At 45.8% G+C, this 72,089-nt stretch overlaps 1 protein-coding gene across 1 annotated transcript; it reads left to right on the forward strand.

Moving 5' to 3' along the window:
* The first annotated feature begins 5,971 nt into the window (after window positions 1-5,971).
* LOC140723923 (NACHT, LRR and PYD domains-containing protein 3-like) lies at window positions 5,972-30,642 on the forward strand. The gene is made up of 8 exons (XM_073038463.1): window positions 5,972-6,063; window positions 9,835-10,001; window positions 14,388-14,559; window positions 14,658-14,723; window positions 18,282-20,019; window positions 29,401-29,487; window positions 29,564-29,719; window positions 29,884-30,642. The coding sequence occupies exons 1-8, from the start codon at window positions 6,054-6,056 to the stop codon at window positions 29,975-29,977; spliced, it is 2,490 nt and encodes an 829-aa protein (XP_072894564.1). The 5' UTR covers window positions 5,972-6,053; the 3' UTR covers window positions 29,978-30,642.
* The last annotated feature ends 41,447 nt before the right edge of the window (window positions 30,643-72,089 follow it).

Here is a 72,089-nt window from a genome sequence, read left to right on the forward strand (position 1 = left end):
TTTCCAGTGCTATATTTTCAAATTTATATTTACAACATTTTGTTCCTGTTACGCGACGGGGAAAGTGGCTGCTAATTGACCTGGGCTACACCGCACTCAACAATAAAATAATGAACAAGTATGTTCAGTGTAACTGTGGAGACAAGTTGAAATGTAACAGCACCCTGTTTGTGACCCAATGCCCATGTCTTCCGGCTGATCCCCGTCCAGACAAAGGATCACCAGGCTCCAGTTCTGTCATGGGTTGGTGTGGGAGTGTAAATTTTTGAACTGGGATTAGCTGAGACACTGCCGCATATTACCGGCAGCAAAGAGCCCTGAGAGAGCTGGTGCTTGAGATACAATCTTGGGATGGGGGCTCCAGGAATATGGGACTGTTAGTGTTTGGGCTTCGGTCTATGTCGGTGATTTTACAGATGCGGCTGGATGTTCCTCCTTCTGCAAAAAAGCAGACGTCTCCGGTGGCTGGATATTGGTAGCGTGAATCTCTCAGTGTGTGACCTGGAAAAGATGTGCGAGGCTCTCGGTGATGGCTGTGACCCTCTGAGGTTGGATCCTGGGATACCACACTTGTTTTGGCCCAGATAAAATGAATCAGGGAATCAAGTTGTCCGCGTTTATGAGATGTTGAGCGAGTATTTCTGTTCTGTGCTCAGATGTTTGATTCTATAGTTCCTTTGGAAGCAAAGCAGAGAATGAGTTCCCATTCCATCCCACACAGGGAAAGGCTGTGATTAAATACCCTGTTTTGTGTTTGCACCAGTAGAAATAGACCGGGGTTTCAGAATTCAATTCACATTTGGAAATCCCCCCTCACTGTCACCTGTCTATCTGCCAGTGGGAGACAAACAGAAACTCTAGATGCTGAAGATAGAACAGAACATGGAACAGTACATCACAGGAACAGGCCCTTCGGCCACAATGGTGTGCCAAACCAGCTGAAAAGTAAATCAACCCCCTCAAAAAAAAGCTAATGACCTACCTACACAATGTCCATATCCGCTGAATCTTCCTCACATCCATATGCCTATCTAAAAAAAAACTAATGACTCCTACCTACACAATGTTCATATTCGCTCAATCTTCCTCACATCCATGTGCCTATCTGAACGTCTCTTAAAAGCCTCCGATGTATTTGCTTCCACCACCATAACAGACAGCAGATTCCGGGCATCCACACCTCTCTGAGTAAAACAACTTACTCTCACATTTCCTTTACATCTACTCCCTCACAGCTTCATTGCATGTGCTCTGGTATTAGACATTTCAAAACAGGGGAACGATACTTCCTGTCTACTCTACCTATGTCTTTCATAATCTTAAAAACCTCTGTCAGATCATCCCTCAGTCCCTACCTCTCCAAGGAGAACAACCCGAGATTTTCCACTAAAACCTGGATGAATCCATTCTGACGAAAGGTCAGGAAACCGAATCGGTAACATTTTCCCTCTCCCAACAGCTGCTCCTTACCTGCTGAGCGTTTCTTGTGATTCTCATTACTCTTTATTACATTCACCTGGAACATTTTAAATCTCCTGCGAATGGATCAGCGCATCAGCGCTCGTTTTGTGTCAGTTGATAGAAGAGAGAAGAAACCACACAGCTTTTCCCAGTACATTATCCTGATACCAATTGTCCTTTATTTTTACCCCGGAAATGCATTCAGTACAGTTGCTGATAACAAGGTTCAAAGAATAATCCAAGGAATGATAAGCATTATGCATGTGGAGCATTTGATGGCCCTGGGCCTGTGTTCAGTGGAGTTCAAATGGTTGGCGGGTTAGGACAGGGGTGATTATTTACACCGACTGAATGACAAGAAGTTTGGTTGCAGTGAGAATGGAGAGGGTGTCTTGATTAGACGGAGTGTCTGGGATCTGAGAATGCAGCCTCAGAATAAAGAAGCTTCACTTTAAAACTGAGATGAGAGAAATTACTTTAGCCAAATGTTGGTTGATCTGTGGAATTTGATGCCACAGAGGGTGGTGGAGGCTGTCGTTGGGTATATTCATGTTCTGGATTGCTAAATAGGTTGAGTGCTATAGCAGGGAAGCAAGAATACGGTGTTGGAAAAAAAAATCCTCCATGATTGATTTTGGAGCAGACTAGAATGACCGAATCACCTAATTCTACTCCTATGCATTATGATTTGTATCTTATACCATGACTGAGTAATGAGTTCTTTGTGTCCCATCACAAACAAAAGAAAATCTTCAGATGCTGCCAAGCAACACACACAAAATGCTGGAGGAATTCAGCAGGCCAGGCAGCATCTATGGAAGAGAGTAGAGTCGACATCCAGATGCTGCCTGGTCTGATGAGTTCCTCCAGCAATTTTGTGCGTGTTACTTTGTATCCCATGTCAGGCTTTGTAAAGTGTGAGGGGCAGTTACAGATTTCTTCACTCGCATCATTATATATGAGTTCAAGTTCCAATACGTTTAATTCTTTGTTCTACTTTGTATGAGTAACATGCTTCATTATCTCTCTGGTTAAAGGTAGACCTGACCTGCGAGATTTATTGGAAGAAAAGTCCACGACAAGGAGAAAATCACAACTGAAGACGAGGGAACAGCAACAATGAACCAGCCCGAAGACGGAGAGCACCAAATGGAGATAACCCATCTGACGTGACGTCTCCATTGATTCAGCCAGGAGAAAGGTTGGTGAGTCTTATTTACCCAAACACTGGTCCTTTAGACATAACATTTCTGTATCAAGGAAGGTAGGAAATAGCTGGAGTGGGACTAAATAAGCCTCGGAATACCAGTATGCGTCTGTCAGACCCATTTGCACTCACTGCAGATTTGCTAATTACTCTGGGAAGTCACGCACATTCCCTCATATTGTTTACTCATTTCAAACTCTTATCAGTTCTGCTTGTTTCCTTGCTTGGCTGTTTTACGTCACAATAGTCTCAAAATGCGTTGAGAATTTCCTCCCTTTATAAGAGGCCGCAGTTTTTTCCTGCTCTGGTGATTGCAGAAATGTGGAATTACCGTGAACTACAGCAACATGTCATTAACTCCTCTGTCTATTGCAATCTGCAACGATATACTTGCCCTCGAGTATGTTGTCCTACAAGCCTCCGCAAACCCTCTTGAAGCCAAATGTCCCAGCACCACATTTCAGTCTTAACTAGCAAATGCCAACCAATAATTTACATTTGTATACCCTGTCGCCATCAAGTACATTTCTACTAATAAATTGTCAGAACCTACGAATCTGTGATTAAGCATATTTAGGTTTTATAATGAAGTTATGTTCCCATTTGGCCCTGTACCAAAGGCATGGGTTATATCGGTACTTGAGATGAATAAATGTCCCTGCAGCCAGGACTTCTGGAGCTGCCGGGTTAGTTTAAACTCAGTCGTTGCGGGATGGGAACCAGAGTGTTTGGTCAGATAATAGAAGAGTTGATATAAAGGTAGATGCGAAGTTCACAGAGACTGTGGAAGGATCGGTTGTGGACAGGGCGTCATGTAGTCAGTTGGAAATGTCTTTAATTCAATACAATATGTATTAAGAATACGAGTAACTTAGAACATGGATGGTACATGTTATCACCATTATACAGACCGGACTGTTACAAGGGCAGGATTGGTGTTTGATGCTCAGGGTTTTAGTTGTTTCATAATACATATGGGGGGGGGGTGTGAAATGGGGATAATTGTCTTTACTAATTAGGAATCATATGACAGTTACATAAACAGAGGACATCAATGTGGGTGGAAATCAGAAAAGGGAAGGGGGCTATCATTCTGGAAGTATTCTACAGGCCTCCCCCAAAGCCACTAGGATAATGAGAGCAGATAACTTGGCAGTTTTGGGAAAGGTGCAAAAACAACAAGGTTATTATCATTATTGATCTCAACTTTCCTGATATTGATCCCACCTCCTTGTTCCAAAATGTGTCAATAGGGCAGAATGCATTGTGCTTCCAGGCAGGATTCTTGACGTAGTATGTGAATGGGTTAACTGGAGGATTTGCCATATTGTATCTAGTTTGAGGCAGTTGATGCCGGTCAGATGACAGAAGTCACGATGGGTGACCTTTTTGAGATGGTGACCACAACACCCCAACTTTTATCATGGTCATGGACAAGGATAATAGCAGACGATACGAGGCAGTATTTAATCAGTGGATGGATAGTTACAATGGTATTCGAAGCATCTTGGGGGTGTAAATTGGGAAAACATTCTCAAAGGGAAATGCAAGATGGAACTGTGAAGTTTGTTTCAGGAACACTTGAATGCGGTTCGGGGTAGATTTGTTCCACACACAGTGAAAGAATGTTTATATAAACGAACCGTGGTTCACAAGGGATGAGAACATTTAAGCAAGAGGGAAAAGGAAGCATTATTTAGGTACAGTAAGCAACATTCAAGCGAGGCTCTAGAGAATTATATGGTATCCTGGAAGGAACTTAAGAAGCAACATAGAAGTCAAAATGAACTTGAGAAGTTCTTGGGAAGTAGGATAAAGGAAAGCCCAAGGCGTTCTACATGTGGGTGAAGAAGTGGAGGAGGAATAAATTTAGGGTAGGATACTCAGGAGCAAAGATGGAAACATGCCTGGACGATGCAGTGATAGGTGAGCTGCTTAATGAATGCTTTGATTCTGAGTTACCAATGAGATGGACAGTGATTGTGATAATAGCATAATATTGCCATTCTGCTAAGAAAGTGATGTTGTTCAATTTACCAATAAACGCCATGTTACTACAGAAAGTGAGGGGTGATTACGGGGCATCGACAATGAACATTGCATCCTCTCTGGCCACAGGGGTAGTAACACATGATTGGAGGCTGTCAAATGTTGTTATGTAATTCAATAAACCCAATGAGTTTAAATCCTAGGGATGATAGACCAGTGAGTGTTACATCGGGGGTGGGCAAACCCTTGGAGCGGATACTGAGGGATAGGAAATTTGAGCATCTGGAGAAGCATAATCTTACTACGGGTTGCCATTTTGGCTTTTTGATGGTGAGTGGAGAAAATGGAAGGGCAGGTGCAGGAGATAATTTTCCACATTATGGACCAGTCACACACAGAATATCTCCTAACATTTGTATCGACAGAGACTGATCGGGAATCACCATGGTATGGTGCATGGAAAATTGAGTTCAACAACACTGTTTAAGGTTTTTCAAGATGATTATCAATGAGGGTGGGGGAGTGGATGTTGTACATTGAACTCCAGTAAAGCCTTTGGCAAGGTGCCTCATGACAGCTTGGTCTGGAAGATAAAGTCCCATGCGGTACAGAGAGAGAAAGTTAGATGGATTCAAAAATTTCCTTAAAGGTAGCAAGCAAAGAGTGATGGTTGAAGGTTTCTCCTCAGAATGGAGGCGCGTAAGGAGTGTTGTATCGCAAAGCTACAAGTAACATTTGATATTTGTTAGTTGATAGCAATGAAGTGAATGCAGGTGCACAAGGCTTGACTGGTCAGTTCGTGGTTAACACAAAATTAGTAGATGGTACTCACGGTGAAGACTATCGTAGCTTATAGCGGATCTAAATGGGCAGAGGAGTGGTATATAGATTGCAAAACCAACACGAGCAGCAACGGTTTCATGCAGAGTTTGGTGATGATGTGGAGGGGAGCAGCCAGAGGAAGTGGGTGAGGCAGGCACGATTGTATAATTCCAGAAGCAGTTGGGGTGTGAATATGGAATGAAGAGGCCAGGAGGGAAATGTGTCCAACACAGGAAATTAGCACCATCTAAGTGTACACTGTGGTCGGCATTGTCTCGATGGGCTGAAGGGACTGTATCTACGCTCTGTTGCTCTGTGACTCTATCAGTAGGATGCGCCAGGTATCAACGGACTGACATACAGACATGGTGTGGGAGCTGATGTTTGTTCCCTAAGCACACTGCTGCTCTGATACAGAGGATGACAGTACTGTCACATTTGCAAAGTAATCCGCTCTGACTCACTGTCTGCTTGTTGTGTAATTCAGAGCATCACCAGAAGGTGGGGCTGTCCTGCATCGCGACCAAAGTGTAAACAAGACGCCGACAATCAACAACCGTCAGTCAGAATCAGAATGGCTACAGGTATGTTCACTGGGATCTTTATAATTAAACTTCTACCCTGTTGGTGCACAGTAGTTCAGATGAAGAAACTTACACAGGTGCTAACAGGGCAGAGAAAAGTTTCATCTAGCAGTGTCATTGATCCCACTGGTAAAGGGACTTTGTGTAGCCGATCAATCCAACAGTTCCAGCTCAGGGACCTGACACCAGTAATGGTCGAATGACTCCGCTCACCAGGTAAAGCTTCAACTGAGTGAAAGGAGCCGGAGACCCTGAGTCAGCAGGTCGAGAGTGAAACACTAACAGGAATGTGACAGCGGCGTTGTTTGTTAAGTAAAAGTCCAGGTTCAGGGTTTGTTGCACATCAGGGCCTGTTTAGAGGTGAAAGACATTTATAAAATTCAGACGCAGGTGATTGGAGCATTTCCGGGATTTCAGGAATTGTGTGATGATACAACATTTCACGTTTTGGCAGGGCAGCTATCAACTCCCCCCTCGATGCGCAAAGTAGATGAGGGGAATTTTACGAACTCTGTTTTCTGTAGCCGAGCCGACAACATTGCCAGCCTTGGAAATGGCTGAGGATCAGGAGACACTTCATTTTGGATTATCTTGTGGTCTGTTTCGGTGCATCACTGTCTGGTATAGAGGGGCTACTGCACAGGACCGAGAGAAGCTGCAGAAGGTTGTAAATCTAGTCAGCTCCATCTTGGGCACTAGCCTACAAAGTACCCAGGACATCTTCAGGGAGCGGTGTCTCAGAAAGTTAGCGTCCATTATTAAGGACCTCCTGCACCCAGGGCATGCCTTTTACTCACCGTTACCATCAGAAATCAGGTACAGAAGCCTGAAAGTACACACTCAGCGATTCAGGAACAGATTCCTCCCCTCTGTCATCTGATCCCAAAATTGACATCCAATCTTTGGACACTACCTCACATTTTTAATATACAGTCTTTCTGTTTTTGCACGTTTTTAAAAATCTTTTCAATATACGTAATGGTTTACTTGTTTGTTTTCTATTATTATTATTATTATTATTATTATTATTTATTTTTCTCTGCTAGATTACATGTTGCATTGAACTGCTGCTAAGTTAACAAATTTCACGTCACATGCCGGTGATAATAAACCTGTTTCTGTTTTTCATCCCCCAATCCATGTTCAGTCTGTGGCCAAAAGGTGAACGTGATTTCTCACTATGTCCCTCTTGAGATGATCTGCTACCTGGATTTAAATACCCAGTATCTCTGATGGGAGACCCGGTATAACCAGTGACCAACTGTCTCTGTCTCCTGTAGGCATTGTGATTGTGCTCAACTCTGTGATTCCAGGTGGAATGAAAGAGAGATTACAGCCTGGAAACGGGTCCTTCGGCCCAACTAATTCATGCTGTTCTAATTGTCTCTGAGCTTGCCCGATTTCCCAGCAGCTTTTCCCAAATTCCCCTTGCAGACTTCTTCTATTCTTTTTCCTGCCCACATCTTCTCAACTTTCTAATTTTATTTGTGTTACAGCCTCCTCTGACTTCATGTAATTTATACCCATCAACCACTACATGAAATAATGCCCCTTTTGAATGAATGAATGAAAGAAATTTTATTTCGGTCAGTAAAAACATAACAAAAATATCATTTTCAAAGGTGATTTGATAAGACAAAATTAAATAATTAAAAAAAACAAGAACATTTAGATATTTTTTAAAACAGACCGAAAGGGTGTCGGCTGAAGCTACAGCTTGTTATGCCTACCCCTCTTATAAAAAAACATATTTGGCGTCAATTATCACATCAAAAATTTCATAATCTTTTAACAAAAATTTAGTTCCGAGTATCATTTATTTACATCACTGCCATTCATTTTAAATCATGCATTTTTTATATTTGTTCATTAAATGTGCAAGGTTACCATTCAAGCTCCCATGATCCAAGGCAAACTGTCCCAGCCAAACCATTTAACACAAAAACCAAACAGCCCCATCCAGTAACGTACTTGTCAATCTCCCCGACACTCTTTCCGACTGAATCACATCCATCCTATAGATTAGCGACTGCAAAAGCGAGACTTTAAGGTTAGCTGCTAGAAATGCACGCACGACTCTCCCTTTGCCAATGACTTGTACAGTTATTATCTGACAATCATCGTCCAGGAGATGGATGGGAGCCAGGGGACCAGGCATCATGGGCTTCAAGGTTATGGTCAGTCTGTAACCCTGGGGACTGGACATGTTCGTATCAAGGCAATGGTCAGTGTGTGACCCAGGGGACAAGACAGTGTGTGACAAGGCAAACAGAGAACGTGTGATCTGGAGGCTTGTCTGTGAGTGACACAGGTGACTGGACAGTTTTTGATCCATGGAGATTTATGTCTGTGGAAGATAATCCCAGTTATAATTCCCGATATCACCTGATGCCGTTCCATTAATAACTGCTGGTTATCGGTCTGTTCAACTAATACGTAGTCGGTGATTAGTATACTGTATCTATTCAGTTCTTTTTCTGGGAGTGGATGTTACCAGACACCGGCTTATCAGGATGGTCACCTAGCAGGATGTGTGGTTCACATTCACCAGCACAGTCCTACTCCAAATCTGGTCAGCTGCAGTCTCGGCTCCATTGTACCCACCCATTGTGAATCCTTGTTCAAGTATAAATCACAATAAATCTGCTATTCATCATTTACTTCAGGTGGGAAATTAAATCGGGTACAGAAAGTACTCAAGTGGTTTATACCAGGCAATTCATCGAGGGAAGATGATCAGGACATGGGATGCAAGGACCAAAGCAGGGTCAGATTGAGAGCAATCTCCCAATGGAATGCTGTCCGGCCGCAGCGGAAGTGGGGCAAATTCAGCCCAGAGACAGTGACATCAGAGACACTGAGCAGGACGCTGGAACCGGCACAAGTGAGGCGACTGCCTGTCAGCTCGGAAGCTCATTGAACACGGAATTATCAAGTTCCCCACTGATGCACCATCAATAACTCTCTCTGAGACGTGAAGACGAAATATCGGCTTTTATTGACTGGAAGAAAGAACAAGCAGTAGTTGACCACCATACTACATCCTGGAGAATGAGGGCTGGGCTCAGGCCTCAATCGCCTTTATACCGGGGTCTGTGGGAGGAGCCACGGTCAGTGAGGGGAGGGGCCACAGGAGCAGTCAGCAGGGGGCGTGTCCAGACAGGAATATGTAGTTCACCACACCCACAAGGAGCAGGTGAGTGAAATGTGAGGGTGATTTGTTCACAGAATGAGGTAGGAAGGCCGGTAAATGTGTTTCTTTGTTGGAGAGTTGGTCAGAGAGGGGAAATGTGTGGGTGTGGTGCATGTGGTGTAGTGGGCACCCGTTACCCCACTACAGGAAATGCACTATCTGCTCTGATGATTTCCAGGGCGTGTATCAGAGGAAATGCAGCTATCTGGATAAGAGATTATTTCCAGGATATGAGTTATGGGAAATGTATTCACCAGGATGGAGAGAGTATCTCTGGGAAGCGACTGTCATTGACAGTCCCAACATTTATCACCCATCTTAACCTGAAATCTGTGAGTGGATGGGACGGTGGGTGAGATAGGTTTCTAGTGAATGTGGTACTTCTGGTAACGTAATGCCCAGCACATTGATGGGTTGGTTTTAAGGCCAATTTTGGAGATTAGGGCAAAATACGTGTTTCCAGCTGAAAGTAGGTGAGCACTGAGATTCAAGACATGACTGGTTTGTTGAGTTGGGTGAGAGCGGTGGAGATGAGTGATATTTGGGTTTGTGACTACATTCTCTTTTTATATTCGCAGAGCCAGAGTTTACAATCTCTGACCTCCTGGCAGAGGGGGGTGAATATCAACTGTACCAACTGACAAAGTTCTACAGGGACAGACTCAGACAAGCGATTGAAGAAAAGGTTGAAAGACTTGGTTGGATGTTGGCAAAGGAGGGACATTTCAGTAGAGAAGAAAATAAGGTGAGTGTCATGGGGGGGAGGAGCGTTGAGACGGGACCCAAATGTTGACACTGAAGTACTAGGAACAGTGTGGGACAAAGCTAAGGGACGGGACAGGCCACAGTTTGTGGCGTTTGTGGAGCTTGTGGGGTTCGTGGAGATCTTGGAGTTCGTGGAGAACACATCACACCTGTACACATCAGACTTCCAGTATAACTCGGAGTCCTGCCATGTGCAGAAGTTCGCTGATGACACGGCCATAGTGGGGTGTGTAAGGAATGGACAGGAGGAGGAGTATAGGAAACTGATACAGGACTTTGTGATATGGTGCAACTCAAACTACCTGCGTCTCAATATCACCAAGACCAAGGAGATGGTGGTGGACTTTAGGAGATCTAGGCCTCATATGGAGCCAGTGATCATTAATGGAGAATGTGTGGAGCAGGTTAAGACCTACAAGTATCTGGGAGTACAGTTAGACGAGAAGCTAGACTGGACTGCCAACACAGATGCCTTGTGCAGGAAGGCACAGAGTCGACTGTACTTCCTTAGAAGGTTGGCGTCATTCAATGTCTGCAGTGAGATGCTGAAGATGTTCTATAGGTCAGTTGTGGAGAGCGCCCTCTTCTTTGTGGTGGCGTGTTGGGGAGGAAGCATTAAGAAGAGGGACGCCTCACGTCTTAATAAGCTGGTAAGGAAGGCGGGCTCTGTCGTGGGCAAAGTACTGGAGAGTTTAACATCGGTGGCTGAGCGAAGGGCGCTGAGTGGGCTACGGTCAATTATGGAAAACCCTGAACATCCTCTACATAGCACCATCCAGAGACAGAGAAGCAGTTTCAGCGACAGGTTACTATCGATGCAATGCTCCTCAGACAGGATGAAGAGGTCAATACTCCCCAATGCCATTAGGCTTTACAATTCAACTGCCAGGACTTAAGAACTTTTTTAAGCTATTATTAATGCTTTTTGAGTTAGTTCTTACTGAGTTAAGTATTGTATGTAATTAGTTTTTTTTGCTACAACAAGTGTATGGGACATTGGAAAAAAGGTTGAATTTCCCCATGGGGATGAATAAAGTATCTATCTATCTATCTATCTATCTATCTATCTATCTATCTATCTATCTATCTATCTATCTATCTATCTATCTATCTATCTATCTATCTATCTATCTATCCTGGAGGCTTGGGGTTCTTGGAAGCTAGGGTAGAACGAGGCTACTGTCCTGGGTTCTTGGGAATCTTGGAGACTTGGGTTCCTGGAGTTCTTGGGTACCTGGGTTGCTGGAGGACTTGGAGTGCTTGGAGGCTAGAGTCTTGGGTTCTTACAGCTAGCCTCCTGGGCAGGCCAGGGGCTTGCTTACAGGGGGGAGGGGAAGTAACCTCCGCCACCTCCAACGGGATCCCACTACCAAACACATCTTTCCCTCCCCCCCTTTCTGCTTTCAGCAGGGATCGCTCCCTGCACGACTCCCTTGCCCCCCCATCCCTTCCCACCGATCTCCCTCCTAGCACTTATCCTTGTAAACGGATCAAGTGCTACACCTACCCTTACACTCTCCCAGTGGCCACACATTTCAATTCCACATCCCATTCCCATTCTGATATGTCTATCCATGGCCTCCTCTACTGTCAAGATGAAGCCACACTCAGGTTGAAGGAACAACGCCTTATATACCGGCTGGGTAGCCTCCAACCTGTTGGCGTGAACATTGACTTCTCTAACTTCCGTAAATGCCCCTCCTCCCCTTCTTACCCCATCTCTGATATATTTAGTTTTTTTCCCTCCTTTTTTTCTCTCTTTCTGCCCATCACTCTGCCTGTTCTCCATCTCGATCTGGTGCTTCCTTCCCCCTTTCTTTCTCCCTAGGCCTCCCACCCAATGATCCTTTCCCTTCTCCAGCTCTGTATCCCTTTTGCCAATCACCTTTCTGGCTCTCAGCTTCACCCCACCCCCTCCGGTGTTCTCCTATCATTTTGCATTTTCCCCTCCCCCTCCTACTTTCAAATCTCTTACTATCTTTCCTTTCAGTTAGTCCTGACGAAGGGTCTTGGCCCAAAACATCAACAGTGCTTCTCCTTATAGATGCTGCCTGGCCTGCTGTATTCCACCAGCATTTTGTGTGTGTATCTACCTTTGCTGCCACTTTTAATGAATTATGGACCTGTATAATTGTTCTACGGTCAATTATGGAAAACCCTGAACATCCTCTACATAGCACCATCCAGAGACAGAGAAGCAGTTTCAGCGACAGGTTACTATCGATGCAATGCTCCTCAGACAGGATGAAGAGGTCAATACTCCCCAATGCCATTCGGCTTTACAATTCAACTGCCAGGACTTAAGAACTTTTTTTTAAAGCTATTATTAATGCTTTTGAGTTAGTGATTTAGATGCATATATTATTACTGAGTTAAGTACTGTATGTAATTAGTTTTTGCTACGACAAGTGTATGGGACATTGGAAAAAATGTTGAATTTCCCCATGGGGATGAATAAAGTATCTATCTATCTATCTATCTATCTATCTATCTATCTATTCCAAGTTCATTTTGTTCTACCATAATCCTCAGTGTCCTACCGGTCACTGTATAAGATTGACCCTGCTTAGTCCTTCCAAAGTGCAACACGTCACACTTGTCTGCATTAAATTGCATCGGTCATTTGTCAGCCCATTTCTCAGCTGGTTTAGACACCACTGCAAGCTTTCATCATCTTCCTCTCTCTCCACTACACGTCCCCACTCTTGTCATCTGCAAATTTGCTGATACAATTGACCACATTTTCATCCAGGTCATTGATATAGTTGACAAACAACAATGGATACAGCACCGATCCCTGTGGCACAGCTCGAATTACAAACTCCCTGTCAGAGATTCAACAGTCTATAACCACTCTCTGTCTTCTTCCAAAAATCCAATGTTAAATCCAATTTACCACTTTAACTTGCATGCTGAGCAACTGAACTTTCTTGCCCACCCTCCTGTGCTGTACCTTGTCAAGTGCCGTGCATTCCTTCGACAACATCCAATTCCTTCGATTCATCAACTTTCCCGTAACTCCCTGGAAAAACTTTAAAATTGGTTCGACATGAACTGCCACTGATGTCTTGTGACCCCAAAAATCAATGGGTTGTCCGAAAAGAGCATAAATATCAGACAAACCTTTTGGTGAGCTATTTTACATTAGCAGCTAACCTACTTCATATTTCATATTTTCTCTACTTAAGGCTTTTTAGTTGCTTTCGGCTGTTTAGTAAAAGCTTTCCTCTATATCTTTTTCTATATTCTGTGTCCTCTCATTTGCCTTTGTGCTGCGTTGACTCCCTCGTCAGCCACGGTTGGTCATCCTCCCTCTGGTATAATTTTTCATCTTTGGGATTATCTACCTGTACCTGCGCCTTCCGAATCACTCCCAGAATCCTCATCTATTCCTGCTTTGCTGTTGCCTCTGCTAGTGTCCTCTTCCAATTTATTTTCCCAGCTCCTTTCTCGTGTCTCTGTAATTCCTTTATTCCACTGTAATACGGATACATCTAACTTAAACCTTCTCCCTCTCAAACTGCAGTGTGGGTTCTGCTATTTTATGATCACTGCCTCTTACGGGTTTATTTAGCTGAAGCTCCCCAATCAAATCTGTTGCAATACACAACACCGAATCCAGATCCGCCTTTCCTAGAGTGGGCTCAACCATAGGCTTCTCTCAAAAGCCATCTCATAGGCATTCTATAAAGTCCCTCACTTGGGATTCAGCACTGACCTGATTTTCCAAAGCTACCTGCGTATTGAAATTCTCCATGACTATTTTAACACTGAGCTCTTTACATGCCTCTTCTCTCTCCCACCGGAATTTGTAGCCCACATCCTGGTTACTGTTCCATCAGGATCATTTTTCCTATGCAGTTTCTTAACATCTACATCGTCCATTCCGCTACCACCTCTTTATAAGGACATTTATTTTTCTATGAGAACAGAATCAACCCAACCCTTTCACCTACCCGCCTATCCTTTCGGTTAACTATTTATCCTTGGGTATAAGCACTCAAATATGATCTTCTTTCAACGATGATTCAGGGATGCCTGCCACCCATTTTTGCTCTCTCACTCTCCCCTCTCTTCCATTCTTGTTGTCACATCTTTTTGATGTAATGTTGCACATTGATGGACAAATAAGTTAATTACGTTGAATATACTCTAGGGTATCTGGAAATCCTTATTCTTTCACACTATTGATTTAGAATTTCCAGTTACTGTTTCTCTGTTAATGACTGAACCCAGGGAGGATGAGGCAGCAGCCCAGTGACTGCATCTGTTCTGAAGCTACTGGGCCCATGAGCAGATATTTTCCTGCACATTCTCCATGTCTGTCTGTCTGCTCCACAATAAATTCATTGTTTTCCTTTTATAGAAAGTCACTGAACTGACAGAGAAGGGAAACCGGACAGACAGTTCCAGACTCTTCCTCAGTTTGGTGATGGGCAAAGGCTCCCGGGCCCGGAGGGCGATGTGGGAATCCTTTGTGACATGGAGGACTGAGTTACCGAAGTTGGACAGAATACTGAGGGAAATACAGGAACTCGGTACGTTACAAACACGCACTGAACACAAAGGCACATTGAAATAAACTGGTTTAATTATATTAGTTCTGTTTTCATGCACATTATTTTGATTCAAACAGGTCCTGATCCACAGGAATACATGAACATCGCCCAAGGGTTATCTGAGTTACCCTCTCATCTGATAGGTGAGTGATGAAGTGCAGAGTTCAAACCAGATCTCAAATGTTTAACTGTGACTTGGCAGAAACTGGGATTAAAAATTCACCATTAATCATTCGCTGATCTCTAGTTTCAGGTTACAATTCAGATAATCTCTCGTTGCAGCCGCAATATTCAAAATGTATTTCTCCAGCTGTTTCAGCTGTTAATGTGTTAATCCAGCTGTTGTATCTGCTGAATCCCTCACTTCCGTTCATGCTGCTCTGGGAATGCCCACATACCCCTGACAGGCTCCTGATGCACTATATGACGCAGTCCAGGTGCCTTTTCAATCTTCAGACCTTTCAGATTCCGAAGGACCTTCTCCTTCGTATCAGCAGCTGCCCTCAATTCTGTCTGCTGATGCTCTTTACATTTTGCAATTCTGCTAGTGAATTCCACAGAGTTTGTCTGCCATTTCCTTTTCACCCATTACTAAATCTACAACATCATTTTTCAGCATTCCGATATCGACCCTCTCACTTTATTTTACTCTTTATATATCTAGGAAAAAAAATACTTTGGTATCCTCTTTTATAATATTGACCATACCCTTGCTTTGCTGCACATTTCATGTGTATATCTAGGAGGATCTATATCATAGTTGCCTCCGACATGACTCAGGCAATAAATTCCAGTCACCTACTACCATGTGAAAAAAAATCTACCCATGTGCTGTAAATTTACCCCATCTCACCCTAACCAAATGCCCTCAGGTACTAGACACCAGTCATATGTGAAAAAAAAAACAACAACAAAATACAGGTTGTGCACCTAAACTCTTATCTCTCAAACTTTTACAACACTGTCATATCGCTATTCTACCACCAGAGTAAACAAATGAACTTCATCAAACCTCTACTTGTAGCACATGTCACCAAATCCAGGCAACACCCTGATGAACCTGTTCTGCACCCTCTCCAATCCTTCCAAGAGCTGGACAGTCAGAAGTTAATACAGTACTCCAGATGCTTCCTCAAACCATAAGATCCAGAGGCAGAATTAAGCCATTCGGCTCAGTGAATTTGCTCTTCAATTCCTCTCTACCCCATTATTCCAGTAAATGTTGACACTCTTCCTAATCAGGAACATATCCACCTGCAATTTAAATATACCCAATGACTTGTCTTCCTCAGCTGTCTATGACAATAATTTCACAAATTCACCACACACCAGCGAAAGAAATTTCTCCCAATGTGGGTCCCCAGCAGCCAGGACAATTCACATGGTTCTCAACATGTTAAGTTTCTGTATGAGGCTCCCATGTGGAATCCTGTCAAACACCCAAATAATATCCAAGCAGAGAATATCCATGTGTAACTTTGCCCTTTGTCACCTCCTGGAAGAACTCAATCAAGTTGGCAAGACGCAACTTCCCCACCCAAAACCTCGCTGCTGAATCCCAAACCACTTCAAACATTCTCTCATACTCCCATGGGGCAGAAGATATAAAAGGTTGAATGTATGTACCACCACCCTCATTGACATCTTTAATTCTGCAGTTATAAGACGATTGAATGGTCACCTACTATGTTATTATTGGCTTCTCAATGACAAGACAACTTTACATATAAAATTGTAACATCGTGCATCTCGTAACTAATTACCACTCAGTTAGATAACCACAATAGACATACAGAAGTGCAGTAAGAATACAGTTTGGGTATGAACGGATTTAAGGAACAACTGATAATAGATTATGTAATTCTATAGCAAGCCCAGGGGAAAACAGAAACCTTTCAATATTATATTGTCTATCAAAAACCATTTGATTCTGTCCCTCGCGTGTTTAAGAGAAGTTCCGAATATATATAAGATGCACTCAATCTTTGTGAAATTTCTACAACATCTGATGAAGCATTGGCGTACAATAATCACCGTATTAACAACCACAGAGGAATAACCAATTTTAACAAAATAAGTAGAGACATTTTCCAGAGCGAATTACAAAGCCCACTATGGTTTTCTCTACTTTTAAGCTCGCTCTCTAATTTACTGAAATGGACAAAAATCAGGTATCAAATCAGAAAAAAATGAACAGATTATACTTTGACACAGTTATACAGGGATGATCGGAAATTAGTTCTTACATCACTAAAGCTAACACAATTAATTCAAATAATGGAGCTAATTTCCCAAGAAACCATATATAGCATATATAGCTATGCATCTCTGTTTGATACTATAAAATTAAATTAAATAAGTTGTGTAGAAATAGAAGTAAAAAAGAGATTAGTGAGTCACTATCGATGGGTTCAATGTCCATTCAGAAACTGGATGGCAGAGGAGAAGTTGTTCCTGAATCGTTGAGTGTGCACCTTACTCCGATCCTGTACAGTAGTCCTAATGAATCAGACGATGATGCAGCCAGTTACAATGCTCTCCAAGTTACATATGTAGAAATATTCGAATGATGTTGGAAACCTCCGATGAAATATAGCCACTTTTGTACCTTCTTTGTAGCTGCATCGATATATTGGGTCCAGGTTAGATACTCGGAAATATCGACAGCCAGGAATTTCAAAATGCTCACTCTGTCCACATCAGATCCCTCTATGAGGACTGATGTGTTGTGTTCCCTCATCGTGCCATTACTGAAATCCACAATTAGCTCTCAGGATATATTTTCATCAACACACGGAGGATTCAGCACTCCGTACAAACATATGCAATTCTGATAAAGGGGACACATCACTGAATGGAAATGAAAGCATAACCCATAAAAATGAAGAAAATATCATGAGAAGAAAGTTAACCAATGGAAGAGTGTCCCTGCTTGCGTATCTAGTCAGATGGGACGCAACATCCATGGTCGACTCTGATAGGCGGTGGCATCATAATACAGAGCCCCACACTCCACCTGACAGACTGTTCAGTAGCAGTTGCCAAGACTTCACCACCCTCTCCACACACACGATGTACATCACTGAGACGCTAATGGTCTCTGTCATTCACAAAGATTCCGCTCCATCTTTTCTCTGCTCCTCCATCACTGAAACTGAAAACTACCCATTTTCATTCTTGTCGTTCCTATGGGTTATCAATCCGAAACTTCCTTGTGATTCTCTCCACAGATGCTACTCAACTCGAGTGTTTCCCACATATTCTGCCCCTTTTTTCAAACAAGAGCAGTGGACACCTGTGACTCCCCAGTGTACAGCTTTGTCAAAATCCACAGTGTCCTGCTCTCCATATGTCCACACTAGATCAACATTAACATCGTCTGTTAATGATGCAAACAATGCTTTAAATACAGTGACATGTTGTTGTAACGGGAGTGCAGTCAGGATTGCAATAGGATATCAGGGGAATGTTCACCATCACAAATAACTGGAACCAGAATATGAGGATTGCACATTGTTAGGGACATCCATCGCTCTCAGTTCTAGTATATGTGAACAGAATTTTACTTTCTGTCCTATTATACATGGAAGCATTGAATTCATTCATGTAATCTCAAACACTGAATGCTGAAATGCAATTATAAAATTCTTAGTCAGTTGAGCCATTTAACATTTTGACTATGTTCTCTATTCCCGTGGAAGATGTTCAACAGAAACACATGGAGACTCTGCGGGCACAAACTGAAACACTGAGAGTGAACACGATCCTGATGAGGGAGAAGGTGAAGGTTTTCCAGCTGGTTGATCGATACGCTGAGCTCACGGTCATTTCTACTGTTCGAGATCGGAGACTGGTGGAACATGAGCTGCTGGCAAGAGGTAGAGACCACGAAAAATTGAGAGAGAAACATCTCCGCGGAGAGTTGGAAAAAATCCGGACTGATCAGTTGTTCCAGAGCAGCTTTTCCCGGAGTAAATCCAAATCTGGAAGTTCGGCAGCAGTCGCCGGAGTCCCGGGGATAGGGAAAACCACAATGGTGCAAAAGATTGTTTACGAGTGGGCCACAGGGAACATATACCAACAATTCCAGTTTGTCTTCAGTTTCAAATTCCGCGATTTAAACACCATTAACTGCAGAATAAACCTGAAGGAACTGATGCTGGATCAGTATCCTTACTTTGGGAATATCCTGAGAGAGGTCTGGAAGAACCCAGAGGGATTGCTGTTTATATTCGATGGTTTGGATGAATTCAATGACAAAATTGATTTTGCTGACAGTCAGAGAGACACAAAACCTCAGTCCACATGCACAGATCCTGAATTCAAGTGCAAGGTGTCTGACATTGTGTACAGTTTAATCCAGCACAAGCTGCTCCCAGGGTGTTCAGTGCTGGTGACCACCCGTCCCACTGCGTTACATTTATTGGAAAAGGCAGAGATCAGTGTCTGGGCTGAAATCCTGGGATTTGTTGGTGAGGAACGGAAGGAATATTTCATCAGGTATTTTGAAGATCAGACGGTGGCGGAAGCTGTTTTCAAACACGTGAAGGAGAACGAGATCCTGTACACCATGAGCTACAACCCCTCCTACTGCTGGATCCTCGCTCTGGCACTGGGCCCCTTCTTCACACAAGGAGACAGGGACCCGCAGCGAGTTCCCAAGACCATCACCCAACTATATTGCTACTATATTTACAACATCCTGAAAAACCACGGCCGTGAGATTGAGAACCCCCGTGATGTGTTACTCAGGGTTGGTCAGATGGCCTTCAGAGGAGTGTCCGGGAAGAAGATTGTGTTTACAGATGTAGATTTGATCAACTACAATCTGCAGCCTTCCCAGTTCCTGTCCGGGTTCCTGATGGAGCTTTTGGAGAGAGAGGATTCTGCCTGGAGCGTGGTGTACACATTTCCACACCTCACCATCCAAGAGTTTGTAGCTGCAGTCGCACAATTCCTGATTATACATCCCAGGAAAATCCTGAAATTCCTCACTGAAACCCACAGCACAACAGATGGGCGATTTGAGGTATTTCTCCGTTTTGTTGCTGGGCTCTCCAACCCAATGACAGCTCGGGGCCTGGAGGAGTTTCTGGGTCCATTTCCTCATGAAACAACCTGCCGGGTGATTGACTGGGTGAAGGAGGAGGTTAAACGCCAGAGTGGAAACACGAGGAGTGAAGCTGGTAAAAGGAGCCTCCTGAACGCATTGCACTACCTGTTTGAGTCTCAGAATCGTGGACTGGCTCAGGACGCACTGGGATCTGTGGAAACACTTTCATTCAGTGGAATGACACTGACCCCGATTGACTGCGCGGTCCTGTCTCATGTCATCGGATTCTGTGATAAAATAAAACACCTCGACCTAAACTATTGCCTGATTCAGCGTGAAGGAATCCAGCGGCTGGAACCCGTGCTGCACAAGTGCCAGGAGTTGAGGTAACCTAGTTTATCTCTCACTCTGAACTGTGTCTCATTCTGTTGTTTCAATGTAAAGGAATTTTGGTAAATTTGTAGTAAATCAGATTGTGAGGAATTGTGACAAATGCCCACGGGGTCAGTCAGTAATTCCCCAAGGACAGGAGGGTTGTGTGGTTCCTTGTGAAGGAGAGTTGGAGAATTCATCAGATCAGTGAACGACGGCCAGTGGTTTAATGGTAATAAATCACAGGAGAGGCCGTGTTTCTCGCCGCCTGTGACACGGCCAGTGACAATGTTCCTTCTCAGTCACTGTCATCTAGACCGACATTGACTGCAACAGAGCATCACACCCCATTTCCGGTGAGGGACAGGAGATGGTTAGTGGACTGTCACTATTATTCCACCTAAGCGAAAATACGCGCAACACACCCGTCAATGGTAATATCCTCTACCGATTAAAAGCCCGAATTCCGACCTTCCGCTCACAAGCAATCTACCTCAGCATCCGTTCCTCCTGTGGAATCGCTCTTCATAATTGCCCTTCCTCCTGTGGGATCCCGCTTCCTCATCAACCTTCCTACTGTGTGGTCTCCTTTCTCCATCCTCCGCCCTCCTGCGCTATCGCACATCGTAATTGCCCTTCCTACTGTGCGATCTCTGTTCTGCATCTCTCGTCCTCCTGTGGGATCTCTCTACCCCATCCCCCTTCGTCATGATGGATATCTCTTCTCCATCCCCATTCCTCCTGTGTGATCTCTCCTCTCTATCTAACTTCCTTCTGTGGTATCTCTCTTCCCCATCCCCCATTCTCCTGTGGGATATCTCTTCCCCATCCACCATTCCTCCTGTGGGATCACACTTCCCAAACCTGTGTCCTCTCATGGGATCACTGCTTCCCATCCCCCAACTTACTGTGGGATCTCACTTCCTCATCCCCCTATTTTCCTTTGGGATCTCTCTTCCCCATTCACCGTCCTCCTGAAGAATCTCTCTACCGCATCCCCCTTCCGCCTGTGGGATCTCTCTTCCACATCCCCCTTCCTCCTGTGGGAACCTCTCACCACACAGTCCCATCAAAGACTTCTGGGATCAGACACAGAATGAAGCTCCCTCCACACCATCCCTTCTTCTCTCTCTTCTCATTCTCCCTTGCTCCTTTGTGATCTCTCTTCCCCGTCCCCCTTCCTACTGTGTGATCTCTCTTCCCCGTCCCCCTTCCTACTGTGTGATCTCTCTTCCCATCCCCCATTCTCCTCTGGAATCTCTCTTCCCGATCCCACTTACACCTGCTGTATGTCTCTTCCCCACGCTCTTCCCTCTCTGGGATCTCTCTTCCTCATTCCTCTTCCTGTCGTGAAGATAACTCTTCACCACCGCCCTTCATCCTGTGGGATCTCTCTTCCCCATCCCTCTGCTTGCTGTGAAGATCTCTCTTCCACATCCCCCTTCCAAATGTGTATCTCTCTTCCCATCCCCATTTCTCCTGTGGGATTTTTCTTACCTATTGTTACGCACCCCGTAACTGGGTGTCTGACCAGCAGAGAAAGAAGAATCCGTTGGAGTCTGGTGGGACTGTGTTCAAAAGTGTTTGTTAGTAAAATAAGCAAATCAATACCAATAATGCAAATATATAGATAACACAAGTTAGCAATAATAAACCTAAATGTGAGGAATAATAAACAAGCTCTATCGATGTCTAGGGGTAAATGTATTGTCATAGAAAAGTACAAAGTTCAGTTCAGTTCATGAGTGCTGAGGTAGATATGGTTGTTGTGTTGTAATCGTTGGAGAGAGAGGGAGGGAGAGGGAGAGGGAGAGGGAGAGAAAGGGAGAGAGGGCGAGAAAACAGCAACTGCAGCCAAACCTTCCTTTTGCTTTGTTAATCCGTCGTATCGTAGTGGTCATTCAGTTATGACCCCTCTGTCATTCAGCTAGACCATTCTTCTGTGGTGGACTCGCCACTCTGGCATGAGTGGACAGACACACAAGTCCCCACCGGCCCTGCTGTAACACTGTGAGTTTAACTGACCGATCTCCTTGTTCGGTCTCCGATGCCCCCACCATTCTTGTGGGTTTCAACACTCAATCAGTGTCCACTGGCGTGTCTCCTGTTGTGTCTGAAGGGTGTCTCTGCAGACCTGACTTTTATCCCTACTCACGGGCTCTCAGCTATCAATCAATCTTGAATGACTGTGTTCATCAAATCGGCCCACCCCAGCAGTCCACTGAGGAATGTTAATGAGCAAAATGGTAGAAGATAAATAACCCTCCAGAAGTCATAATATAGTAAATGAACAAGTCTCTCTCCCCTCTCTTATCTGTAGCAGATGTTCTTGCATGTTTTCTTTTCATCTCTCTCCCTCATGAGCAGCATAGCAACGGTAGTGGTTTGTGATTCTCGGGGGGGGGGGATATGGGCAACTCTGCACCCCATTGTCCATTAGAACTGTTCATCCTTCATAACACCCCCATTCTTCTGGGAATTTTCACAAAGGTGAAAATTAACTAATAAATCACTGAATTACAGAATTTAACAAAAATACAGATGTTGTCTTAACTACAATAATACAGATACATGTTCAAATTAACGTCTAGACAAACAATCAACAATTACATTGTCACTCCCTTTTACATGTTGTATTTTAATATCAAATTCCTGTAACAACAGACTCCAATTTAGTAACCTCCTATTTCATTTTTCATGTTAGCAAAAAAAAACTGGAGGGTTGTGATCTTAGCTTAGGTGTCTATAATGAAGTGTGAACCAATACACGTGTGATTATTGCAGAAATTTTGTGCAAATATTAATCTCTGTTTTACTTTTAAACTTAACATTCAATCTTCCATAATGTTGTCTTTATTATTCACATGCTTTTTCAAATTCCCTCAAAACCAGATCCTGTTATTCAAAGTGGCATTCGGTAAACCTTTGTCCCTTTTCCACTTAACTCTCACATGGTTAGCTTGCTCACCAGTGTGGAATAGGCCTTCACAGACTCCTTTCACAGGAGTTATCTTATCACCAATGTTTTCCAAACTAAGCCCATTTTCTGAACTTCCACACAATTCGTTAATTTTAAGCAAGTCATTAAGTTTATCTTCAGGATCTTTCATTCTATTTGTTTTCAGTTTAACAGTGGCAGATGATCCCTTTTAGTCAAAACAACATTTCAAGTTCTGCCTCTCCAAATCACATACTTGAACAACATCACCAAGTCGTTTATCTTTAAATTTCCAAACAAACTGTAATTGATTCACTGGCACCTTGTTAAAAAGTCATTGTTCAGTTAATGGTCCCTTCCCTTTTGTCAATCCTTCTAAAACCAATTCAGACTTTAAACTTTCTTTATTCAATTTAGGACCAACACCTTTCCCTTCTCCTTCAATAATATTCACATCACCAGTTTTCATCTCATCATTAACTTTTAACACAAACAACTGAGAATTCTCATTTTCCACTGGTACCAAGGTTAACCCTTTCTTCACTGAACAAAGTCCATCTGACCCAAAGGAAATGCATTCCTTTTCAACTAAATCAGATACCTCAGACTTTTTCTGAGTTTCAATACCAGGTTCAGTACCCTGTGCACACGCAAACGGGACATTTACCTCTTCCATGCTTTCAATACCAGTCCCCTTTTCAAATTCTAAATTCCCCTGGTCCTCCCAGTTACTCTCTGGGCAACTCCCATCCGGAGTAAACTCAACCCTGCGGGTTAAAACAACCTCGCCTGCTAACCCAGCAGACTCCCTCAATGTAGCGGCATCCTTTACATCTAGGACAGCCCTTGCATCATTATCGGGAACACTCTTAATTTCCTCAACTGAGAACAGCTCTGTCAAGCCAGACAGATCATCCGTGTCCAAACCTGGACCTTCTAACTGCCATATCTGTTTCTCATCTTTACTCTGTGCCGCTATAAATTCCCTCCTGACTAAGGGTAGATCTACCTCCTCTCCTTTACTCTCTTTCATCCTACTATCCTCCGTTTTACCACCCTCTAACCCCTCTTGGTACAGGGTCGGTAAAAATCTCTCCGCCAAATCAACACTGGACTCATTCAAATTGGCTCCTTTCTCAGCCGCCTTTCCAGACATGCTGCGAGTTATTGCGCATGCGAGATAAATCTTAGAATCTATGGGCGGGTCCTCAAGCGTTTACAGGCTTACTTGTTAATTTCACTGCTGAATACACATCACCACCTGCCAAATCGTTACCAAGTAGGATGTCCACGCTGTCGATCGGTAGTTTCGACTGCACCCCTGTTTCGACTGGTCCAGATACCAGGTCACATTTCAGAAATATCCTGCTCAAAGGTACCGCCTCTGTCCCTTTCCCAATACCTCTTAACACAACCTCCCCAGTCTCAGTCTCTGGACCAGCATCTTCTTCAGAATCAATGACTGATCAGCCCCAGTATCTCTCCAGATCTGCACTGGAACTGGGTTTTCACCCTCCTTCACAGACACCGTCCCTTCCGAGATAATCTTCTCACGCCCCTCTTGTGCTCTCTCTATCTTTACTTTCCTCATCCATCTGCTGACCGACTCAATGCAACCAGTCGGGACTGCTGTTTTCCCTTTTCCTGTCTCCTTCTTCGGAGCAACGCACTTAGATGCAATATGACCAACCTTTCCACAATTACAACACGTAAAGCGAGGACCCTTTCTGCCAGCCTGCTTTTCCACTAGCTCCCGGCTTATTCTCTGCCTTAGCCGGTGGATTTTCTCTACCGTTCTGGTAGCTCTTATTTCTCTGCCTTTTTTCTCTCATTTTTTCTCTTATTTCTCTGCCTTTCTGGTAGCTCTTATTTGAAGAAAACTTTGAGTTATGGGTTAAAGCATACCCGTCTGCTGACTTAGCAGTCGCAGAGAGAGTCTCCGTCTCCTTCTCATCAAAGTACGTCTTCATACTCTCAGGGATACAATTTTTAACTGCAACAGGTTAACATAATCTTCATCAACCCCTTTTGAGGCGCACCAACGCCCACAAAAACATATTTGCATCTCACGGGCAAACTAAATACGTGTGTTTCCACGGCTTTCTCAAGTTCCGGAACTTCTGCCAGTATGCCTCAGGCACCAACTCGTAACTCCTCAGTACAGCCCTGTTTACTTGCTCATAATCCTTAGACTCATCCATGGACAATGCCGAATACGCTTGCTGAGCCTTCCCCCTAAGTACGCTCTGTAACAGAACAGCCCATTTTCTCCCAGGCCAGTTCTGATACACAGCCACTTTCTCAAAATGGAGGAAGAACTTATTGACATCCATCTCCTCGAATGGAGGTACCAACTGGATCTCCTGACCAATCTTGAACCCCTCATTTGGGTCTGCCGCCCGATCTCTTCCCTGCTGTACCTTTAATTTCTCTATTTCCAGCTCATGCTGCCTCTCTTTCTCCCTTTCCTCCTTCTGCCTTTCAGCTTCTTCTCTCTCCATTTCAGCCGCCTCTTTCCTCCTTGTAGCATCCTTTTCTGCCTTCCTTTCTTCCTCCTCTGTTTCCAGCTGCCTCATCTGAATTTCATGCTGCCTCTTCTTCTCTTTCTCAGCCAACTTTAATTTTTCTATCTCTAACTGAACCTCCCCCTCGGCTAGTTTCCTCTCAGGGAACAGGTCCAATACATCTGGTGTGAACACACATTTGGATACATAATGCATAACTATTTATCTCTGTATATCCACCCTTCTCATCGACGATTTCACCTCTGGGAGATCTAATCGTTTCGCATCATTCACCAATTCAGCCTTCCTGGCAACCTCTAATCCCCCGCAGTCGGGTCTTTTAAAAATTTGACAATGTCCATCTCTGTTGGTTTCCCGTCTGGTTAATCTCATAACCAGATCAGATAAGGGACTTTTATCCCGATTCACTGGACCTCTTATTTGGTAATCACATCTCGAGACGAGGCCCCGATTTGTTACGTACCCGGTAAATGGATGTCTAGCCAGCAGAGAGCGAAGAATCCGTTGGAGTCTGGTGGTACTATATTCAAAAGAGTTTATTAGTAAAATAAGCAAATCAATACCAATAATGCAAATATATAGATAACACAAGTTAGCAATAATAAACCTAAAAGTGTAGGAATAATAATTAGCAATAATAAACAAACTCTATCGATGTCTAGAGGCAAATTAATTTTCATAGAAAAGTATAAAGTTCAGTTCAGTTCATGAGTGCTGAGGTAGATATGGTTGTTGTGTTGTAATGGAGAGAGGGAGGGAGAGAGAGGGAGAGAGAGAGAGGGGGAGAGAGAGGGAGAGAGACAGAGAGCGAGCGAGAGAGAGAGAGAGAGAGTGAACAGCAACTGCAGCCAAACCTTCCTTTTGCTTTCTTAATCCGTCGTATCGTAGTGGCCATTCAGTTTTGACCCCTCTGTCATTCAGCTAGAACGTTCTTCTGTGGTGGACTCGTCACTCTGGCATGGGTGGACACACACACAAGCCCCCACAGGCCCTGCTGTAACATTGTGAGTTTAACTGACCGATCTCCTTGCTCGGTCTCCGATGACCCCACCATTCTTGTGAGCTCCAACACTCAATCAGTGTCAACTGGCTTGTCTCCTGGTGTGTCTGAAGGGTGTCTCTCCAGACCTGACTTTTATCCCTACTCACGGGCTCTCAGCTATCAATCAATCTTGAATGACTTTGTCCATCAAACCAGACCACCCCAGCAATCCACTGAGGAATGTTAATGACCAAAATAGTAGAAGATAAATAACCTCGCAGAAGTCATAAAATATTAAATCAAAAAGTCTCTCTCCCCTCTCTTATCTGTAGCAGATGTTCTTGCATGTTTTCTTTTTATCTCTCTCTCTCATGAGCAGCGTAACAACAGTAATGGTTCGTGATACTCAAGGGGGGGGGGGGAATATGGGCAACTCTGCACCCTATTGTCCAACAGAACTGTTCATCCTTCATAAGACCATTCCCTTGCTCCTGTGGGAGCACTCTTCCCAATCACCCTTCGTCATGTGGGATCACTCCTCCCCATCTCCCTTCCTCCTTTGGGATATCTCTTCCCCATCCCCTTCCTCCTTAGGGATCTCGCTTTCCCATCCCCTTTCCTCCTGTGTGACCTCTCTTCCCTATCCAACTTTCTGCTGTGGAATCTCTCATCCCTATCCCCCTTCTTCCTGTGGGATCTCGCTTTCCATCTCCCATCCTCCTCTGTGATCACTCATACCATCTCTCTTCCTCCGGTGGGATCTGTCTTCACAATCCCCCTTCATTCAGATGGATCTCTCTTCCCCATCCTTATTACTCCTGTGTGATCTCTCTTCCCTATGTATCTTCCTCCTTCCTGCTGTGGAATCTGTCTTCCACTTCGCATTTCCTCCTGTGGGATCTCTCTCACCCATTTCCTTTCCTTCAATGGGATCTCTCTTCTCCATCTCCCTTCCTCCTTTAGGATCTTTCTTCCTCATTCCCCGTCCTCCTGAGTGGTCTCTCTTCCACATCACATTTCCACCTGTGGTATCTCTCATCCCATTCCCCATCACCGTTCCTCCAGATGGATCTCTCTTCTCCATCCCCATTTCTCCTATGTGATCTCGCATCCCTATCTCACTTCCTGCTATGTAATCTATCTTCTACATCCCCCTTCCTCCTGTGGGATCTCTCTTCCCCATCGACCATCTTCGTGCGGGATCTTTCTCCCTTTCTCCTGAGGGATCTCTCTTCCCCATACCCCTTCCTGCTGTGAAGATTCGTCCTCCCCTTCCCCATTCCTCTTGTGCGATCTCTCTTCCCTATCCAATTTCCTCCGGTGGAAACTCCCTTCCTCCTGTGGGTTCTTTCTTCTGCATCCCCTGTCTTCCTCTGGGATCTCTCTTCCTATCACCCTTCCTCCTGTGGGATCTCTCTACCTCATCCCTCTTCCTGCTGTGTAGATCCCTCAACCCCATCTCCCGGCCTCCTGCGGGATCTCTCTTCACCATTCCCCTTCCTCCTGTGCAATCACTCTTCCCGATCCCACTTCTACCTGTTGTATGTCTCTTGCCCACCCCCTTCCCTCTCTGGGATCTCTCTACCTCGTCCCTTTTCCTGCTTTGAAGATACCTCTTTCCCATCCTCCTTCCTCCTGTGGGATCTCTCTTCCCATCCCCCTTTCTCCTGTGAGATCTCTCTTCCCGATCCCACTTCCACGTGGGGTCTCTTCCCCAACCCCTTCCCCGTGTGGAAACTCTCCTCCCCATCCCACTTCCTCCTGAGGGATCTCTCTTCCCCATCCCCCTTCCTGCTGTGAAGATCCCTGCTCCCCATCCCCAATCCTCTTGTGTGATCTCTCTTCTCTATTTAAGTTCCTGCTGTGGAATCTCTCTTCCACATCCGCCTTCTTCCTGTGGGATCTCTCTTCACCATACCTCCTATTGCTGTGAAGATCTCTCTTCCACATTCCCCTTCCACGTGTTGTATCTCTCTTGCCAATCCCCATTTCTCCTGTGGGATTTCTCTTACGCATTCCCTTGCTCCTGCGGGAACACTCTTCCCAATCCCCCTTCCTCATGTGGGATCACTCTTCCCCATCTCCCTTCCTTCTTTGGGATATCTCTTCCCCATTCCCCGTCCTGCTTAGGGATCTCGCTGCCCCAACCCCCTTCCTCTTGTATGACCTCTCTTCCCTATCTAACTTTCTGCTGTGGAATCTCTCTTCCCCATCCCCCTTTCTCCTGTGGGATCTCGCTTTCCATCCCCCATCCTCCTCTGGGATCTCTCTTCCCCATCCCCCTTCCTCCTGTGGCATCTGTCTTCACAATCCCCCTTCGTTCAGATGGATCTCTCTTACCCATCCTTATTCTTCCTGTGTGATCTCTCTTCCCTATCTATATTCCTGCTTCTTGCTGTGGAATCTCTCTTCCACTTCACATTTCCTCCTGTGGGATCTCTCTCACCCATCTCCTTTTCCTCCTGTGGGATCTCTCTTCTCCATCCCCCTTCCTCCTGTGGGATCTCTTTCCCATCCCCTTCCTCCCGCAGGTCTCTCTTCCTAGCCCTTTTCCTCAGCTGGTATCTCTTCGATCGCCTCCTATTGACAGTTTCCCATTCATGGGAGTTTCTCGCATCATTGTTCATCATTGTGACATTGTTCAGTGTCTTACACATTCCTGCTCTGAGGACACCTGCCCCTCCCGAACCTCTCATGTCAGGAGCAGTTTTCTAACCATCGGGGAATGGGACAGAATGTGTGGAGTTTACAGGGTCACACCGACAAACTAAATTACTGACATTCGGTGAATACCCTGGAGCTGGGCAGTGAGGGACATTGACAGTGATGGGAACTCCGATCAGTGATTTACTGAAGGGTTTAATATCTCCTGAAATATGCGAGTGAGAGAAATTCCCTCAGACCCACGGTTTGAATCACTTTGTTCATCAATCTGTCTGTTTGTGTTTAGCCTTGGGGGGAATGACCTGGGAGATTCAGGAGTGAAACTGGTGTCTGCGGCGCTGAGGAACCCGGAGTATAAAACAGAGAAACTGGGGTAAGTACCAGACTGTGGGAGATTGTGTTTACAGTCACTGGGTGTCTGACACTGAACACTGAACTCTCATCCCCAGACCGAGGGATGTCGATCTCACAGATTCTGGTGCCTCCGCTCTCAGTACCAGCCCATTAGTGACGGCGCTCTACCTGGGTGAAAACTCGCTGACAGACCGATCTGTCCCCGCTCTCCGCCGCCTCATACTGACCCTCCCGAGCCTGGAGCGGATCTGGTAAGTGCTTGTGTTAATGTTCAATATGATGAAATACTGGCGGATCCGCGGGTTTTCTGGTGATTTTTGTCTGTGAGTGTTGTTGAAACATTAACCCCGGTCCCCTGTTACTGACACTGTTGTGTAATCAGTTTATTTCATCTTTATTCTCCCATCTGTTTCAGGCTGTGGGGGAATCAGTTCAGTGAGACCGGAGAGAAGGAACTGAGTTCTCTGCAGGGAGTCAGACCTGGACTGACAGTGATTCTGGGCGAGTGATCCTGTGAATATCCCCGCTCGCGGGATGGGTACATTATGGCCGATTCCGGCCCTCCCATTTAACTCCCGACCTTACCTTTAATGGCCGCGTACTGGTTTATTCTCAACGGTTCTAACGTAACCGGCTCCAGACTCGTGTTTGGTGACATTGGAGTGGTCCCGCAGTGACGTATTTCCGCAGGATGTGCGGTTCCAGTTCCACCCCACCGCCCACGTGACACCCCGGGGAATTATCACGTGACACCCCGAGGAATTACCCAGAAAGGAAGAGCCCGGGGTCCGGGGCTCAGTCTGGGACACCGGTGTCCCGGGGTGGGATTATCCCAGGAGAGAATCCTTTTGCTCCCTTTGCTGAGGACGGTGCATTCGGCAGCCTGGCCGATATAATGATGTTAAATTGACAAATCCCTCGGCAGTGACCCTGGATCTGCAGCGATCCCGGACACGGCCCTGAAGTGTGATTTTATAATCATCGGTTCCCCGATGCAGAGTGACGGTGAGAAACGGGACAGATTATTCAACCGGTCACTCGTTGTCGCCAGTCAGTTAGTTGTGTGTGACTGTGAGTGAGTCGGGAGCAGCTTATTTATTCCCGCACGTCAGCAGCTCACACATTGTTTAATTTACATTTGTCATGATGAAATCAATAAACTGCTGTAACTTCCTGTCCTGGTGCCGGACTCGAGTTTTATTTGAGGTTTCTGCTGCCCCCTGCACCCTGTGCCCTGCAACAGTGGGTCGGAGCTCCTCACACTGACACAGTAGCGTCTCAGCTCCAGGCTGAGTGAGGTCGGACTAGAAGAGACTGGGTGCCCAGGATCGCATCTCTATCCAATCTGTGGTGGCTCACCGGCCGCCACAGAGTGAGATATATCAGCTAAATTGTCGTTGAAGCTGCAGCACCTTCACCCCCTGCCACACACACACAAGTTGAGATCAAAGAGACAAGGAGAGAAGTAGTGAAACGACGGGGAGGGACACAGGGTGCACAGAGTGGCCGATTGTGGGAAGGGGCACACACGGGCAGGGGAGAACAGATGGATGTCAGAAACCTAGCGGTTAATAATTACATTTGAATTCTGGGGTCGGGAAGTTGACCCGGATGAAATCGAAGATGAGGATAATCTTGCAAAAACGGGACCCCACCTCTTCCAGACCACTCGCAGCGTCCGCACTCCCTTCCCGTCCACGCATTAAAAATGGGCGAATCCTTGGTTAACGTGGCCGCCAGGGATGGAGTGAGACACTGACTTACAATGGCCACTGTCGCACTCAGAATCTATGGCGAAGGAACATGCGCTGCCCATGGATACAATCCCGGGATCAAGTGTGTTATTGATTGTAATAGCAGTATTTTCATTTATGTTTCGAACAGTCCTGGGTATTGTGTATATGTTTTAATTCTAATAATTTTGTCATTGAATAAACTAATATATATATCTCAGATATTCACACATACACATATACATGTGGGTTTTGGGGAGGAGGGGTGAGGGGTATGTGAGGAAGTGGAGTGATGGGACGAGGGGTTGACTGATGAGACGGTGAGCGTGTAGAAGTCACTGACTCAATAGGGGACGAAAAGGGGAGGGGTTAAAGTTCCTGTCACCAACTGGTGACCGACATTGAGAAGATAAAGACGGGGTGAGGAGGATTGAAACGACAGGAAGGGAGCGGGAGTCATGAGACGGAGAGGGAGGAGAAGGTAGAGGATGCGATGGGACGGGAGGGAGGAAAGTAATGGGACTGGGAGAGAGTGGTCTGCTGGGACAAGGTGGGGAGGAACGGGGTGGGAAGTGACTTACTCAATAGTGGAGGAAGGGTGGCTGGTGACATTTCCTTCTCAAATAAGACGAGCTGCAAGAAAGGGGAGGGGTGAGCTCGAAGGGAAAAGGAGGAGCGGGGTGTCGGGGTCGCTGTCACGGCTGATGGAACGGAGGACTCTTTTTGTCGCAACGGACAGGGGATCGACTCACTCAATGACGGAGGGAAGGGATTGGATGGGGGGGGCGAAATTTCCCATCAGAAAATGGCGGGTTAAAGGGCAAGGGGACAGAGAGGAGAGGGTGTCAGGAGTGATGGGGTGAGTAGGGAAGTGACCCACTGGGTAACAGAGGGAGAAAGAGGGCGATGAGGAGAGGCGAAAATTGGCATCGTTAAAATGGCAGCCAACCAGCATACGATGCAGAGCATCGAGGTGGTGGGGAGAGGAAAGCGAGGGGAGGGAGGGAAGGGGTTTGCAAGTGATGGGATGGGAAGGAGGGTGACAAGGTTGGGAGTGACAGCGGTGGAGGATGTTGGAAGGAGGTTTGCACACTGTCACAAAATGGCTGCTGGCAGATTGTTAAATGGAGAATTGGAGGAACAAGGATCGAGGGAAAGGAGAAGAAGAATGGGGAGTCGAAATTGAACAAATAGGGAGGGAAATGAATGGATGGCGAGGGAGGAAGTGTGACTCATTCGATGATGTTAGAAGAGCGACTGCAAATGACAACCATTAGAAAATGGCCGTCATCCAGGGTGAGATGGGCGGTGATAGAGGGGAGAGCGAGGGAACAGAGACCAGAGTGTTTCCAGAGTGACAGGATGGCGAGTGCGATGAAGGGCAACCCGTAACAAGGGAGCTGGAACTGGGGAGTACCCACGGGGAGTAATGTGGCGACGAGAAGTGGCTGGCACCCTTACCCCGAGTCTGTAAAATACCGCCTCGTTTGTTTTCCCTCCCTTCCTCAGGCCGCTCGGTCCGAATCCCTCAGGCTGTCCTTTGGAATGGGGAACGTGACGTCACTGGGGCCCGTCAGGAGTCCCAGGGATGGCTTGCTGGAGAAGATGGAGGCGAGGTCTGTTTATCAATGATCACCATTATTCTCTGCAGGGGGGAGAGGGAGGGATCAGATTGAGGAGTGGAGAGAAGAAGGAGATGGTGAGGAGAGACAAGATGAGTAAAACTATCATCGTCCCTGCGGCATCCATTACCACTCACTCAGCCTCTCTCTCCAACTCCCCTCTCTTCCCGCTGCATCAACTCTTTATTCCATCTCTTCCTCCCACCTCCCTCTTCCCCACCCTATCCTACTCTATCCAACCCCAATCCCAATCTGACCCAATCCCCCTCTCTACACCTTCCGCTGTCTTGTCCCCTCCCGTCTCTTCCCACGTTCTTTTCATCTCCCCGCCCTCTCTTCCCTATTTCTCCTACCTATGTCCCCTCCCTCGCCGTCCACACCGTGCACAGGAAGATCCCACTCACCACCGGAGGCTGTGCGGCGCAGCACTCGAGGTCCCTGCAGTTGGCGATGGCCGTGAGGACGGACATCACCAGCGAGACCAGGCAGTTGACCAGCAAGATCACCGTGATCCCGCTGACAAACCTCTGCGAGATTCAGTGTTTGGCGGAGGGACAGAGCGGAGGGAGCATGGGAGGGGGGAGCGAGCCAGACGGAAAGAGAGGTGTAGAGAGGGCGAGAGAGAAATCAGGTGAGAGACAGGAGGACAGAGAGAGGGGGGTATGGGTGGAGATGACCCGGCAAGAGAAGAGGACGTAGAGAGATAGGAGAGGAGGAGAGAAGGTAGAGCGGAGTGGGAGTGGGTAGGCGGAGGTTGGAGGCAGAGACGTGGAGGAGGAGAAGTGGGCATGGGTGAGGAAGAGAGGGGGAGGTTGGGAGACGGATGGCCGTAGAGAAGGGGCAGAGAGAGGAGCGGAGGGAGAGAGTAGTCGATAGAGGGAAGAGACGTGAAAGACAGATCGGGGAACCAGAAGTGAGACAGAGATGGGAGAGAGAGTGGTGGGAGACAAACGGTGGAGAAATAAGTGAGAAAGTGGGAAGAAACGTATGAGGCAGGATGATAAACGTCGAACGGGGGCGGTGAGAGAAGGGTGGAAAACAGAGGGGGGCGAAAGGCAAGAGACGGATGAGAGACGGAGAAGGGTGAGGAGCGGAGGGGTGAAATACGGATGGGGTAGAGGAGTGAGAGTAAGAGGAGGGAGAGAGGTGAGAGACGAGGAAGTGTGAGAGAGGTGTGAGAGTGGGAGAGAGGGTTGCGAGGGGGAGAGTGGTGACAGGCGGAAAAGGGGGAAAGGGAAGTGAAATAGAAAAGTGAGCAGAGGGGACGAGAGGTAATATAGAGAAGGAAAAGCGTGTGGGAAAGAAGGGGAGAGCCGAGAGAATGCGAAAGAAGCCGGTGAGGGAAAGAGAGGAGTGAGAGACGGCGGCAGAGAGGAAGAGTGAGAGGCGAAGAGGGAGAGAGACACACGGCCAGTAAGGAAAAGGAGGGGGAGCATTTGGGTATCGGGGTGAAACGTATGGGTAGAGTCGGTGGAGAGGGAAGGAGAGCGTTGGGGGTAAGAGGAGATTGTGGGAGAGGGTAATGTGTTTAAAGGTCAGGGAGTGAAGAGAAATGTGTGTTAACTCTGTCTTGGGACTTCACGTTCGATTGACGGAACGCACCAATTTTTGGTATTTGGTTCCCTGAAACCATATACAGGTAGACGGGGCGGTGAAGGCGGCGTTTGGGACGCGTCCAGATGGGATCTCACGCCGCGATTGTACATGTCGTCGGCGAGGCCGCCGCGTTGGGAGAACCAGCTCTCGGGTTTGGCCGCCCTCCTTCCGGAAAGGTAACACTGAGATGGACAGAGTGCAGAGGGACAGTTACGAGGATGTCGCGGGTCTCGAGGGGCTGAGTTGCGGAGAGAGGTCGGGCAGGTTGGGACTTTAATCCTTGGAACGTAGGGGTGACATTACAGAGGTGTGTAAAACCACGAGGTGCACAGATAGTGTGAATGTACACAGACTGGTTCCCCAGGGTCGGGGAATCACGATACAGAGGGCACAGGGTTAAGCTGAGAGGTCTAGAGAGATTTAATAGGGGTCCCGAGGGGAAACGCTTTCACCCAGAGGGTGGTCCGTCTGTGGAAAGAGCTGCCAGAGAAAGTGGTCGAGGCAGGTAGATTAACTCGGGCAGGGACACGGATAGGAAAGGTTTAGAGGGATACGGGTGGTCCGTCTGTGGAAGGATCTGCCAGAGGAAATGGTGGGGGTAGGTACATTAACGACACTCGGACAGGGACACGGATAGGAAAGGTTTAGAGGGATACGGGTGGTCCGTCTGTGGAACGAGCTGCCAGAGGAAGTGGCCGAGGGAGGGAGGGGGAGGAGCGGAGTAAGGAGACACTACAACAGAGGGGAGGGAGGGAGCACGGCAGGAGAGATAGAGACGTGGAGAGAGGGAGTGCTACCGCGAGGCGAGGAGGATATCGCCGCGGGAGACGGAGAAAGCCGAGAGGAGATCTCTGTGGCTGGTGTCATGAGGGCCGGTTCGCTAGCGGGTGGGGGGGGGGTGTGCACTCACATGCCGGCATCCGGTGTAGTAGTACCGAATGCAGGGGAAGATGCGGACGTTTAGCGAGTACAGGATGACGGCGGGAGTGCAGACCAGAGCGCAGATCACATTCACAAACAGGCAGCCGGTGGGTGGGTGGGAGGAAGGGAGAGAGAGAGAGAGAGAGAGTGAGAGAGTTGTGAGAGGAGAGAGAGAGTGAGAGGAAGAGGGAGAATGAGAGACAGAGACAGAGATAGAGAGGGGATGAGGAAGCAGAGAGAGATAAATGGAGAAGACACTAGTAGAAGGGTGGAGGGGGACAGTGAGTTGAAAGGGGGAGACAGAGAGAGGGAAAGAGAGAAAGAAAGATAATTTTGAACGAAACGGTGGAAGTGAGAGAGGACAGACACAGCGGAAAGGGAAAGCTCTGTGAGAGGTGGAGAGGTGGGGGAGAAAGAAAAGGAGTGTATGGAAACGGTGAGGGACAGAGAGAGAGAGACCGAGAGAGGGAGAGATGGGGACAGTGAGGGGGGAGAGAGAGGAAGTGGAAAGAGGGAGGGCGAGAGAAAGTGAGGAAGTCAAAAGGGTGACCGACAGAGAGAAATTAGAAGGGAGATTGGGACAGTGAAAATGGAGGGGGGTGAGAGAGACTGTGGAAAGGTAGGAGGGGCAGAGAGGGGGAGAGCCGGAGATGGGAGAGAGAGTAGGAAGTGGAAAGGGATGGGGAGGGTTGAGGGGGGAAGGAAGAGAGAGGGGAGTGAAAGGAGGCGGGAGAGCGGGGAATCAGCTGTTCTGCTCTTTGTAGTTTCGCAATGAACATAATGTGTCCCAGGGAGTAATTCTCTTGGCTGTTTTCCCTTCTCTGATTTTAACTGTGATGAAACCATTATATTCCAATGGGGATGGGTCTGGCTATAAAGCACTTGGAATTCGCTGACTCCGCAGTTCATTCCGAGAGGCCGCTTGCATCATTGGGGGAAAGTTCGCTTCAAGTGGAACACACGGACAGTGCATTTCGGTGTGGAGAAGATATTGTCCGTGATCATCGCCGTCATTGGAGTTCCTGGTCAGTGAGCGCAGCACTTCCAGTTGTGTAAAACTTTGTCTGAATTGGTACTGGCAACAAATAAAGGACAGATTAATTAAACATCAGCACAAGTACTTCTGGTTCCGATTTAACGAAAGGGAACGCAACAAGTGACCAGTAATGATCGGGAATGAAGGTGCCAGTGAAAACCAGGAATAAATGGGGAAAGTACATTCATTAAAATGCTGGAGCGAGTAAAGTGAAAACAGTCACATCGACGGGAGCTGGATAAAATGTACCTAGAATGTGTAATGCTGTCGTGTGGACGTTGTTTGAGATGGTTGTCATTTTCGAAAAGTTTCGAAAGTTTTAATTAGCAGCACATTTCAAATATATCAAGTGTTGGTGAAATCAGCGTACTTACAGAAACTGTCAATGACAAACTGAACTGTCTAGTCCACCAGCAATAACAGGAAAGATTCTCCTATCCCCTACAAAGTATGTAATAATGCTTATTATTATTACATCTCGGATAAATTCTCCCGTGGAAAAGACAGTGATGTGCGAGTTTGCGTTGAGCAATCGTTGTCAGACGAAAAACACAGATATGGGCAATAAATTATTCATTTTTTTAGGGTAGGAGGCACAGAATGGAACCCTTCTGTCATGATATAGACTGTATCAATTATGTCGATTAGGTCGGGACCGGGCGTTTAATTCTTTTCTCGCGTTCCCGGTGAGGTGAAATTGGTTGATGTGAGAATTATGAGTACAGATTTTATTTTTACTGGCATTCCTGGCGATGTGAACTTAGGCGATGTGGAGAATTATGAGGACAGAATATATTAGTGAAGCTCGATGTTTGCGAAACTGCATGGCAATTAAAAAAATAACGTCGATAAATGTAATGTACGGGGAAAATTAAAAGCGAAGTGCTACCAAAATAGCAATTCACATAATATATTGGAAATTTCTCGTGTGCCAGTTCTCAGGTCACCTGGAACACGGTTCACTGATCACGTGTAAATAGGGCAACCAGTTAGATTCAGAGATGATCAGTTGATATTCTCAGCAAGTAACATTTATCCCCCTGTCAGAGTCATGTTTTCCTACTCCAACTTCGTCTCGACATTATGAGGCGAAAATTGTATCGCGTGCAACCTGTGTTCCTTGCTTAAGAAACACCTACTCGCAATAGAGGAATGTTCACCATCTTGGCCTCTGACGTGGCTGTACTGTGACGGGGATTGGATTACGTGGACTGGACGCTCCGTCACGAAGCTGCTTCATTCAAACAATGACCTGTGCATTCATTCACACTGAGCGGGATGAATGATTTGCAAATATTGCGGATAATCGCTATCTGAGTTTACACGGTCGGCACAACATTGTGGGCCGAAGGGCCTGTAATGCGCTGTCGGTTTCTATGATTCTATGATTGACAGTCTGGGCGCAGGGAATATGTATCCTGTACCGTGCATTCGAGGCCGAGTAGGCAAAATTTCAGAAGAATGAATACACTATTCACAACGGATATCAGATGAAATTCTTTAATGATCGTGATTGGTGAATCATTGGAATCCGATAGCAGTGAATCTGAGGTTAACAGTAACTCAACCTTGATGGGTAGTGGAGGGTGATTAAGTTGGGGGTGCCTGACTGCGAATCATATTTTTAAATGGCATTCCATTCTCCTTCTCCACTGAATTTAGTGGCGATTGTCATCCTGTCCCGGGGAAAGTGCGGCCTCTCATTTTGCACCACGCGGTACCTGGTGGCCATGACAGCGGCGGATCTATTGGTCATTATCACTGAGGTCATTTTATATCAACTCAATTATCATTATTTTCCCGTTTGTTTCCTGAACGTCACCTCTGTGTGCACTGTTCTCCGTGTCCTGTCCCGCATTGCCGTGAACTGTTCCGTCTGGTTCACCGTCACTCTCACCTTCGATCGGTTTGTCGCCATTTGCTGTCAGAAACTGAAAACAAAGTACTGCACGGGGAGAACGGCGGCCGTGGTTCTAGCGCCATCTAGCGGTCTGTTCCGTCTGAAAAACGGCCCACTCTACTTCACTTACAGAGAGATCATTAACAATGTACCACGGCTCTGTTATCCGAAGCCAAGTTACTTCACTGAACCGGCGTGGGTGGCGTATGACTGGTTTGTCATCGTTTTGACTCCGTTCCTCCCATTCGGCGTAATTCTGCTGCTCAACGCTCTGACACTCAGGCACATTTTAGTGGCCAGTCGGGTCCTTAGGGGGCTGAGGGGTCAGAGCAAGGGGGGAAACAGCAGTGATCCGGAGATGGAGAGCCGGAAGAGGTCTGTGGTTTTGTTCTTCACCCCCTCCGGCAGCTCCATCCTCATGTGGCTGACGAATGTTGCAGAATTTATCTACTATCACATCACCGGGATAGGATCACAGGGGAATGACTCGGAAACTATTTCCGCCTATGCCGGATATTTGCTAAAGAATTTCAGCTGCTGCACGAACACATTCATTTACGCCGCCACTCAGTCCAGATTCGGAGAGCAGGTGAAAAGCGCGGTGAGATATCCGTTCATTTCAGTACTCCGGTTCATTAACAGAGCAACCCCCAAACGAAGCACAAACCTGCTCACAGTCAGACCCGCTGCTCCCGACTTCTACCCTCTCTTCCCTAAGGTCAGTAAGTCTTGGTCAAGCGAACTGGAGAAGAACAAAGGACGCCCCCATGAACGACGCCCGGCTGATCCGAACACGGCCCCAGTGAATAAGGACACGGAGAGGAAAATTGCAAAATACAAGAATACAGAACAATTATTGCGCGACACGTTAATTCCTCCGGGTACGTCCGCCTATAAAGTTTGGTTGGAAGTAGGGGACAACGCAGAACTCCACACCAGGCTTACTTCCCTCACAGGAAAATAGCCACTCACAGGAGACCTTGCCCACGCCCAGGATTACGGCTGCACAGGCGGAAGGTCAACTGAGGAAGATCTGTACCAGCAAGGCGGCTGGACCGGATGGAGTTTCCCCATGATTACTGAGGGCCTGTGCGACTGAGTTGGGAGAACCACTACAGCGCATCTTCAACATGAGCCTAGATCAGAGAAGAGTACCCAGACAGTGGAAAACATCCAGTATTGTCCCGGTACCGAAGAAACCACAACCAAAGGAGTTGAATGACTTCAGACCTGTTGCCTTGACGTCGCACGTGATGAAGGCCATGGAGCGGCTGATAATACAGAATCTGAGGCCACAAACCAGGCACGCCCGGGATCCGCTTCAGTTTGCGTATAAAGAGAAGGTGGGAGTGGAGGATGCTATCACGTATTTGCTGCACAAATCACTTTCTCACCTAGATGGGGTCAGTTGTGCTGTGAGGATCACATTCCTTGACTTCTCTAGTGCCTTTAACACCATCCAGCCCAAGATCTTAAGGCACAAACTAACGGAGATGGGAGTAGACTCTCACATGGTGGATTGGATAGTGGACTAATTGACAGATAGACCTCAGTATGTGCAGTTGGGAGACTGTAGGTCTGACACGGTGGTCAGCAGTACAGGAGCGCCGCAGGGAACCGTACTCTCTCCGGTCCTGTTCACCCTGTAAACATCAGACTTCCAATATAACTCGGAGTCCTGCCATGTGCAGAAGTTCGCTGATGACACGGCCATAGTGGGGTGTGTAAGGAATGGACAGGAGGAGGAGTATAGGAAACTGATACAGGACTTTGTGATATGGTGCAACTCAAACTACCTGCGTCTCAATATCACCAAGACCAAGGAGATGGTGGTGGAGTTTAGGAGATCTAGGCCTCATATGGAGCCAGTGATCATTAATGGAGAATGTGTGGAGCAGGTTAAGACCTACAAGTATCTGGGAGTACAGTTAGACGAGAAGCTAGACTGGACTGCCAACACAGATGCCTTGTGCAGGAAGGCACAGAGTCGACTGTACTTCCTTAGAAGGTTGGCATCATTCAATGTCTGCAGTGAGATGCTGAAGATGCTCTATAGGTCAGTTGTGGAGAGCGCCCTCTTCTTTGTGGTGGCGTGTTGAGGAGGAAGCATTAAGAAGAGGGACGCCTCATGTCTTAATAAGCTGGTAAGGAAGGCGGGCTCTGTCGTGGGCAAAGTACTGGAGAGTTTAACATCGGTGGCTGAGCGAAGGGCGCTGAGTAGGCAACGGTCAATTATGGAAAACCCTGAACATCCTCTACATAGCACCGTCCAGAGACAGAGAAGCAGTTTCAGCGACAGGTTACTATCGATGCAATGCTGCTCAGACAGGATGAAGAGGTCAATACTCCCCAATGCCATTAGGCTTTACAATTCAACTGCCAGGACTTAAGAACTTTTTTTTAAAGCTATTATTAATGCTTTTTGAGTTAGTGATTTAGATGCATATCATATTCTTACTGAGTTAAGTATTGTATGTAATTAGTTTTTGCTACAACAAGTGTATGGGACATTGGCAAAAAGGTTGAATTTCCCCATGGGGATGAATAAAGTATCTATCTATCTACCTATCTATCTATCTATCTAACAGGGACTCTGCTACCTTTTCTAGTGATTTACGTGTTGGATCAGCCCCATGGAATCTTCTTCGGTTTGGTAAAAATCGGATATCGGAAGGTAGAATCTGAGAACGGACGTGGGGATCCTAATTGGGAACTGACTTGCATGTTTCACTGAATGGGAAGAGGTGGAACAGCTGCAGCCGCGCTCTAAGGTAAAGGCCAAGAAATGGGAGAATAACAGTTCAATGGCAGATTCTAGCGTCAGACCGAAGCCCCATTGGGAGGTTTGTAGCCTCAGCCGGCGCCTCCGTCTCCCTAGGACTCCCCATGAATGATATCGAGATTGTAGAAATGGCAGCGGGATTGCAACAATAAAGACCTCAGAACGGGCAGCCAGCCCAGGTTGTGACCGCACCAGATGTTCGCTCGCCTGGTACCGAACCCTGCCCCTTTGCCCGATTCTCCCGGAGCCCGCGAGCGGGAACGGACGCTGTGTTCACGTAGGGTCGAGTTTCCATCAGACGGGGGAGAGGGACCCTTCAAATCCCCCGGATAATAGTGGACGATATCCCTATTTAAAAAACCAGGACCCCGGCTGACGTACGCAGTCCGATCAGCGACGCCCCGGATCCACTAAGCAAACCTGTAGCTTTTCATAATGACGAAATGGGTTGTTTAAGATCACGGGAGAAAGGGGGCAGTTCACACAGAAAGGTGAGTGGAAGGCAGGAGTTCGGCCTAGGCCCCGGGACGGGAGGCAGGACGGATGTCGGAAATGTGGGCGAAAGCGGCATTAGGCCAGAGAGAGCCGAGGCGGAGCGGAGAGAAGGGTTAGCAGAGGGCAATTGGAAAGAATCACCCACGAAGCCCCGGGAAGTGAGACATTTCACTCTGCATAACCCCTTCAGGTCCCAGTAGGGAGGCCACGAGGGGAAGACGACAGAATCGGCTCTGATCGGCTCCATGAGAAGCCGCAGGAGGATCCATTCCCGGATGTAGAAATAGCTGAGAAACGAGTCCGTGTCCTGGTCGATTCCGGCGCCACTATACCGTCCGTAAGCCCCTCTGTGGCACTGCCTGAGAGTACTATGAGTATAGAGACCGTGCGGATAACCGGACTCCCCATGACCGACCCATTTTCCCAGCCCGTAGAGATCAGTGTAGAAGGTAGAGGGATTGAAGAAACATTAGTCATAGCCAATAACTCACCCGTTAATCTACTCGGACGCAAGTCTTTGTGCAAACTGAAGTCGTAATTCACTGCACTCCCCTGGAATGGTACATTCTTCCCTTGAATACCCTCCAACCCTGACCCGCTCTATCATGATCAAAAGGGGCGTGGCAGTGACGAGAGCGCGAATAAAACGTAGGATGAGAGTGATAATTGGTAGAACGTGGAGATGGTGGGATGCGTGAGCCGAATGGTGCTGAGTCTCTCTGGGCTTCTACACGAGTTTAACTCTCCCGGCTGTCGCGGTCTCCGCTGACGACAGTTCTGTAGTGTCTCGGTGAGAATACAGCGATCGCCTGTGAGAATAGACTAGATATTTAGTTGTCTAACTGAGCTGAGCGGATATGTCTTTCTTTATTAAACTTTTTAGTGATTTGAAAAGAGCATGTATACAAACAAGAGAATTATCTCAAATATACATGTCAAAAACAATACAAACAGAAAGTGAAATAAACATTATCAAAATCATACAAATATATGTAAATATATGTGAATATGTGTAATCATAATATGTAGTATATAGTAAAAACAGAAAACAGCTAATTCTGCTCTTATCAGTTAATAAAGAGAGAAAAAAATTAATTTTAAAAAACCAAAAAAAACCATTACACTATATAAAAAAGGGGTGGGGGGGGGGGGGAATGGGCTGGGCAGTTCGTTCTGAGGAGACAACCAAAAAAAGAGTAAAGACTTTCTGATCAAATCTAAAACTTGGAAAATAAATAATTGGAAGAGTAATAAAAGAAATCAAATGAAAATGTCGTGAGTGGATATTTCGCTGCGCTGATGAACTGCTCCCTGAACTTGGACTGAGTCACGCCATAAATAAACGTGTTGGTGCAGCAACTTAATATCATCAGCATGTATCCGGAATGTTGAAGTATGTATTCCGAATCATTGTAATTATTTGGATCCAGTCCGGCGATGGTGTAATAAAGGAATTCGGCTATATACACCGACCACAGGATGATGAAGCTTCCGGAGATGGAGAGAAGTAAGATCACAGACCTCCTCCTGCTCTCCACCTCCGGGTCACTGCGGTTCTCCGCCTTGCTCTGACCCCTCAGCCCCTTACGAACGCGACTGGTCACTAAAATGTGTCTGACTGTCAGAGCGTTGAACAGTAATATTAACACGAACGGGAGTAATGGCACCAGAACGGTAGAAAGCCAGTCATATCCCACCCACCCGGGATCCGTATAGTAGCCCGGCTTTGTAATACAGTCCCAGGGTATATTGTCAATCACTGTCACAGGTTGGTATATAAAGAGGAAGGGCACATTTATAAAACAGAACAGAACTCCAGTTGTTGTCAGAACCACAGCCGCAGTTTTCCCGGTGCAATACTTCGCTTTCCGCTTCTGGCAACAGATGGCGACAAACCGATCAAATGTAAACATGACGGTGAAACAGACAGAACAGTCTGTGACTGCCTGTCCCAGAGCATGAATCACACTGCATACGGGGGTGATGTCCAGGAAAGTCCCGGGGAAGTAATAATAACTGATCCGCCACAATATGACCCGAAATATGATGGTTAATAGATCCGCCGTTGCCATGGCCACCAGGTAGTGAGTAGTGCAAGTAGAGAGGCCGCACTTTCCCCGGGACAGGATCACAATCGCCACTAAGTTCACTGGGGTAAACAGAGAAAAAAAAGTGAATTACTGTCTCGCCACTCCGTGAGTCTCCAGAGAGAGATAAGCTGGAAATTCAGAACAATCAAACTTTGCTGACAGCAATTTCAGTCAGTTAAAAACGTGTAAACCGGCCGTCGCAGACATCACACGCGTGCGTGGGGTGAACGTGTACGGTACTCGGTACTGGCAGAGGACTAGTATTGGGGAAACAGGCATTATCAACAGGTCGTAGACGGCGATTTGGGGAAATCATTCTAAATTTTCAACCATTAGGTTTTCTGCTGATGGTCAAGTCCTGGAAACCAGATATATTGACTGCCGCGTTTCCCTCACCCAGGTTCTGTCACTCTCTCCATACATCGACTGCCTGCTCCCTCCGCCTCTGAACAACGTTCTCAGCAGACTCATTTTCATCCTTCTCTCCTCGACTTCCGTTCGTCACCCGCACAGAGGAGACCCGCTTAGCTCGCCACTTTTAAATTCTGCAACTGTTCCTCGCCGGGCTTTATTTTACAATGTGTCAAACCATCCGACCAGTAAGTTCGATCTTCACATTGAAAGATTCTGTCTGGTTCGACTAACTTTTCATCTACTTCGTACATTCATGCTGAAATCATCAAAGATAATATAAGTCCGCTTGAACTTACGGATTTGCCTCTTTCGGATTTGCTCCAAATTACTGCGGGACAATTCTAAATGCTTCGATACGGAAACAAACCCTGCTAGGTTAATTCGCACACAGACGCTTATTGGAATCTCCGAAACTCCCGATGGTTCGGGGTCCAACACACAACTAACGACCAACGATCTCCCCTGAATCACAGCGGCGCATCGCTTTCCGCTTTCCCTTCAACGTTGCAACATTTATCTTAAAACATGACGCAACACCTTTCAATCTGAATTTAAAGCTTGTTGCACTATAGATACGGAATAACTACGAGTAGCTCCTAAAGGCGCCGAGCGCATTGGAGTTTGTTTTTTTTTTTAGATAGCGGCTTTGCAAAGATAATTGAAAACTGCTTGCTACGAAGCCACACAATGAATCCGTCTCACCGATCATCCGCTCTACATCTGCTTCAACTGCCGGCTTAATTTCCGCCGAGATCACGTAATAAATTTCAAGGGGACATCGAACGAACTGAAAATTTTCTCACAATGTCGGCACCGCACTCACAGATACATCGGCATCACAAACCTATCGGTAACGAACGGGAGAATTGGCAGTAGAATGGTATAAAGCCAGTCATATCACATGCACCCGGGATCCGTATAGTAGCCTGGCTTTGTAATACAGTCCCAGGGTATATTGTCGATCACTTTCACTAGGTGATATATAAAGAAGTAGGGCACGTTTTCAAAACAGAGCAGAACGCCGGCTGTTGTCAGAACCACAGCCGCAGTTTTCCCGGTGCAATACTTCTCTTTCCGCTTCTGACAACAGATGGCGACAAACCGATCAAATATAAACATGACGGTGAACCAGACAGAACAGTCAGTGGCTGCCTCTGCCAGGACAGAGATCACACTGCACACCGGGGTGATGTCAAGGAAAGTCCCGGGGAAGTAATAATAACTGACCCGCCAGAATATAACGTTAAAGACGATGGTTAGTAGATCCGCCGTTGCCATGGCCACCAGGTAGCGCGTGGTGCAGCTGGAGAGGCCGCACTTGCCCCGGGATAGGATCACAATCGCCACTAAGTTCACTGGGAAACAGCAAAAAGAATGATAATTACTCTCTCGCTGCTCACTATGTCACAGGAAAGAAATAAGCTGGCAATTGACAACAATCATACTTTGCAGACAACTTATTTCTGAAGATTTGAAGCGTGTGGAGCGGGAGTGGAAGATGCCTCGCACAAGTACATGCTGGGTGAAAGGGTACAGTATCGCTACTGGAAGAGGGTCATGGTTTGGCAACTAATCACCGAGGGCGCTTTGGAGAAATCAATGTAAACCCGCAGTTGCAGCGCACATTGCACGGTATCCGGTCAGAGAGTTTCAGCTTGCGTTTTTTTAAAGATCTTGTCGGACCTGCTGAATTTTCAGCTATTTTGCACGTGAGTGCTTAATCTACCAAATTTCCAAATGAAAGGCAATATAGGTACTTCAAGACATCTGTCTCTTTTAGTTTTGCTTCCAGATTGTTGCAGGATGATTCTGAATGATTCGATGTTCATTGTTCTAGAGCGGAGTATCGTATGCATACGGACACAACGCTGGAAGAACTCAGCATCCGTGAGAAAAGAGTAGCCAACGTTTCGGGCCGAGATCCTTCATCAGGAATGGGGGGAAGAGAGGGCCGAAGCCCAGTAATAGAGATAGGGGAGGGCGTAGGGCCTAGAGGCGCCAGGTGGAAAACCAATCAGAGGAAATATAAAGGGGGAGAGGGAGGGGATAAGCATGAAAGAACTGTAGAGATAAAAAAGCAGTAAGTTGAAAGGGGAGAGAGGCAGAGAGGGACCTGGGACAGGGGAAGGGGAACGGGGAGGGGGGAGGGAATTACCGGAAATTGGAGAAATCAATGATGATACCACCAGGCTGGAGGCTACCCAGACGGTAGATGAGGTGTTGCTCCTCCAACCTGAGTTTGGCCTCATCGTGGCAGTAGAGGAGGTCGTGATATTGAATGCATATTGCCCCTATGACCTCCAACAGATTCTGCTGGGTTGGCTCTTAAATGTCGCTTCACTTCACGGGGGAGCAAATCCTGGTGCACACAAACGCACGCAGAATCTTATTTTAATTTTGGAAGCTCTTGATGTTTCGGAGTCTAACTCGCAAGTAATGTAATCCAATCACAAACAAGAGAAAATCTGCAGATGCTGGAAACCCGAGCAACGCACACAAAATGCCGGAGGAACTCAGCAGGCCAGGCAGCGACAATGAAACAGGGGGCAGTCGACAGTTCCGGCCGAGACGCTTCAGCAGGACGGACTTGCTGAGGGGGCTCGGCCCGTAACGTCGTCTGTACACTTTTTCATTGTCAGTGTATCACAAGAGATGTCTACTTCTCCCCGCTGAATCTCACCGGAGATCCGCTTCCGGCATTCCCTTCAAACTTGCAGCGATTTCTGAAAACACTGCGCAATAATTTAAATTTGAATTTAAAGCATGTTGTTCTATTGATACGGAATAACACTAATAGCCCGTAAAGGTGCAGAAGCTCGGGATTATCGGAGTTTACTTCAACAGCCTGCCATGAATCATATCTCCGATCTTCTACTCTGCATCTATTTCAACCGCCAGTTGATCTTCAGTCGAGGGCACGGATTAAACAGCAAGGAGATTTCTGAACGAACACAGAGATTTATCACAATGATAAACCGCACTCATTGATACACCGGCATCACAACGCTGTCGGTAACTGAACGCGTTCACAGACCGCGCACACAAAACGGCAATTGTTAGTTCGCCTGTGTTCTTACCAGGAACGCCGATAACGGCGATGATCATGAACCATATCTTTCTCACACGGAAAAATGCGTCAAGCATTTTGTGTGAGATTCAGCCTGTCTTCCAGCTGCCCGCGATCTCGCTGAAGAAACTCTGAGCTGATTCATCTCCACGGTCATTCATTTATACTCGCTCCGGCACACGGAATATTGAATACTGCACAAGGCTGACGTGTCTTCCAACAGGTGGGGTAAAAATAAAAATGACGTAATTCAAGTAAAATGCCAATTGTGAAGAGTTTGCAAAATCTCAAAGACAAAGAAATGACGATTCTAGCAATCAGTGAATGTTGTTACGAAATACTCTTAGGGTCAGCTCTCGTTTCCATGATTGTTATTGTTGATCATGTGATGTCCATTCCTTGACTTCATAGACTTGGTCGTCATTGAGCAATTGTGAACAGTTATTCGACTGTTCTGTTCACTGAGGAAATAGTCTCGATTATGGATCTTGCAAATGAATCTGCTGATGCAGATACTGAACACACGCAAACCGTGAATAAAATTAATTGCAGCACACACAAAACGCTGGAAGAACTCAACAGATCAGGCAGCATCTATGGACAAGAATAAACAGTCGACATTTCTGGCCTAGACGTCTTCTTCAAATTAATTAACGCTTCGTCGAGCACCTCGTGTCCATCAACATCAAGCGAAATTTCCCGGTGGCCAAACATTTCAATTCCTATCCCCATCCCGAGCCGACATGTCGGTCCATGGCCTCCTCTTGCGCCACCATGAAGCCACTCACATGCTGGAGGAGCAATATCTTATATTCTGTGTAGGTAACCTCCAGTTTAATGGCATAAACAATGATATCTACATATTCCTGTATTACTCCCTTCCTTTTCCCTCTTCTTCATTTCACCATCCTCGACTCTTACACTTCTCCTGACTTGCCTATCATCTTCTGCTGGTGCCCGACCTGGTTCCCTTTCTTCCATGATCCACTCTCCTCTCCGATCGGATAGTTTCTTTTCCAGACCTTTTGCCGCTTCCAATTATCTCCAGTCACATAATTCGCCTCCAACTCCCCCCTCCTCACCTACGCACCTGGCTTCGCCTGTCACTTTCATGCTTGTCCGCATTCGCATCACTCAACCTTTTCCCTCCGGCATCTTCCCCGTCCGTTTGAAAAGTCGCGGCCCGAAAGGTCAACAGTTTATTCTTTTCCATAGATGGGCCTGAACTGCCCAGGTCCTCCAGCATTTTATTTGTGCGTTAAACTGATGTACTCCCTCACACAGAGAACAAGCTACCGTCAATTTTGCGCCAGCGTGAAGCAAAGCATTTCAATCGACCCTCCATTTGGTGCAAATGTTTAAACCTTCTGCATTTATTACACTTGTACCAACAAAGACAATTGTTTTACCGATACACAAAATTGATAGCTTTGTTGACAGTGAGGTAGAAAGCTTTATTTACTTATTCGGACGATCTGAACTGACCTTTCACGGCAAATATAACACAACATTGTATATTCCGTTTCCTTTTTTTCCACCCGTCGTGCACATCCATTGAATGGTCTGAACTGAATGACACACGTGAACAGCCTTTCACGTGTCCAGCTACTCCGTGCGGTTTTAAGTCAATGGGTCGTCAATTATGGTATGGAATTGATCCGCTTGTCAGATAATCCTCGACGGGCAAACAGGGGTCAATATTGATGTGCTTATTGAGTCGGTTCCACGGATGAGTAGGGCTGGAATATTCACAAAGAGTGAGAGGATCTGGAGAGTGCTGATGCAGGGACGGACAAGGAAATGGACGGTCAGAATTCACTGAAGGCAGTGATGCGGGTTGATATTAGCGACATACCTGTGTTCAGTAGTGGATAATACAATGGACACAGTTGGAGTGGAAGTGGAAGATTTAACGTAAGTTCGCGTAAGGTGTTGGCTTTCTTTGTTTCATTTTCATGTAAGTAATTGGCGGAGAGATTTAGGTGCAGAACTGCCTAGTTGCATACCGAGGCTACAGAAACTTCAGCGTCCACAATTATCTCTCCATCACACCAGAGAGAGAATAATACAACAAGAGAAGTGAGTTTGGGTGCTCGGAGTGCCGAATATTTGCGCACGGTCCACGTGCTTAATCCGGATCTTCTTGTTTCATCACAGTTTAATTCTTATTCCACTGGCATGCGGACTATTCCTCTGCCTGCGGCCTTCTCCACTGACAACGTGAGGCAGAGCATAAATGAGAGGGACGGCATCTCATCTTCCAACCGGACAGCTTGCTACGATCGCCAATGAACTGTGATTTTTTTTTTAAACATCTGCTGAACTGCCCTCTCATTGTTCCTATGGAGATGTTCCTTTCTCGCCCGGGTACGATAAAAAAGAACTGCCAGTATTTCGCGCACAACAGAGACTGAGTAAAGGGCTCCATGTTCTAATTTATCATTCACCTCCCCACAATCTCTATGATGGGGAATAAAACATTTAAACTTTTGACGCAGTCCCGGAGTTGAGTGTTAACTAGTTTCTCTTTATCCGGAGTCTGTTCCACTGGACGAGTTCTCCGAGTCTATATTTCAGTCTTGGACCTTGAACATGGGCTTAGGTCTCGCAGATCATCAGCAAAAGAGAAAAAGTAAATAGCTCATTGCGTCCACTTTTATTTGCTTTAATTAGGCCAGCCTGGAGCAGGAACTTCAATTCCTGCGAGCACATGTCAAGAACAACGACTTCTTTCTTCGTCTGGACTTGTTCTTGTTTACTGTTTGCAGACTGTCTGTCTATCTGTCTATCTATTTATCTATCTATCTATCTGTCTATCTGCCTATCTATTTATCTATTAGACTGTCGGTCTGCCTGTCCTCTGCCTGCCTGCTTGTCTATTTGCCTGTCTAACTGTTCATCAGCTGCTCTGTCAGATATTGCCAGGTTGATGGAGACGATTTCACAAGGAGATGGACAATAGAAAGCTGTTATGGAGATGGAAATGCTTCTTTCCTCAATCTTACTGGATGAGTGTTCACAAATGGAGACACTATGACGTGGGAATGATGTCATTTTACCATTCCGTTGTCACTTGATGGGCATTTACCGTGTGCGACTGAATTTCATAATCCTTGAGCCAGCGGGTCGATAGCGCACAATCTCTCATTCGGTGTCCGAGTTTTAACTGCATTGAAGATATATAGTCTGGTGGACATAGAATGCCAAAAGTAAGTGAATGTGCACGTGAACTGGCTGAGGAAATGGAGCACAGTGAGTGGACCATGAACTCAAAGGAAAATACAAGTCTCAGCCCTAATTTGGCATCTGGAGATAAAAGGGAATAATGTAAAACAAGAATGATTTACGTGTCCTGCACTTTACAACCAGGGAAGAGCTGCACTGTCATTTTCCCGACTGATCAGCGGCAGATATCCAGGTTTCTGCACTCCAATTCCCCGGAGTGTGCCTAGATGCCGCTGTCGCTTTACCGCTCAGGCTGGAAATTATTGCCCGTCGTATTCCTTCATGGAAAGTCATGCGCCAAGTCGTGGCGCATCACAACTCATCCAGCAAATGAAAATACAAGTCTCCGCCCTAAAGTGGCACCAGGACATGGAACGGAATAATGTAAACAAGAATGAAACAAGAACATCCTCTACATAGCACCATCCAGAGACAGAGAAGCAGTTTCAGCGACAGGTTACTATCGATGCAATGCTCCTCAGACAGGATGAAGAGGTCAATACTCCCCAATGCCATTAGGCTTTACAATTCAACCGCCAGGACTTAAGAACTTTTTTTTAAAGCTATTATTAATGCTTTTTGAGTTAGTGATTTAGATGCATATCATATTTTTACTGAGTTAAGTATTGTATGTAATTAGTTTTTGCTACAACAAGTGTATGGGACATTGGAAAAAAGGTTGAATTTCCCCATGGGGATGAATAAAGTATCTATCTATCTATCTATCTATCGAATCAAGTGTCCCGCGGTTCACAACCAGGGAAGAGCTGAACAGGGCGTGGGAGTTCGAGAGAGAGAGAGGGAGAGAGAGAGAGAGAGAGAGAGAGAGAGAGAGAGAGAGAGAGAGAGAGAGAGAGAGAGAGAGAGAGAGAGAGAGAGAGAGAGAGAGAGAGAGAGAGAGAGAGAGAGAGAGAGAGAGAGAGAGAGAGACATTAATAACACATATTGTTGTCGACACATTTCCCTGTGCACTACTGGAGTAAATTGGCATCAGGAAAAATAATGAACGGAAAGTTACAAGCTTGAGAAATGCAGAAAGAAAAGAGTGTCGGAATGTGTTGAAGAAACAAGCCACAATGGATCTGTTTATTGTCAGGCAGAGACAGAGAGGCATCTATTACACGAACGCCTGAAATTCTGAAATTAAACAGTTTATTTTATTTTGCATGCAAGAAAGAAAGTTTATTTCTGAAAACCGTTTTACACCTCGTAATCTGAGGCCAGCAGCCCGAATCGAAGCACATTGAATTGAATTCACATTCATGATGCCGCACTTAACTTGTTTAGTGGATATAAAATCAATGGCCAAGCGTCAACGCTGCCCATCAGCCACTTCATATTGAGCTGTTCCTTTAGTCTTGAGGAAACCCACAGCAACACTTCGTGGGCCTGGGTCACAACACCTCTCAGCTCTTCCCAGGTAGTTTCCAGCAGCCCGATTGTGTTATCATTTTCCAGCCTTCCGGTTCTTTAAGCCTGGTTCGAGCATTTGGAAAATAAACTCCCCCGCCTACTGACGTAATTGTACTCAGGCCAGCGACAGCCAGCAAGAGTGTAAATCGCCGGGTGAAACACAGGAAGTCGCTCACTTGTGCAAAACCTGTATCCGTGGATTAGCAAAGGGGACGGTCATCTCGGGCAAAAGTGGGTTGGACAGTAAATTTCAGCGTGGAAAGCAAAGTCCACTTTGTTACAAATAGTATTCATGAAACCTCTGTTCAGCTAAATGTGTTAAAACCCATGTGTGTTTCATTCGCTGGAAATGAATTTACATATGATTGTATTCCACAGAACAAGATGTCCGTCCGCCTAGTTACTGCTGTTTGCAAGAGATATTCTGCTGGGGTGCTGGGGGTGGGTGGGCAAGTTACAGAATTCTTCATCATTCTACTGAATAAAGGGAATTACAGGGGCACGAGAGAGCAAATTACCCGGGTCGATCAGAGGAGGATACTGTCGGTGATGACGGCAGAAGTTTCTGGGAATAGTTCACGAGGCGCAGGATGGATATGTCCCGCGGAGGAAGAAATTCTCAAATGGCAGGGGTAAGCAACCGTGGCTGACAGGGAAAGTTACGGACTGCATAAAGGCCAAGGAAAAGGCAGATAAGGACGCAGAAGTTAGGGGGAGGGATGATCGGGAAGCTTTTAATATCCAACAAAAGGAAATTAAGAAGATATATATATATAAAAAAGGAAAAGCCGAAACGAGAGCAAACAAGGCAATAACATAATGCAGGAAGATAAAACGTTGTTCCGTTATAACATGCGTAGAAGAGAAGTGGGGGTTAATATTGGGTCACTGGAAAATGATGCTGGTGAGGTGCGAATGGGGGACAAAGATTTGCAGATGAACCCAATAGGTGTTTTGCATCCGTCTTCAGTAACGAGGCTCTGATGACGGCGCAGATGATATTTTCCAGATTACGCCTGAGTTAGAAGTCATGTACTTTCGAAGATTTTGGAGAGTCGGGTTGTTTTCGTGTGTGTGACCGAGAGGAGATATGTTGTAGAATTATGAGATTATGAGAGGCATAGTTAGAGCAGAGAGGCATTATTAGTTTCGCAGGGTTACATGTCTATAATCAGAGTGCATTCAGTGAATTTTATTGGTACAAAGATAAGTGAGCAGGGAGTCGGTTTAAGTTTCCCAGGGTTAAATGTCAATCATCAGAGTGCATGCATTAAAGTTTACAGGGGCAAAGATATGTGTGCGGCAAATTATTAACACAGAGCGGCGGGCACCAGAATTTGCGGAGAGTAGCGGAGCGAATGCGATATCTGCGCTCAAGAGGTTCTCGGGCACATGAATGGACGGGGATCCGGCTCTGCTCATGACCAAAGAATAAGCGCGAGACCGTGTTGCTAGGAGCCGAAGGACAGTAGTCACGTGAACAGAACAGACTGAGACAGAGCCGTAGAGCGAGCGATAAAGAATTGAAGTGGAAAAGGGATGTGGTCATTGACTGAGGTGGAGAGTTACAGAGACCAACCTGTATATGGAAAGCAATGACTGTGTCAGTACAGAGCGGTGAAACTCACAGTGACGTGTTTTAGTGCACGTTCGGACACCGAGTTCACAAAGCCCGACACTGTCCGCTGTTTCATGTCATATCGATCGTTTCTAACACTGTACAGATATCCGGCAAACAGAGTAAATATATTAGTGCTGTAACAGTGGAGCATCGTCAACATGCTGTAGGTCAAATGGAACTTATTGCGAGTGACAGGATGCCGGAAAGGAAAACACAAATCTGACAAATACTGAATTTATTTAGAAAACTGATTAATTTGGAAGACCGATATCTCGAATGCGAACTAATCAGATTATAGATACTTCTTCGAAACAGGGGTCGTCTCATTGGAGAGTCAGAGTTTATTGCAAGAAGGTTACTATTCCCGTGTTGTTTGGCGAGACTGAGTGGGGCAATATTGATCTAATAAGCAAAAGCGACCATGGTTGAAAATGACATCAAGAGCCATAAGTATTCCTCTACACTATCTGAAGGAAGTGAGTGGTTTAAGCAGAAATTCAGATAATGCCGGAAACACCACCAAAGGAGTAGTTAAGGAATCTGGTGGAGGGGGTGGGGGGGGGGGGTTTAAGGGAGGAGGAGATAAGATGGCGCCAACTTGTTGCCCCTTCAAGCTCATTCGCGGAAACAGATTTACTTCATCTCTTTCGTTTTTTTCCAGGTTGGATGTTGACCTGTTGAAGCCTCGGATCTGCAGCTGCGCTCAGACTGTCATTTTTCGTTTGGGTTTCCTGCTCCCGGAGCTCACTGACCGGCCGTTTTCCGACATATCAAAGAACGTCCCGGACGACTCGACTCCGGGAAGCGGCCCTGCGCCAATTCCATGCCGGTGTCGCCAGCCGAGGCTCCGGGGTAGAAGGAACGACAAAGTTTCGGCAAGGCGGTTGCAGCTGACGGACGAGCGATTGCAGTTTGAATGCAGCTGGTGCAGAGGCACATGGTTTGTAGTTTCCCGATCAGAACTGTAGGAATATACAGCCAATATAAAGCATCCTGACGTAGGTATTTGTACTGTCCAGGTGACCCAAAACTGCAAGGAGATTCACTGAGATCGCTTCTGCTATAGATCTATGGAGGCGTTGGCAAATTGCAGAAAGTCCAGATCCTTACTAAGACTGGAGATGATTCTAGCCATGACCTAAACCTCAAAGCATTTCATCACCGTGGACGTGAGTGCTCTGTATCTTATTCGTTACGGCACCTTTCACTGATCTTACTGGGCACTGGTATATTTGCTGCCCTTTTGAAGCAGGCGTGAACAATGCCAACCGTAGCAATGACATTGAAAATGTCTTTCAATACCCCTGCCAGTTGGATGGCACAGCTTTCAGAGCCTTACCAGGTACTCCATAGGGGACTGCCGCCTTCCAGGGTTCACCCTCTTGATGGACAACCTGACGTCGGCCTCCAACGCAGAGGTCACAAGGTCACCGGATGCTGCAGGGATCCTCACAGATGAAACTTTATTCTTCCTTTCTAATCGAGCATAAACGGGGTTGAGCTCGACTGGAAGCGAAACAATACTGTCCTTCATGATGTTGGGTTTTGCTTTGTAGGAAGTCATAGCTGCAAACCCTGCCGGAGATGACGTGTATCCGACGTCGCCTCTAAACTCTTTCGGAACTGTTTCTTAGCTCTGGAAATAGTCCTCTGTAAATCATACCAGGTTTTCCCGTACAGACCTGGTTCACCGGAGTTAAATGCCACAGATCTGGCCCTACGAACCTCATTGTTCATCCGCAGGTTTGTGATTGAGAATGTACAGGAAGATTTCATAGGCAAACACTCATCCACACAGGGTTTAATGTAGTCGGTGACAACAGCGGCATCCTGGTGGTGCGTCAGTGCTGATTGACAGCGAGCGGAGATGTTGTTTCCAATCCGCACAGATGGTGGACTCCAGAGTCGAAGGTGAATCCCTGAATACAGTCCAGTCCTGTAAACGCTTCACTGCATCCCTTGTCCACATTTTCTTCCACCTCACTACTGGACTGGGATTCGAGAGGAAACTGACAGAAATAACAGGACATTCATTGGCTATAGAGCGAGTTTCCAGGATAGTATGGCCCCTAGGTAGCAGGGTCGGTGAAATGTCGGATAATGGCCTTAGCATTGTTAATGTGGGTGTTGGCGGTGGGAGGAAAGCAGCCAAGTTTGTCAACCGCAGGCTTATCAATTACATGGACAGGACGAGTAACGATGTCCTGCAAAGTGAGTTCCGCATATTTAGGTGATACGTTAAAGGGCAGGACCACGAGGTTGGTGGTATCGAGATTGCTACCCGTACCACATGTCACTGACGCTTGAAATATGAACATGACACAGCTCAACACGTGGGGAAGGAGACAGGATGGAGAATCTGGATCATTGGACTCTCTTCCACTGAAGGCAGGACGTTCACAACGGGAACAGATTGCACATCAACTGCACGGGAACCAATTTCGTTGTGTGGAGGTTTCCTGGTACTGCTCCGGGACGTTCAAAATGAAGTTGTGGTGATATGGAAATGAGTGTGACAGGTCATCTAGTGAAGTAGTTGTGGGTAATGTAGATAATATGTCTGCATTAAAAGAAATGATTGAAAGGTTGGGCATGGTGGGACTAATGATCTGAAACGCGTCTACTTCAATACAATGAGTGATTTAGGTAAGGATCAACACGTGGGTTTATGCTATTATAGCCATTGGTAACAATTGCATGCGGGGTGTAAGCGCCGGCAGCTCAATGTTCCGCGGTTCAGTTGTTTCATAAACGATAGAAAGGTGAGGTGGTTATGAAAGAGGAAAGGGTGGCATTACTAGTCATGGAAGATGTAACAACAGAGCTCGGACAGGACCGACTGGAGGACTCCTCCAATGAGTCTGCATGAGTACAACGGAATTAAACCAAAGCGATGATCACGTCACTGACTACATTGAAGAGCGGCGGAATTGACGGGAACAAATTTGCAGAAACGTCAGATCTTTGCAAAAAAAGTGAAGGTTGTGTTCGTAGTTCACTTTAACTTTCAACATATTGACTGGGACTTTGATTCTGTAAAGAAATTGATGGGATAGAATTTGCCAAATCTATTCAAATGAATGCTGGGTAAGTGGGAGGCCTTCAGAAGCGGTATTGAGTGTACACTGCTCCTATGTTCCTGTTAGAACAAAATCCAAAGTCCACCATTCTTACAGGAGCTTGCTCTTCAAGGGGTATATTTACTTTTGTTAGGCAGACGGGCTGTATAACAAACGTGAGGAATAACCACCATTTAAGAGAACACAAGAGGGAAATCAGCAGGTTTAGAATCTGTCCTGATTTTGCCCTAGAAGAAAACCTGAAGGGGACTTAGGAAGACAGGTGGATAGACAGAGAGATAGATAGAAAGTAAGATAGATAGATAGACAGACAGACAGATAGATAGACAGATAAATAGTATATAGACAGATAGACGGATAAGTTTGTTTTGAATCAAATTAGGGAGGCTAATGTCCAGATCCTTGAAAGGTTGTCCACGCGAACCTTGTGGGAGGCAAGTCTATTAATTTTTGGGGTCTCGGCTGAGATATTTAAAAGATCCTTAATCGCGGTTAAGAGGCCAGGTAACAGGCATTGTCCTTTTATTCCTGCTCGCGAAGGGCTCGCAAATTACAGGCCGGTGAGTCTGAAGCCGGTAGTGGGTAAATTATTTCAAGGTACTCGAAGGGACGGTATATATACGGTAAGTATTTCGATAGACATGGCATTATTGTTGAAATTCAACGTGGCTTTGTGAGTGGTACGTCATCTCTAAGCAATCTTACAAACTTTTTTTTCTAGGAGTTACTAGAAAATCTGATGAAGACGTGTCAGCGGATCTCGTTGATTTGGACATCAACAAAGATTTTGACAAAGCCCACATGGGAGGTTAGTCCAGACCGTTCAGTCACTTTCTTTCAGTGGGATGTGGTAAACCGGATTCAACATGACTACGGTAGAAGCCAGAGAGTGAAGTTATATGGTCGCCACTCTGAATGGAGGCCTGATAATAGTGGAGTGCCGCAGTGATCACCGCCGGCTCTGTTGTTAATGCGGACGTGTGGGATGTTGCACACTGGGAGGACTGACCAGCGTGGGACGTACACATGGAATAGTACGGCACTGAGTAGTGCAGTGAACAAAGGGGTCTGTGAGTACAGATCCATTACTCATTGATAGTGGCATCTGAGGGAGATTGGGTCGTAAAGCGGGTTTTGGGCAGTTAGGCGTTGACAAATCAGACTATTTAGCTGAGGATGTAATTCTGAAGTTGGATTGTACGTTGGTGAGACTCAGTTTGGAGTATTGTGTGGAGTTCTGATCAACTACCTGCACAAAGAAATCACTGAGAGTGAACACATAGAGAGAAAATTTACAAGGCCGTTGTTGAAGCTTGAAGATCTGATTTATGGGGAATGTTTGAATTATTTCGGACATTGATTTTGTTTTCCTGATCCTGAGCGCAGGAGAATGTGGGGAGATTGCACAGAGGCATACATATTATGAGGGGTAAATGGAATCAGGCTTTTGTCACTATTTGGGTGAGACTAAAACTGCAGTTCATAGGTTAGAGATGAAAAGTAAAATATTTAAGGGAACCTGATGGTGAGCTCTATTTCACGAGTGGGGAGACTGTGCAACTAGTTGCCAGCGAAAGTGGTGGACATGGGCTTGAAGTAACATTTAAGAGAAATTTGGGTAAGTACGTGAATGTAACGGTACGGAAGTCGAGGCAGAATTTGACACGGACTGGATGGGTCTAGTTTCTTGTGCTGTGATACACTATTTCACTGACTCCTCTGAAATACATTGAATGAACATCGAACCCATTGTTTGTCATGAACCGCCAAGAGTTCAGTGTGTTACCCAATGTCACAATGAGTAAAAATAGACCGAAACAAACACTGGTTGTTTGTTCACTGTCCTGTGGCTAATGTAACTAAGGGGGCATTAATTGGCTTAAGGGACATTCCTCCTGGTGTATAAGGGCTCACTGAACCACCGCATCTCGGCAAGTAGGCACTTTTCGTACAACTGATCGACGCTTCTGGCAGAAAATGGGATACCCAGCGATTTATTATATCGTCTCAATTTACTATCCCGTACTGGCAGCCGTTGGTATTCCAGGTAAGGTCTCGGAAATGCCGAGATGTGCGACATACTGTAGTTTTTAAATTATGTGCTGCAATTTAGAGCGGACGTGTTTTGCTGTTCAAGTCTTTTCATATAAAATCACTCAGGAAATAATGAAAAAAGAAAGACTTTACATCGATTTGTTTAAAATATGATTTGCGTGACTTTGACATCTTTATTGTTTTTTTCTTGTTTGTTTTAATGTACTGAATCATAAACTTTTCTGTATAATCATAACATTTTTGTTTTGAATGTAATGAATTTGCCGCTGATATTAAACCCGAGTCTGGTTCAGATTCTAATACACAGTGATTGTGTGTGATTCATGATGTCCTCTGTCTGGAATAGTTATGGTGACTGTCCTGTGTATTCAGCCAAATGGTATGTGCTGTCCTGGTTGTCAGTCCATTGGAAACTGATATCTGAAGGGTCAATGGAAGTTCATAAGGGATATAAGAGAAAAGTAAAATTAATCCAGAGGGAAAAGTGTTCTATGGAAATACCCTGAATTTAGAATAAACGAGAATGTCAATTTATTCTGGAGGGGTAGAGTTATGCAGCACGAAAAAGAGATATTTGATCCGAAGTTTCCATGTCAAATATGATGCTGCGCGATGTTTAAGCGATCGCCTCACAACCTTTCAAACGCTTCATAACCATTCACCCATCCAACTGCCTTTTATTATTGGATCTCCTGCAGCCACGTCATTGCGCAGCATAATTCACCTAATTGTCCCATTTGTATAAACGTTACCCCTCAAATACCTATTGAACCTTCCCCACTCAATTTATACCCGCGCCGTCAGGATCAGGATTCCGCAACCCTGTAAAAATAGAGTGGGTGAATTTACACTGTCTCTGTCCTTTGTGGTTTTCTGTGCTTCTGTGTGATTAACGCCCATCTACCTGCGCTGCAGCGAATAATGCCCAGCTCTTATCCATCTCTCTCTGCAAAGCAGTTTCTACAATCCTGGAAACATTCTGGTAAATTGTCTCTGGACTAATTCAGTGTGAGCCTTTCCAACTACAAGGTGACCACAATGCTCACAGTTGTTTGTGTACAGGCGTAACACAGACGTGTACATTTCCATTCCCATCCAAATTTTTTTGCTCAGTTCCTTCACTGATGAAGCCTATCGATGCGAGCTTCATAACAACCCTGTCCGCCTTATGTTCCACTTTCAGTGAATCATGTTCTTGAAATATACACACCTGTATTCTCGAGACTCCACGGATCCCTAATGTTCGCTGAGAATCTCCTACCTTTCTTATCTTTCAAAAGTAAAACCCTCCACGTGTCCCAATTAAGCTCCACCATTCCATTCTTTGTCCAACTGACTGAGCCGATGAAGATAGCAGCCTGATGTTTGATAGCTGACCTCACTCTCCATTAGACAATCTATTTTATTGCCGTCTGTAAATTTATTCCCCGGGTTTTGCACACTGTTATCTAAATCTTCGATATAGATGACACATGGCAATTGGCCCGGCAACAATCGCTGAACAAATCACTATTCGCTGACTTGCGATCCCAGACACAAATTTCCACCATGGATTTCTTCTCCCCACCACCAAGGATTACCATGATGGGACTGACGGCTTTGTGGCAAAATGTGCGGATGATACGAATGATGGGTGGGTAGGTAGGTATTGCTGAGGAAGCAATGCGATTGCAGTAGTGCTTAGACATATTGGAAGAATGGGCACAAAAGTGACAGATGGAATACAGTATTGGGAAATGTACTGTAATGCATTTTGGTAAAACGAACAATAGTGTGGACTGTTACCTAAACGGCGCGATATGGACTACCAGTTTTACCATGCAAGCAACGTCACACTGAGCAATCGAGACACATTGAGAAATTACTGTCTCTTTCTATCTCTCTTTTCTCAGTTAATTTAGCGGCGATTGCGATCCTGTGTCGCAGAAATTGTGGGCTCTCCAAATGTATCACTCGCTACCTCGTGGCCATGGCGGCAGCAGATCTGATGGTCGTTCTCCTTGGTGTTGTATTGGATAAAGTCAATGCTCTCTATCAGTATGCTGATTTTTGTCGTGAAACCCCCGCTGTGTGTTGTGGGACCTATTCTGACGATTGCAGCATTGGATTGTTCCGTTTGGCTGACGGTCGTTTTCACTTTCGATCGCTACGTCGCAATCTGCCTTCAGAAGCTGCGGCCCCCGATATTGTACGGAGAGAACAGCGACCGTGGTGATCGTGGCAGTGGTCGTAGGCAGCTGTGTTCAGACAATTCCATTTTACTTTGCAGGAGAACCAGGGACGTGCATTCCCAAACCCGAGTACTATACATCATCCCTGTGGAGAGGTTACGAGTTATTTGACACCATCATTACCCCATTATTACCATTTGGTTTAATTCTGCTGTTCAATGTTTTAACCACCAGATCTATTATAGCAGCGAATATGGTTCGTCGTGGACTTCGGAACAATACTGACAACAAAAGTGATCCAGAGGTTAAGACCCGGAGAAAGTCAATGGTTTTGTTGTTCTCTCTATCTGCCAATTTCATATTATTGTGGATAACCAATATTGTACACTCCATGACCTGGGCAGCGGTAAATATGTTTTTCACAGACAAATATTACAACACGCCTACATTTATCCTACAAGTGTCCGGGGAAATGTTGATATTGCTGAGTTCCTGCACTAACACGTGTATCTATGGACTGACACAGAGGAAATTCAGGGAGGAGCTGAAGAATGGGGCGAAGTATCTGTTTACATTGAACGGGAAGCTCTCTAAATAAAATGTAAATTTAATTATCCCTAATTGTGTTTTGCCATAAATATGTAGAGGGTTACTTTTGTATCGCTGTTCGGTGGCTGTTTCAGTTTTCACTCTATAACTCGTTGTGTTTTGCATGGAAACGTGACCAGCAGATTAAGCAGCAACAATGTGATTATTATCTCTGCGCACCACGTGACTATTCATACGTATAACGTCGGATTAAAATTCCTCTGTGGTAAATGAAGAACTGAAACTCAGAACTAAGAATGACGAAGTTCAATATCAAAGTAGTTTTATAAAATAATTACGACGATGACACGAGATGCGACAATGAACATGCAAAAGCAGACAAAATGTACAAGCCACTGTGAGTCTGTAGAAGTTTGTAAAAGTTTAAATACCGAATCTGGGGAAACTTTTATGAATATACTTGCAATACATTTGCAATATGTGGTCTCCAATCCAACTACATTACTCCGAACTCTGCTAACTTCTTTTCCATTGCGAAAGAGGTCGGAAGTCACAACTGCAAATTTCTCTCCATAGATGCTACCTGACTTGCTTAGCTTTTTGTTGCCTGTATAAAAACTCAGCTGAATCTAAATGCGTGCTGTACGTCAGGGACCCTTATGCATGTGCAGATATTGATCATGTCAGTGTCACGTGCTAATCTTCAGTATTACGAAGTCAACAGCTATGCATGTTGTGGAAGTGGGGTGTGATTGGGGACATCCTATTCCCTTCACAAACACGTAATCAGGATTGCAGTAATTCATGACCATGTAAGGGTTTCAGGCACCTGAAGGATCACCAGTGCCTTTCGTTATTACCTCCTTTTCCCGCGTTTATACAAACTCATTGGGATTATAGTACTGTGTCATTTAGTTTCCTTCCATTAAATCAGATCTAGCTATGTTGTAGTCCAAGAGTTTCCGAAACTATTTATACCATGTACTTTTACCATTAACAGAGGGGTTCGTGGACCCCAGAATGGAAACACTGTCGCAACGGAAAATATTCCTGTTGAATCTTGCATTATATTTAATAGATTCCAAAGCAGAGCAAGTTATTTTTTTACATTTTGTGAGCAAGGGACGGAAGCATTCCTTCATTGCCTGTGTGACCGCTGTAGCTTTGCCACAGATGGTTATATAGCTGAGGAGCAGGAGAGAACATTACGCGTATTTTCCCGATTTCTTTTATAATTGAAACGTGAGCAAGTATCGTGTTGCAACTGTTATGAGTGATGAACAGTTCTGAAGGACAGTGGGGTGCAGAGTTACCCATCCCCCCCCCCGAGAACCACGAACCATTACTGTTGCTATGCTGCTCATGAGAGAGAGAGATGGAAAACATGCAAGAACATCTGCTACAGTTAAGAGAGGGGAGAGAGACTGTTGATTTACTGTATTATGACTTCTGGGAGGGTTATTTATCTTCTACTATTTTGCTCATTAACATTCCTCAGTGGACTGCAAGAGTGGACGGGTTTGATGGACACAGTAATTCAAAATTGATTGATAGCTGAGTAGGGATAAAAGACAGGTCTGGAGAGACACCCTTCAGACACACCAGGAGAGACACCAGTGGACATTGATTAAGTGTTGGAACCTACAAGGAAAGGTGGGGGCATCGGAGACCGAACCAGGAGATCGGTCAGTTAAACTCACCGTGTTACAGCAGGGCCGGTGGAGACTTGTGTGCGTGTCCACTCATGCCAGATTGACGAGTCCACCACAGAAGAACGGTCTAGCTGAATGACAGAGGGGTCAAAACTGAATGGCCACAACGACAGGACGGATTAAGAAAGGAGTAAAAGGTTTGCCTGCCGCAACAGTTGCTGTTACATCTCTCTCTCACACTCTCTGTCTCTCTCTCCAACGATTACAACACAACAGCCATATCTACATCAGCACGCATGAACTGAACTGAACTTTATACTTTTCTATAAAGACATCGATAGAGCTTGTTTATTATTGCTTATTAATATTCCTACACTTTTAGGTTTATTATTGCTAACTTGTGTTTTATATATATATTCATTAGTGGTATCGTTTTGCTTATTTTACTAATAAACACTTTTGAATATAGTACCACCAGACTCCAACGGATTCTTCATTCTCTGCTGGTCTGACACCCAGTTACGGGGTATGTAACACAACACCCGAGTGCAAAATGTCCTTCCATATCCGGACAAAGTTCTCCGGCGATAAAGACCCCAGACAAATCCTAAAGAAGTGGCTTGATCAGAAACATCGACTGTTTATTCAGCTCCAACATTTTGAGTGAATTTCACTAGATCTCCGTCATCTGCGTTATCTCTTAAATTTGAGATATAATCGGCATGATAATTGTTTGACGTAGTAGGCATTCTGTATGAATCATTTATCACTGAGAGCGGCCATTTCAAGCGCGTGGCTTTGCGTCTTTCTCTGTCCGGGTGTTATTCTCTGCCTCCGGGATGAACTAAATGCCGATCAGTCTGTACGTAATTAGCAGTGTTCTCCTCTTACCGAGGAAAAAGGCCTGGCAGCACAGAAGTCTTTGGAAAACATAACCACCCTCCTAATTTCCAGAATTAAGTTGACAGCCCAGGCTGTGTTTTCTCCCTACAAAGGACAAACCGTTTACTTCTGCATTTTGTACGAGTTTTGAAGAATCACGGCGAATTTGAAATTGAGACAGAAAAGATGTTAAAGAACTCTCAATTGCCCGCCACTGCTGAACAAGACAGATTCTTGATCAAAATCTGATTTCAATTGAAATGCATTGATACAACGTTCCCTGAAATGCAGATCATTAGAAATAGCTCCTGCGAATTGAATCGAGTTAAAGCAATGATACTGCTCTCTGTGGCAGTGATTATAAATTTCTGCAAATTTGCTGATATTTTGTTCCACTCCTGAAGCTGAAGTGACCTGAATTGATAAAGTGTGACTGCGTTACACTTTATTTAATATTGAAGTTATTTAACAAACTGTGTTAGTTGGAGATGCACCACCGTTCTGAGGTGTTGTGTCGTTCGTATAAAATCCATCACTATTAGGAGCAGATAATCAGGCGTGATTAAATTTTGTTTATTTTAGTTCTTAGTTTTATTCCTGTCGAATTTGTGATGAGAGATGATTTTCTTCCTTTTGCATTTTCTCCAACAACGGAATGTTTGAAAACAAGAACGGCGTGAATTCTTTCCGAATGATTCACTCGTCCGTGCGTCTCCATCTATTTCAAAATTTAAAAACATAACTAATTCAACAGATGCTGGAAATCCAAGACAACACACACACACACACACACACACACACACACACACACACACACGCACGCACGCACACACGCAACGTTGGGAGAATTCAACAGGGCGAGCAGCAGTTATGGAAATGTATAAGCGGTTCAGGTATCGGGCCGGGATCTTTCTTCATGTCTGGAAAGTAAGGGGCAAATTGGCGCCAGAATAACATAGCGTGAGGAGGAGAAAGGTGATAGATGAATCCAGGTGAAAGGCGAAGAGCTGCAGCGGAAGAAATCTGATAAGAGAGCACAGTGGAGTGCAGGAAAGCTGGAAGTAGTTAGGGACGCCGTGTGAGGTGATAAGCGGGTGAGAATAGCCCAGAGTGGGGAATAGAAGGAAAGGGAGGGGGTGGAAGGATCTCTTTTTATCGACATTCATGACACCAGGTTGGAGGCCACCTAGACGGAAAATAAGTTGTCTCTCCTCCCTCTTGAGGTCAGCCTCACTGGGGCACAAGAGGAAGCAATGGACCGAACATGTCGGATCGGGAAAGGGAATCAGAATGAAAATGTTTGGACGCCGGGAAGCTCCGCTTTTCACGGATGGGGCGGTGGTGCTCGAGGAAATCAGCCCCAGTTTATCCCGGGTCTCTCCAATGTAGAGAAGGCCGCACCTGGAGCACCAGACACAATGGACGATCACAGCAGATTTGCAGGTGAAGTGTTGCCTTACCAGGCAGACTGTTTGGGCCCGGTCTGATGGTGAGGGAGGAGATGAATGTGCGGGTGAGGCGCTTTGAGTGCTTGCAGGGATATGCACCGCGAGGGAGATAGGTGCGGAGGGCTGAATGAAACAGGGCGTCATGGAGGGAGAGATCCCTGTGGAAAGCAAGAGATGGGAACGGGAGCTAGTGATATCTTTGTTGGTAGCATCACTTTAAAAATGGGATCATCCCATTCACGCTCACCAAGTCTTCCGCCACTTTACCGGCGATGGAGTTCCTACCATCCCATGACGTTGCGCACCCAAAAAAATCATAATTTTCAACTTCCGCCATCTCCAAAGAGATCGTAGAAACAAACTTATTTTTACCTCTACCCCCAACCACACTCCGCTTTTCACAGCGATCGCTTCCACCGTTATTCAATTGCCATTCTGTCCGTCACCATTCATCTCCCTCCCGGCGCTTACCCCTGCAAGCGGCCACAGCGCTACACCTGCCCATCCACCTCCTACCCCACCACGGTCTTTCTCTCCAAGCAGCCCTTCCAGGCGAGGCAACAATTTACCTACCAATCCACTGGGATAGTCTGTGTGTCCAATGTTCCCGAAGCGGCTTTCTCTACATTGGCGAGATTCAGCGTTAATCGGGGGACATTTCGTCGAGCAGCTCAGCTCCATCCGCCAAAAACAGATCTTCCCGCAGGCCAAACATTTTAATTTCGCTTCCTACTCCTGTTTGGAGCAGCTTCCTCCCTTTTTCTGTGATGAGACCATCCTCAGGGTGGAGGAGCAACAACCTATATGTTGTCTGGGTAGCCTCCACCCCGACGGCATGAATATCGAATCTCCTTCCGGTATAAATAATGATCACCCTTCTCCTTCTGTTCTCTTCCTCAATCTGGCCTTTTACCTCTTCTCTGCTGCCTATCACCTCCTCGTCTGTCCTCACCAGCTTTCCTTTCTCGTAGGGTCCATTCTCCAGTTTAATCAGATTCATTCCTCTCGATCCTTTTCGTTTTCCTGTCCACCAGGCTTGATCTATTACCGTCCAGCTATCCGTCTCCTCCTCTGTTACCTTTTTTATTCTGGCGTCTCACCACTTCGTTCTGGAGGAGTGTCTCGGCCCGACACTTCGCCTGTTTATTCATTCCCAAAGATGCTGCCTGACCTGCCGAGTTCCTCTCGCAGTTTGTTTCTGTCGCTTTTAGTGTTTTTGTTGAGAGATATCGTGACGGAGGTGAAAGTCAAATGTGTCATTGCGATGTTTTTGAGCCATTGATGCCTCTTGCATTTCACAATAATGAAGTTGAATTAAAAGCCGGGCGCCCCATAATGCTCAGGTTATTAATGACTCTGAAAACCTCTACTCAGATAAAGCGCTTTAAAGGCCAGGAGCTTTCCATCGTTGCAGCTACAAACATGTGGAACGAGTTACTATCAGAAACATCAAGCTGTCATTGCTCTCACGATGTGATTCTGAGATGGTCATTGGTCTGATGATACATTAGTAGATTTGTAGGTGGACAGTGTGGGATTTATTTGTCAGTTTCATGGCTCCGATTTGTGACTATCCAATTGACGAGGTGAATGCTATGAGTGAGTTGATTAGGTAGTGGTTCGTTATAACATTGAAACTTGCAATGTGTTTGAACAACATTGCTTGATATTCAGGGTGTGTTCTCCAGTATTCTTATTTTGTTGGTCCGGCGCTAACATTTGGGATTATGTCACACCATGTATTTTGTTCTAGTCTACTTTATGTGATACATTCGAGAGGTTACCGAGTGTTTCAGCCTGCAGAAGGAAATGAGCAAAGTTCCGAATGACAATAGATGAGCTTGGCAGGGATCCTCAGGGAAGAGTGAAGGGCATAAAGTGTTGAAACTGGAGAGTTCTGTCCATTCATCCAGGGAGAATTTGGAGCGACACCGATAATCAATGGGCAACATTCTGATCTCCTTATTGAAAGGATAAGAGAAGGACGCTGGTCACGTAGGCCACCAGTGTGGAATCCATTTGACAATGAGTGACAGAGGAGAGTTCAGCCCCTCCTCCGGCTGCTGCCTGAGCTCAGTCTGACAGACGAGGTAAAGAGCTCAGATGTTGCAGCACGTAGCACAGGTCATAAAGAATGAAGGCATTTTCAAACAATGTGGGACGTCCACCGCATGAATCATCTTGTTCCAGATAACCATCACCCCATACAATGTCCATACAGGATGAAATCTCCTGAGAGGACTAGCAGTACAACCGAGGATTTTGTGAGGTCCCGCATCTTGGGGTCGCTGAAACTCTGACTACTACTAGAAGCCTGGAGTCTGCCGCGGGCTCTACTGGCCACTGAATTGTTCGTGATGGTGAAACCATCGAGCAGGACGACAACGAGAAATGGGATCAGAGTTGAAAATACAGAACGAAGGACACCCATTACTGCCCAAAATAGTGACACAAGTAACTCTCATCTCGACATGCAAAGGCATGTTAAAAGAAGGATATATATGGCCGACAGATAGCGGTTGACAGTTTCAGAGATTGCACTCTTTCCCCGCGATGGTATGACAATCGTCACCACGTTCACTGTGAAAAGCAGAAGTACAGAAATCATACATCAAACTGAGAGCCTGTGTGTGCCAATGTCTGTTTTATCGCCCCAATATATCAGCCACTATCGTTACAAGTGAATGGACAAGACATTGAACAGGTGCGGAAGTTTGAATAGGTTGGCAGCTGTCTGACAGATGACGGGAGATGTGAAGTTGAGATCAGAAGGGGAATAGGTATTGGCTAAGACCCAGTTCATGAAGCTAAATGATCTACTATGCAATCAGAAGGTAGACATCCAAAAGTAGAATCCGCTTCGTCGAGTGTTACGTGTGGTCAGTGCTGAGGTGAGGATCAGAAACATGGACCCTGAGGAATGATGACATGAAACGAATTGATGCTTTTGAAACGTGATGCTGTCGACGAATGTTGAAGATCAGCTGGTAGAGTAAGTTTCAAATGAGAGGGTTTTGTCTGAAGTTGATAGACCACGGAGAGCTTTCTAAGCCCCTACCTCTCCTTGTATAGAAAACCTATCATCACCCACCCACCGTATTTTCCCACTCGTATTTGTTATTTACATCTTGGAAAAAAGGCACAAGCGGTTGAGTCTATCTTTGCCTCTTACGATCGTGCATAACTCTATCAAGTCACCTCTCATCCTCCAAAGAAATAATCCCAGGCTCGCTCCAGAGCTTTCCAATCCAGAACGAATCGATTTTTGCTTCGCAGTAGCAACGTATCTAACCAGATCCACATCTCTACCGTTTTCCGGAACTGTGCCAATGAATATACAATTTTAAGAGTTTAAACTTTCTTTCAAATACCCATGCAGTGCCTATGAAAAGTATTCACCAACTTGGAAGTTCTTGTTTTATTGTTGTACAGCATTGTATAATAGTGGATTTAATTTGGATTTTTTTATCAGCAATAAACATAAAAAATTCACTCCATGTTAAAGTGAAAGCAGATCTCTAAAACGTGATCTAAACTAATTACAGATATAAAACTTAGCGTGACTGGGGTAGAAGAAAGAGAATGTGGGAGGGCGAGATTGGGGTGATATACGAGGGGGGGGAGCGGGAGAGAGAAAGGTGGCGAGAGTGATAGAGATAGGTAGAGAGAGTGAGAGAGGGGAAGAGGGACATGGAGACGGAGAGAGAGAAACTGTGTAGAAAGCGAGTGTGGAGAGAGGGGGATTTGGGGGTAGAAAGAACCTGGGAGTGAGGTAGGAGAGAGAAATGTGCAGCGAGAGAGAGAGAATGACTGGAGGGGACAGTGGAGAACAGAGACAGGAGAGAGAAACCGTGTAGAGAGAGAGGCTGGGTGACGAGAGAGATTTCAAATGGCTGAAGATATAGGAGCCTGGGGGAGACCGAGATGCTCAGAGAGACACAGGGGGGAGAAAGTGACCAGGCCTGGGCAGAGATGTGGGAGACTGTGCGGACGTGGTAAGTCATGGATGAGGGGGTCTTGGGAAGAGTGAGTCAAAACCGAGAAAAATGTACCGTGAGGGTCTAGAGGGCTTTCCGCCACGCATAGCATTCTGGGACTGCAGTTCCACCATTGTAAAGTGGGGCCGAATAATTCAACCCGCATCTGCACTCTCCCTCCCTCGTAACATTCTTCGCCACCGCTCTCTCTCTCTCTCTCTCTCTCTCTCTCTCTCTCTCTCTCTCTCTCTCTCTCTCTCTCTCTCTCTCTCTCTCTCTCTCTCTCTCTCTCTCTCTCTCTCTCTCTCTCTCTCTCTCTCTCTCTCTCTCTCTCTCATCTCCAACCTCCCTCCTTGTGGACGACATTTCCGAATATAACGTTTACAGTGCTGTATGCTGCTTTCGTCGTCGTCGTTAGGTCGCATCTGGAATTTCCAGCTTGCGAACGATTTCCCGCATGTCGCTCTGTCCCGACACTTGTCCACAACATCCCTAGTCTTGTCCAGCTTGGTCCAAACCTTGACGTTATCCAGCCACGTTGTTCTTTGCCTTCCTCTTAGTTTCTTTCCCTCCACCTTTCCACATAGCAAGTCCGACACGATATTATCTCTCCACGATATGTCCACAATAAGCAACTTTTAACGTCATGATCTTTTCCAGCAATATCCGTGGTCTATCAACTTCAGACAAAACCCTCTCATTTGAAATTTACTCTACCAGCTGATCTTCAACATTCGTCGATAGCATCACGTTTCAAAAGCATCAATTCGTTTCATGTCATCATTCCTCAGGATCCATGTTTCTGATCCTTACCTCAGCACTGACCACACGTAACACTCGAGGAAGCGGATTCTACTTTTGGATGTCTACCTTCTGATTGCATAGTAGATATTTTAACTTCATGAACTGGGTCTTAGCCAATACCTATTCCCCTTCTGATCTCAACTTCACATCTCCCGTCATCTGTCAGACAGCTGCCAACCTATTCAAACTTCCGCACCTGTTCAATGTCTTGTCCATTCACTTGTAACGATGCCATCATGAGTGAGTCTTCAGTGTTTGTTTTGCTTACCACCATCGATTTTGTTTTCATAGGGTTGATTTTTAGTTCGCATTCAAGGCTTTTCTCATTCACTTTATTCAGCATAATTTGCAGTTCTGTCAGCTAACAACGCGGTGTCGTCCGCATACCTGATGTTTCCCACTTTCCGGCCTCCGATTGGAATACCTGTTTCCTGATGGTCTCATTCCCGGAATATCCATTCTCCGTAGAGGTTGATCAAACCAGGCGAGCCAACGCAACCTTCAGCAATATCCGCACACCTGATGTTTCCCACCTTCCGGCCTCCGATTGGAATCCCTGTCTCCTGATGGTCTCATTCCCGAAATATCCATTCTCCATAGAGGTTGGACAAATCCGGAGAGCCTTCCGCCTGGTTTAATACATGCCCATGGTGATAGCCCATTTTCTGCCCTGACCGCCGCTTCCTGTTTCCAATACAATTTCCTTATTCTCCCATCCCAGATCGTACTTGTTCAGCATCTCTGTTACTTTCTCATGTCTTTCTTTATCAAAAACCTTTTCATATTCAATAAAGCATAAGTAGATGGTCTTTTGTGCCTCAGTGCATCTGTCCAGGAAGTTTTCCATCGCAAATGTTCCTTCCCTTGTTCCTAAGCCTTTACGAAAACCAAACTGTGTTTCTTCAGTTTCACCGCTGATTGTACCTTTCATTCTGCCGAACACTTTTTTCAACATTAACTTGACGCAGTGAGACATTATGCTTATAGTCCTGTGTTCGTTACATTTTATTGTCCATGGCTTTTTTGGTAAGTCGATAAATACCGATTTGAGAAAGTCCTCCGGAAGATTTCCTGTCATCTAACTGTTGTTTAGTATCGCTGAAAGGTTCGATTTTCCCTTCGGGCCATGTGATTTCAGAATTTGAGTGGAAATCTTATCTTCACCGGCCGACTTTCTGACTTTTAGACTCCAAATCGCACTTTCCATCTCTGACATCAATAGTTTTTCTGCTGATTAGTCATTTGATTTGATTGTGGTAAATCCTCAATCCTGCTATCTTCAAATAATTCCGAGATGTACTCAACTCATCTGTCCGTGATCTCTTCTTTATCATGGCATGGATTACCACTACCGTCTTCCATACACCCAGCTGATGGCACAGTCCTCCTTCATTTCCTCATATCCTTTACCTGTTGATGAAGGCCTCTATAATCATGACTTCGTTCAAACTGCTCAATTTCACCGCACTGTTCATTCATCCAATTCTCCCGCTTCGTTACATGTTCTCTGAATCAAGCGGTGCAGGACTTTGTATCGTTCATTATCCCGGTGTTTTACCTGATGTTGCTTTAGGTTGTGAAATTGAAGACTTCTGCGTTTTCCACTCAAGAATATCCTCTCCTCACCAATACTCCTCGGAACGATAACGCGGCCGCACAAGTCAGATGGGTGCAAACGGATGAGGCACAAATCAAGAAAACAACATTATGACCGGATTCTATTGTTCTACGGTTTCGCACGCTTCCCTGCTACTAGATCTAAAGGCAAGCCTTTTACTTGTACCTCAGAGTTCCACACATGTGGACTCTCCATGATATCTTCCTCAAATAAATTATTCTCCGATTGAAATCTGGTGCCGAACTTCATTTTGAAATATCTCTGACAAATTGCTGTAGTCCAGCAGGATCCCGACAAAACGGGGTGGAACGATGGAGTGACTGAGAGTCGCAGAGACAATTTCGAGTTCGCCACCCGTTGTGTGTTCCGCTTTGAGCCTCCCTGATCCTGGCCCATGACCGGGTAGAAAGGATGGGATCGGTGGAACCAAGTAGGAAAGACCGCAGCATTATGTGAAGTATTGTGTGAAA

The sequence above is a fragment of the Hemitrygon akajei genome, unplaced genomic scaffold (assembly GCF_048418815.1).
Source record: "Hemitrygon akajei unplaced genomic scaffold, sHemAka1.3 Scf000147, whole genome shotgun sequence".
Lineage (NCBI taxonomy): Eukaryota > Metazoa > Chordata > Chondrichthyes > Myliobatiformes > Dasyatidae > Hemitrygon > Hemitrygon akajei.

Coding starts and splice junctions, on each gene's coding strand:
- LOC140723923 (XM_073038463.1), top strand. Junction 29,488..29,563: donor TATAAAACAGAGAAACTGGG/GTAAGTACCAGA, acceptor TCTCATCCCCAG/ACCGAGGGATGTCGATCTCA. Junction 29,720..29,883: donor CCGAGCCTGGAGCGGATCTG/GTAAGTGCTTGT, acceptor CATCTGTTTCAG/GCTGTGGGGGAATCAGTTCA.